At 47.2% G+C, this 72,089-nt stretch overlaps 1 long non-coding RNA gene across 2 annotated transcripts; it reads right to left on the bottom strand.

Annotated features, from left to right (window-relative positions):
• Positions 1-46,790: 46,790 nt before the first annotated feature.
• On the bottom strand, positions 46,791-71,823 carry LOC128852834 (uncharacterized). Of its 2 annotated transcripts, none has more exons than XR_008450887.1 (4): positions 71,714-71,823; positions 71,230-71,366; positions 52,962-53,116; positions 46,791-46,896 (listed from the first exon to the last, which is right to left on the bottom strand). It is a non-coding gene; the product is annotated as an uncharacterized LOC128852834 (long non-coding RNA). The 2 variants fall into 2 exon arrangements; XR_008450888.1 differs by having other exon boundaries at positions 71,230-71,352; positions 71,714-71,788.
• Positions 71,824-72,089: the final 266 nt, after the last annotated feature.

Genomic DNA, 72,089 nt, shown 5'->3' with positions numbered 1-72,089 from the left:
ACACCCACATGGTACTTAGGGAGAGCTTCAGCATGTGGCACATGGTGATAGTTGGTTGTGTTGGTTGTCAGGCTTCCCCCTGCTCAGCCAGTCCTCCTTGACTCAAGGTGTGTCACCTGAGGACAGGCTGCATGCTGGGAGGGAAGAGCAACAAGGGACAGCTATGTGGCTTCCATATAGCCACAACAGCAGCACTAAAGACAGAGCAGCACAGGCTTCAGGGACAAAAGACGTACCTCAAGAGGTTGGTGCAGTTTGTAGTTGTGTCCCCTGATGCTACTGGGGCACCCATGGGCCTCACACACAGGGATGGCCACAGGTCATGAAGGAGATCCCACCTGGGGCGCTCCACCTCTCCAGGAGCTGCTCGCACCCACACTCATCAAGGCTCTCCTGGGTCCAGCAGCAGTCGGGATACTTCAGCTACTCACATGGATTCAGCTCCTGTGGTTAAACAGGGCACATACATTTACAGAGAAAGAACGCACTTGGAAGAGATGGAATGGAGGAACCCTCTTATCACCTGTAAAATCTCTTCACAGCCTGCAAACGTTCAAAAGTGACCTCCACAGCTGACTGCTCCTTGTCCTGGAAGTCAGATTAAAACAAATCGAGAGGTTCCCCCATTTCCACCTCCACCCACCGGTTTAGGTGATGCATTTTCTAAACTTCTTCAAGTTTTTTCAAACGAAAAGGAAAAAAGTTCATCTCAGGCTAACATGCCAGTGCCCTCAACATTCACATTGAGGAGAGGCTCACTCCTCTTGGCCCACTGGACCCTGCATGGACACAGAGGACCTCATAAAATCTGCCTGGACATAGCTCCCCCGAGCCCACATAGGTGTTGGGTCTTGGTGAGCGCACCACGGTGTTGCTTTCCTCCCCCTATGACAATAGCCTTTCTTTTCGGTGCCTGTGGTTCCCTTTGTGTTTACGATAACAGAGGGATGCTTTATTGCATTTCACCCGGCCTGCTGTCATGGCAACCGGCAGTTGCTGCGCGCTGTAAAAATAACCCTCCTTCTTTGATAGATTTCACTTGAGTGAAAATAACCCTTAAAAATAGGTTGAAATTTCCATACTAACTCTTCCAGGAGGAGCCAGGCAGGCGAGGATGAATTGCAGGATGTGCTGAAGGGATGCATGGTGCCACCCTGGGACCCTCCAGCCTTGGCACCAAGCTCTCGCAGAGGAGCCAATAAGGATGCCTTTTCGCAGCCACCACTAGCCAGTCCCCCTGGGTTACAGTGGTGCTGATGACATGGGGAAAAGGCCATTCCCACCATTACTGACATGGCCCATGGTGCAGTTTCTGTATGGCCACACCAATGGAATTGCCAGCAGATGTGGTGGATCTCCAGGGCTTCTTGGTATTTATTGCAAAGAGGTGGTGCCCCCTCAGTGCCTTCTATTCCTGGTTGGAATAAAGCTCAGCTTCATCTGCTCAGCTCCTGTGCACCATGACCTCAGAAAAAGGCTTTTGCCTTCTCCAAGGCTCAGGGACCCTTTGCAAGAAGCTGGTGCTCTTGGCCAGCACATGAGCATTTTCCAGTTGGCCACCACCAGGAAGCTTCAGCATGGGTTTTGGATTAACAGAACAGAGTATGTGAACAGCCAGCATTGAATCTCCCCCCAAAACAAAGCTCCTCTCATGGCTGGGAGAGCTGTAATGGCAAACCCTTCACAGGCACCGGGTCCAAATTCTCAGGGGCAGCAGTGTAGGAAGAGTCATGGGCACCACATACTTTGATCCTGGAAGAGGTTCAAATCGCCTTTCTTTGCTTCAGATCATCTGTACTGGTCCCTGCCATCAAAAAGATATTCAGAGCATTGCTCTGGACCAACAAGAGCATTGCTCTCACACCTGCTCTTGACTCATCCTCACCCAGGAAGGCCTTTTTTGGCTCATTTCTTCCCTTTTTGTTCTCCCAACCACTCAACTCTTCTTCCTCCAAAGAAAAGCCGATTCACATTTTAGAGGTGGCCCCCAATTCCTCCCATGAGTTTAGGTGAGTCGAACCATAAGAAGTAGAGTAATGAGATTATGATTAAAAGCACACCTTGATAGTAGGGCATCCATCAAGCTGTCATAGAAATCGTATCTTGGAGGCTGCTCTCATCAATCTGACCTTTCAATTATTACCCAGAGTTCATGACTCTAAGTGTATATGATTCCTACCTCAAATCAGAGGGTACACGCCTTTGTTTTTTTGGCTTGCCTTGTGTATGGCTGAGCAAGGTCTACTTCACCAGTACATCAGCAATGCTTCACAATGCAAATTAATCTAAAATAGCTCCAACCAGTTGTGATTCCAACCCCACCACCTGTCCAGTTTGGGGGCTCTTGGGCTGAGGTAGGACACAATTTGCTTGCAGCCAGCCTGGCATCTTGCTGGATTCAAGTGAGCTTCTGTAGGGCACAGAGTTATCAAGAAATGAAATCCTTCCTGAATCTTATTTGTACCCTAACACATGTAGGGCATCATTGTGGCCACAGAGAGCAACCAGGGTTTGAGAACGGGGCATTCTCTTGCTCCCTGCCGGCTCTGCTAACAGAAGAACAAGGAAGAGCTGACTCTCCCTAGCACAGCAAGTTAGGAAGTTTTTCCTAGATGGAATAAAATAAATGAAGCCATTTGCTTTATATTTTTCCTCCAAAGGAACCATGTATTTTTTATGTGTAAAATTCCCTGCTATCTGGTGACTATTCACAAACATAAAACCCACAACAGACACATTGTGGGAGAAAAGAAATCCCTGGTTGGTGGAGAAAAGACAGAGGAAATAGAAATGCCTCAATTTGGGATCTTTGACAAATCCATCCCTAAAGATGTTTTGGTGGTATTTGTATTATTGTAGGATCTGCACAGTCTCCAATCACAGCTCTCTTCTACGAATAAGTACTGAATGGAATATCTTTAGCAAAAATCTCTGCATTGCTCAGATGACTGAAATTACCGGAGTTTCCATATCAAGAGCCTTGAATACAACCCCAGAGACTTTTAGTGTGACCCTGAATTCTGCACCAAAGGTGTCCAGGTGAAGCCAGACGAGACCAGAAGAGATTCTGTTAGTCAAAAACACCTTCAAAAGAAGAAGCAGCATTCAGGACTGATCCCGAGGCCAACAGGATGCGAGAACTTTTATCTGCCAGCACTTGCTAATCCGCGCAGCCTTTCGCAGTGAAGCTGAAGGTGGACAGAATACCCGCTCCCATGCCATAGGAAAAACCTCTCTCTGCTGTAACCGTGCCCAGCTGTCATCGCTGCAGACTCATTTCTAAGCCACTGTCATTATTGGCAAACAAGATACTTTCACAGGGAGAAAACACTTAGAGATATTTCAGGCACAATTCTGCTTTGGAAGTCTTACCTAATGAAAAGTTAAAGGTAAACAGTAACACCCCCCCAGTGCCCAGCTCAGTGGTGGGTGAGAACAGTCATTTCCAAGACAGGCTCAGGACAAAAATTTACCAGCAATGCAGCCATCACAATCTCTGTTTGATGTAATCTGTTTCACTCGTCCCATATTCACGGAGATCTGAGTACTGACCCACCAATTCCAGTTTAAATGCCTCCACAATATGGATTTCCCCAAAGCCACCCAGGAAACGTCATGTAGATGAGGGACCAGATGCCTCTGCATCGTGCTGTTTAGTGTGAGCCGTGAGAGCCTGAGCACAGCACTCATCACGGTTCAGCTTCTCATGCCTTGCAAACCTCAGCCCCTTCAGGACAGGTTCCATCTTGCTACTAGAAGTCCAGCACAGGTTCTCCTCTGGCAAAGAAGCAGGTCATACAGTCACATATCACCACTGTTCTTTCTCTCCTATCTGGTAGTCACATAAAACAAGCAGTCTGGAGGCCACTAAACTGGCGTCATGACCCAGGCTGCCCCATCGCAGCCTGGTCTCCACGCATCTCTCATGCAGGAAGAACTGTGAAGGTCCTGGATGATAGCACCAGCTGGAGCACCTCTGCCACCAAACGGAGATGAAAACTCCAAAAAATCCACTTTCGTTTCCCCCATTCTCTCTCTCTCCTCTCTCCCAGACTGAAATTTCCCTCTCAGGAATCAAGTCTCTGCTGTCTTAGAGAAAGCCATTTCATTTACAGTCCTCATAACAGCCCAAAAGGAAGAGGTTAATTACTGTTATCACTCCTGGCTGCTACATGAAACAAACTGATGGGTCACACGCATGCATCTGAGCAGGCAGCATCCACCTCCTGCAACAAAAAACTTGTCTCTGGCATAAGGCAGCCCCTTTGGCAGTGACCGGGAAAGGGGGGGAGGAGAGGACACAAAATGTGCTATTACCAAGAAGAAAGTTCTCTCTTTCATAGGAGCAAATGGACAGGCGTACTCACATTTCACCTCCATGCAACTAAAACGATGCTTAATGCCTCCCTTAAGGTGGCGATCACAGTTGAGCTATGCCACGCAGGAAGACTCTAATCCTGTGCTAATTTATTTTATCAAATTAAAAAGATGAGCATTCATGGAACACCAGAGACCTCCTGTTCTCGGGGTCCCAGCAGAAAGCTGCCTGATCCCTTTGTAAGGAAGGCTGGGGGGGCTGTTGTTTTTCTTCTTTTTTTTTTTTTTTGCCAAGAATATAAAACTAATAAAACAGGATTAAGGGAGATATGGTTTTAACTGATTCCTTAATCCCTGAGAATAATTAATGACAGCAATGCACCACTTGGCTCAACTCTACCGGCATTTGAATAACAAATAGCATGAACCAAAAAAAAAAAGAGGAGGAAAAGAGAGAAAGAAGGTTGAGTTGTAAATTCTTAATACAAAGAGCTTTTGCCATATGTACGTGTGCATTGCTTTCTCGTCTTGGATCCAGAAAACACAAAATGGAAAAAAGCAGCGACCAGTTCTGGCCACACATAGATGTCTTAAACTAAGCCAAGATTTACAGGAATCTCCACACATTTGAGAAGCAAAATACCACTAAAAGTCTAGATAAATTGCCCACATTAGGCCGTTACGCAAACATCAGCCAAGACTGACTTGGGTACTGTGATTCCAAAGCAAGCGGCTGTCCTCAGCCAGAGCCACTAGTTCTTAATGTGCCAAGCTGCATAAATACATAACTTGAACGCTCATCGTTGTGTTCCTGGCCACACCATGTGCCAAAGACAGGCCTGGTATACCACAGAAGTTCTGTAAAGATGCTGTAGATGGGATTTAGGCCACTGAATTTCAGCCATCTAATGGCTGTCCTCTGTAGAGTTTTCTAGATAATTGGATATCTGTGGTCCTCCAAATTAGGCACCTATTTTATGGTAGGAGGAACCATCTTTTGGAAGTGTCCTGCAGGACAAGGAGCCCTCTGAAACTGAATACCTCTTTTAAGTTCAGTTGTGTCCCTACCGCCTTGTCTTGAAAGTGGAACATGTCTTCCTAGGGCTTAGTCCAAGAGTTCCCGGTCATCACCATGCCTCACAAGTATCTCCCAGCTCCTGGCCACTCTTCATCTACAGACCAAGAAGAATCTGAGGAGTTCTTCACCTCAGCATGCAAGAACGGTAGCTGTCTGTGAGAAACACAGCTTCTCAAAGGATGGTCTCATCATTGTTTCTTAAGCTTCTTGACTCAAAGGACAAACAAAGAAGTTATTTGATGATCCAGAGTAATTTTTAAACTAATATATAGATACCAATGGTGGTCCTACATCAGGCTTTCATACAACATCACCTTGACCTAGTCAAAACCAAGGCAGCCCTCGTTTGGGATAGAATATCCTGAATCCTAGAAAAGCATCTCAGCTTTGCAGTCCCTCCACAGCTGACCAGGCAGGAGGTCAGAGATGTAAGGAGGAACATCTGAATAAACATGGCCTGTCTGCAGCCCTTGTTAAGACAGGGCTTTGCTTTGAACTCCTTCCTGATGAAATGATTAATGAATGTCAGGCAGTACTCTTCCCTTCTTTCCTCTGCTTTCCCCTGCCACGCAGAGCAATACTAAATGAGGTGATCATGACAAACACAGCTCTAATTCTTTATTAATATTAATCAGAGGCAACCTTTCCATTGACACCAGAGCCCGAGCGTGTGTTGGCAGGGAGGGGATAACACCGCTGCAGTGACATTTCTTGGGTAGGAGAATTTTTTTTTTTCATGTTGTACCTTCCTTTCCTCCCCTTTAATATGGGCTAGAGATACCTTGTATAAACAGAGAGAGGAAGAAGCTGATTAAATAGCAGGGTAGGAGCATAATGAAAGAAAAAGCCCATTGCAAACATGTGCTGATTGTTTTAAACTGGAGGCACCAGGAGGTGGATTTCTGGTGATACCATGGTGGCTCCTCTCATAATCCCAGCTCAGGCAGCACTGAGGCTTTCAAGCTCAAAGCGAATTTCATCTGGTCCCCACTGGTGGGAAAAGAGGCTTAGGCAGGATAACAAACCTCAGCTCCATCTCAGGCCAATGCCAGAGTGGGGTTGAGAGAATCGCAAAACCATGCAGCTCCCCTTAGCTAAAAGGGCCATTTTCATCATGCCACCACACCAAAGCAAAAATACTAGAGTAGCAGTATGGACATATCTGTCTTACCTTTAGGTACTCATCAGTGCACATACTCCCTGCTCGCATTCGACCTGGCTTGAGACATAATGAGGGAGATGAGTGTCTTGCATGCTCCACAGGTCACTTGCAAGATTTGCACCTTCACTTAGCAGCTGGAGGGGGGCGGACATGAACACCCTCCTCTTGGGACATGCACTTGGTGAAAAGAGCATGAGGTTTGCAGGGTAAGGAGGGCTATTTGTGAGAGAAGCCATTCGATCCATAAGGAACAGGGACAACCACATCCCCCTCGGTACCCTCGGGGAGCAGGGGCACATTCCTCCAGCTGGGAAGACGATTATAGAGCATGGGCAAGATCCCCAGGCAAGCAGGATCTACAGGCTTCCTTCACTGTCTGATTGTTGATATTATAGGTTTCCCCATCCTAATTATCACAGGATTGCAGTGTGAACTGTACAGAGAGAAGTCCCCGGTTCTCAGCTGAGTACAACTTCTCTCTTTCTTTCTCTCTCTCTCTCTGTCTCTTAAAACAAATAGATTTTCATTGAAATCAACATATCTTTCTGAATTGAATAGGTTTTCATGGGGACAATAAATTTCTTCAAAACAATGCATTTTTATTACAACATATTTTTGTTCAAACCAATACTTTTTGACAACCAGATATTAATGACCAGGGCAAAGTCATAAATTTGCCTCAAACTATGTTTTTTCTCATGGAAGGAAATAATTTTTCTCATACAAATACATTTTTATTTGAATCAATCCTCTTCTTCCACCCCCCAAAATCTGATGTGTTTCTGGAAGGGAAGCAGCAAAGCTGTGTACCCAGGAAAGCCCCTTCATTTCAAAAGGGATGGAGTAATTGTGAGGGCTGTCTCACTCCCACCCTCTCAAGCCCAGAAGCTCCTCAGGTCACTTGATGCTTTAACGTAAACTCTGTTTTTCCCATTGCCAGCATCCCTAAACTATCACTTGGCTTCTAGTAGGTCTTACAGAAATATAACTTGTGTCTCGCTCCCCTTGCTTTGCTGTTTGCTCTCTGTTTGGAATGGTGTTTGCAGAGCCTGGTTAAATAATCCTCTCTCGCATTTCTCTCTGCACTATGGTTTACACCAGTATTGGACTAACCTGCCCCTCAGACCCCTGGGCAGACACGTGGGGCTCCAGGACCCCCGGGTGTCCCCACTGACCCTTAGCAAGGAACCACTGGGAGTTGGGCAGGGATAAATCACACAGGGGATGCCGTGTCGTGCATCCCACAATATCTTGGACTTCACCACAAATGCAGCTCACCTATCCCTGGAAGTGATCCTGGGATGAGGGATAGCGTGAGTGCGGGTTGTCCAGAGAAACGTTACACTACGCAATGCAAAATACAAGTCTGCCAGAGGACCAAAGCAGTTTGAAGCCCAGGAGAGGGAGGGCTGCCAGGTCAGAGTTCCCCGCACTGGTCAGAGGTGGCTCAGGAGGGGCAGCCGACACCGTTTGTAGCTTGTGGGGTCCATACAGATCCACGGCAACACAAGCGCCATCGCAGCAACTTGCTCAGCTCACCTGGGCAATTCCTGCTGCAGGCTGTGGGCTGGCTTTTGTAGAGCTGGTTCGGGTATGTACTATGAGCAGAAATCCCTGCCACACTTTGAGGGCCTTTTCCTTGGCGGATCATCACCGTCCTCTGAAGAAGTGTTGGGTTGCTTATGATTTTGGGAGCAGTTTCATCCAAGGCAGCTGCTGCAAGCCACTGGGGGCACACACACAGGGGACAGACATGTATCTGTTTAGTCCCATGTCTTTCCTTGTTACCCACCTCTCAAACCTCCCTGAAGTCTACACAAAGTGCCTGATTCTCTGGGAACAGCCCTTGCACAGCACAGATGCTCGTCCTGCATGGCTCCAGCCCTCCCTTTCAGTGGCTGAGCCCAGCAGAGCTCAGCATTTACTCAAAGCTCAAGACCTCAAACTAAATTCTGCCAGAGAGACGTGGCTTCAGCAGCACAGGCCACAGGGGCAGGAGGAATGGGGACAAGGGGCTGACGGTAGGGTTGAGTTGGGAACTGCAAAGTCTTTGGCTGCTACTTTTGCTATGGAGTCAAAGCCAAATCAGGAGCAAACCCCTCATCCCCTCCAGACTCCCATTTTGCCCGCTGACCATCCCTATCAGACATGGCCCCCCACTCCAGTGGCTGCCCCACACTTACACGCCCCTGAGCCCTAATCAAAAAAAAATCATTTTTTGGTAGCAAGTAGCTGTTCAACAGCTTCAAGCCAAATTTCAAGCCTGGGCCTGGGTCAGAGCCCAGGGATCCCAGGGCACTTCGAACATCAGGAGCTGACAAGGGTTCATTTCCTGTGGCCTCCGTTGGCCACTCTTTGTTGAGCTTCCCCAGTCCATGTAAACATGCTAATTGCTTGGGCTCAGCACAGGGCTGGATGCCGCGCTGTTTGTTTTCCATTGAATAGGATTAGGGATTCTGACACCAATGATTAATCGCCGTGCTGCAGACGGCTGACGAGCCCAGGAAAGGCGTCCTTTCCGAGTGGAGAGCGCGCACAATCTCTGCCAAGCAGCTGCTGCTGACTTCTATCTAACCCTCTGCATCTTGCCCTTTATCTCCTCTCTTCTCCCAAAATGTCTCACATTCACCAAGCCAACCCCAGACTTCCGTAGGGGCAGGGAGAGAGGGATCCTGGGCACCCCTAGAGGTGATGAGCATCCCTGTGCCCAGCTGCCGTGGTGCCCCATCCTCTGTGCCACTTTGCTACATTGGCTCATCCCCTGTATCCCGTGCTGCCAAGACCCTCCTGACATCCTGCAATGCCTCGGCCTGCCCTGCTCAGCCTTCATCTTGAGGGCCAGGGAGACTGACACAATATTTCCAGCTCCCACCACCCTGGTGTTGAGATACAGCAGCCATGTCCCCTCACCAGGCTCCGCAAGGCCACCAAGTGCTCCACCAGTGTTTCAGCCTGCAGACTGCTGCATGCATGGAGGACCAGAGCCCTCAGGAGGGGACAGCCAAGGCAGTCCCTTCCCAGTGCAAAACCCTCAACCTTCCACACTCACAAGCAAGTAGGGTTGTGCCAGGGGACCCACATTCTGCGAATGAGCCCAACACTTCCTCTCTGAGGAAGATGGATGTGCAGCGTGTCCACAGCACCAAGATACTCCTTGCCTGCCAGCAGCCTGTCTCTACAAACACAGAGAGGGCACCAGTGAGGCCACCCAGTCTGAGAGAGACCATGTTCAAGCACTAAGGTCTGAAAGAGCCGTGTTCCATGCTGTAGCTTCCAGTCAGCTCTTCAGGGTGCTGTTCCTCCCCCCAGACACAACTCCAGCATCCCTTCTGCTCATCATAGCAGCTGTGCCTCTTACTGCAGGCCCTTCCCTCCCACACACCACCCAGGCATGCAGGTGTCCCTTTGCTCACACAAATGCACCCACCTTTCAGGGTCGCACCAAGGATCCTCTTGCACTTGGCCCTGCTCACCCTCCCGCAGACAACTGGTGACAGCACACGGCACCCAACACTAGCCCCCAGGCACCTTCAAAGTCCAAAGAACCACCAAGGACCTCAGCAAGGCAGAAAAGAGCAATGGAAGCACTGGACACCTTCACCACCTCCGCCCTCCACTGGTGGCTTCAGCATCGCCTCTGTGCTCCTGTTTTCAATAGTAGCAGGCAAAGGGACATTGAGGAAGAGAGGGAGAGGAGTAATGCTGGAGAAAGCTGCCTTGCGGGAGGCAAAGCATACCCTCAAAGAGTTGCAACCTTTGAGACTACCTCTTCTCCTGACCTTGCAGGAGGAGTGCTGGAGGCAAATCCACCCATCTCTGCTGGTGCCTTGTGCGACATACTGTCACTCAGACAAGCGACGTTCTTAATGGTTTTGTGGGAAAGGCCTGGCCTGCCTTTCCATCTGTACCTTCTGCCGGCTCCCCTTTCCAGCACTGCCTCCCCATACGACATTCCCTTGAATTATTTAGACTGGTAAATCTTCCTGCATCTCACATCTTTAGTCCATCTGTTAGCCGGGGCTTTGCCTTTATAGGAACTGTCCTTTATGCATGCCGGCATCTGTCAACAGTACACTTGCCTCTTTTATTCATGATCTTCCGTGGGAGATGGTACAAGCTGCAGAAATGCCTCATTTCTGGTATGCATTTCATTTTAATGGAAGATTACATGACTGGGGCCCATTTTATTACTTCTTGCCCTGCACATTCATCCATCACGAGCCCCATTTGCTGAGCCTGCACTGGGACGGCAGCCATCAGCCTGCTCATGTTGGATTCCTCCCGTGCCGCTTTCTCCCTCCCTTTGGGATGGGGAGGAAACGCGCTGCATTTGAGGAGGAGAAGGTTAGCAAAGGGGAAGCAATTCACTGCCGAGGCTCAGAGTTAAGCCAGAGCGACGGCTAAGCCAAGCTGGTTCTGGGAAACAGGCCTGGGAATCCAGCCGGTCTCTCCCCGATACATGTCCCATGGACCCATATTCACCTTCACATGGTCCCTTCCCCATCCACACCACCAACAGATACTGGGAGCACAGCTGCCCAGTATGCCAAAGCTCTTTGGAAAGACGCCACACCCTCAAACGAACACATTCATGTTCCTTAGCTTCCCCCCCGCCTCCAGAAATTCACAATTCCCTACACAACCTGCTCCTTCTCGCCCGCGCACACACACACACACACAAACACTGCACACCCACAGCTCCGGGAGCAGCATAAATAAGATCAATGTGAATCAGCAGTGGTAATTAAACTGCCGGTGGTATTTGCAGACTCTCTCTCATGTAAGGAAGGTTGCATGCAATTAGTGAAAACATTTTGGGCTGGGAACAGTGCCAGTTTGCTCTGTCCTTTCTTTCAACTCCCACAGAAACTCGAAGACCCCCGATTATCCTCCAGGCTGCAAAAATAAAACCCCAATAAAAACATTCCACTTCTACATTGAATTTCCCTGAATCCAGAGTTTGCCGTGCCAGGAGGCAGTGAGTGGGTCAGAGATTGGGATGACCTCTTCAGAGATGTGGGGACCTTCCCCAGCTTACAGTCTTCAGACATCACGAGACACAGGTTGCCATTTTAACCCAGAACACAGTGTAGCGTCTGTCCTCAGAAATCCCAGCCAAAAGACCTTCCCTCAAGGACAACTGCTTCATCATCTCGTTCACATGAGAAAGTTACACCATGTCCACTAAAGACATGCTCTACAAGCAGGTTAGGTCAACACTGGTGCTGATCAGGATCAAAAACCACTTCTAGCTTAACTTAGTAAAGAAAACATCTAAGCTGAAGTAATGTGAGCCAGTCTCCAGCTGAGACTCCAAGTCAGTGCTTGGTGGGCCTCAAAGCATGGAAAACCTGAACCATATCATCACTGTTTAGTGGGATGCCAGTTCTGGCTGGGGAAAAAAGGTGAGCAGGTTTTGGATGACAAGGAATTCTATGCATAAGTCAGTATTTTTGTGCAACTTATAATATTAGTACATGCTAAAAAAATAGGGAAAAAATTGCCATAAATAACATGCTAATTACCACAGTGGAAATTCAGAGGGAGAGAACCCAGACATACTTGAGAACGAAAACTTAACGCAACTGTCTCCAAACCAAACAAGATGAGCTGGAAGAGGCTGAGCAGCTCCTGCAGATGGGGGACAAGCCCTCATCAGCAGCCGCTCCTACGCATATGCACGGCGCTTCAGAGTTGGTGGAGATACTTGCAAGCAAGAGCTACTCACCCAACAGCCATGAGGAAGCAATACCACATGTGTCCCATATGGCAAGAGAAACCAGCGAGAATCTGGGCAAGCAGCTATAGCAGAGCCTAAGGGAAGCAGAGAAAATATGCTCAGATACATTTCATGAGGTTGCTTAGCTAAATGGTCACTGTCATTTTAATTTAATATTCAAAATAACCTTAACTCTATCCCTATTTCCCATCCAGCAACTCCCTCTAGTAGATACTCTCCATATCATAACTAGTCCACCCTGATGGCATAACTCAACAATTTCCTTTCAAAAATCAATGAGAACAAATGAAAATTTAATACATTCTCCAGACAACCCAACTCCCTTCTCTCCCCCATGGTAAATAAATAATGTGCTAGACAAATGATGGATGGAGTGCTCAGAGATCAGTGGCCGAGTGCTATTAGGGGCTGGGGAGGTTGGTGAAGTGGAGATGTGGTCTAGTGCAGGATGAGGTGGTGGCCATGGGTAATTTGAGCATGTAAAGAAGCCGGGAGTGAGACAGGAGATGTACGGAGGTTTCTGGTTGATCCAGGAAGAAGGCATGGAGCAGACTGGGCTGTCTCACTATAGATCGCTGCATCAAGGCTTGTTTGGTTTTTCTGCCATAGACATGGACTGATCCAAAGTCTGGTGCTGTCAGTGAGAAAAAACAAATTAAACTCCTCTTGTCTTCAACAAGTTTTGGATCAGGAGATTTTGCTGGATAAGGCATGTGGATGGGAGATTTTGGCCTATCTGGCAGGAAGCCGATTGAGGAGGCAAAGAATGGTCTAGGGGGTCTTCAGCCTGCACAGGAGAGGAACAAGGGAGTGGAGATGCACTGCAGGTTTGTGAGAGCAGACAGAGAAAGTTTGGGAAAAACTGAACCTGTAGCTAAAGTATGAGGGAGAAGAGACCTGACCGCAATGTCAGTCAGACAGGAAAGAGCTGAGGTTTCTTGCTTGCTCACCAGCCTGAGTGATGTTGCACGCCTGATTGTGGAATCTGTATTGTATTTCAAGTGAAATGAGGAGGTTTACCTTTCTGTTTTCGTCTGTGTGATGGGTCCCTGGGGCTCCCCCAGGACACAGACAGGTGGGTCAAGGCAGGGCTCTTGAAAACCGAGCTGGGATGCACTAGCAAGGCCCTCTAGAGAAACAACTGTCAGCTTGCAGATCACAAAGCATGTGGTGGACAGGACAGATGGTGGTTGACAGGGACATTAACCTGGGCCATATCTCCACATCTTCACTAGGTCAAGCAATTGCATTAACTTGTGTTAATTCATACTTTCAAACCCAGGTTTGGGGCTTAGGCTCTAGGAACATGAGGGAGCGCTGTTGGCCCCATTCCTTGCTGCAAGACATTGAACTAACACAACCTCTGTCCCTCCCAGACACTGGGTCCCAGCTGGTACGTGCGGTCCGATTCACATCTCCCTCTCTTCCACCATGCAGCTCTGGCTTTCAATCCTATTGAACTTCAGGATGTACAACCAACAGTGCATGCTCCGCCTCGTCCCACAGCTCTGCTTATCTGCTGAGCCGACTGTGTACCTCCTTATCTCTGGGGAGAGCCTCTGTGTAAATATTGCTGTAAATTCTTTGGTTTCCCTTCCAAATAGCACCGCTCTTTAATGCCTTCCTTGTAAGACCTGCTTGCCCTACCCCAAGCCATTAGCTGTAACAGGACGTTAATAGGGAGGGGGTTTGGTATCTCTCAGGGAGGTTGACCTCCTTCGCTAGAAGCAAGGCACCCATTACACAGCAATGATAAATCATGCGCCTTCCACTCCTTCCCCAGCAGGCACTTCTTTGCATGCATAAACACACACAAGAGAGGTGCACACGCTCCCTGCATTAACTCTGGCAACACCCAAAAGCGCTGCCAGACCAGCACATATGGGACCTGGGGCCACAGGGCCATTCTAGCTGGTCCCCACCAGTTCTCCCCTGCCTCCGTGCCTCCCCACTGCACAAGACACTCTCCAGCCTCGGCGTCCTGCGTGTGGTTTCACATCCTTTGTATGGGTCTCAGCTACATCTACACTTGGCTCCCAGGCCAATGAGCCAGGATGTCAAGGCTTGAAACTATAGCGCTGCCAGAGAGAGCCTCGATGTTCATGCAGAACCTGGTGGACACCTGATGGGCCAGGGCAGGATGAAGAGATTGTCTCTGTGCTTCCTCTGAAGTTGGACAGCAGTTACGTCCCCATCATCTGCGTCAACCACACTCTGAGCCCCATGGAACAGAGCATGGATCCTACATAAAGCTTTCCTGAGTAGGCAGCATTTCTCCAGACAGCCTGGTTTCCATTATATTGAGGAGCTTTGTGTTTAATGTTGAATGCAAACACTGCAGTCGAGCTGAACCAGCAAAGAAGACTCACCAGACCCCATGACCCAAACTAGCAGAGGGCACACCAGCAGGGACCTCTGGACGTCACCAGAGCTGGGCTGCCATCATCCCTGTCCCCAAGCACTGCTCCATCTGAACAACTCCCATACTCCCAGCTACAGACCAGCAAAGAGATTTACAGACACTAAGCCTCCAGAAATCTTCCCGACATCCTTTAACACACATTATTCCCCTATGACAATCAGTTCTGGAAAACCTTCTTCCATTCTACTCTTTTTTTTGACATAAAATCAAAAATACGCTCAGAGACCTTGCTGGCTTGAGCCCTCAGAATCAGCCTTCAGTAGCTGACAACGATGTTGTTTTCAGTGCTGCTATTTTTTTAAGCAAGTCAAAAAAAAAGTACCGAAAGCAAAAAATTTGGCTGAAAATTGACATGTTCTGAGAAAAAATCTGCTCTGGCAGAATAGAAAAAAAAAAAACAACGCCTGTTTGACAGAGAATTGCTTTTGACAGCAAAGTATCGACCAGGTCTAACAAGCGGGCTCGGACCTGTTGGAGAAGGAGCACAGGTTCCTTCATTCATCCCGCAACCCGCTTGTAGCACAGGAGTGTTGAGTCAAGCTGGCCGCTGTCTGCATTAACAGCCAATTTGCTTTCAACCCTTCTCAGCAGAGCTGGAGAGCATCCGAGCTCTGCACATCCTTGCCCAGGGGTCGTGCTCCGGTGCAGCCGTTCGAGCAGGGGAATGGAGCGCCTTCCCGGCATGCCCTCCTCTGTGCTCGTAAACAGCCGCCTCCTCTCGCAGCCGTCTCTGCTCATCCTTTAATTATGTTAAGGGAAGATTTCTGCTGAGTCCAGCATAAAGCTGGATGCATGGCAGAGCAGAGAGAAGCAGAAGCTCCTTCTGGTCCTGGCCTTGCTTGCGCCATCCTGATACTCTGCCTCAGTTTCCCTGATTTGACAACAGGGCTCTTCGTCCTCCTGGGGAGCACACACACACTGGTCCTATCGTCTGCTTGGAGTTAAATACTAACCAACCCTCACAGCAATTTTTTTGTTTGTTTGTTTTGCTTAATTTGAACAAACAAATGAAAGAAGCCCCAAACCATTAGCCGCCAATTTGGAGCAACAAGTCTGGTCAGAGTGGATTTGGATGACTGAAGGGTTAGATACTGAGGGGATGGGTGGAGAATTCCCCTCCATTTCTGCCCTACTGTCATGGGTCTGAGGACGGCTGCTTCCCCCGCTGTTATTCTATGTCAGATCTTGCTGCTGCATTTAGAACTTTGCTGCTTTTCCATACTCACCTCCTTCCTGCCAGCTCAAGGGCTCTCGCTCCCTGGGGCTGTCATTAATCGGTTGTGATCAGAGGTCGGCTATAACCCTTTCACAGCAGCCTCTTGACTTCACTCTCACCCCAGGGGATGCACTCGGGGACAGAGCAAGCAGTGTGTTGAAATATGGCTTTCCCCTCTGCCCCCCTTACTGTAAAGCCCTTGCTGTCATCAGCGCAAGGAGCCGTTCGCACTCGTGACACAAAGCCAGAAAATCAGAGCTCTCACTGCAGACTCTGGAGCTGGTAAGTGACCTTGGGCAAAGGGCACTGTTTCTCTCTGCCTTAGTTTTCTGTGACGCTTTAATAAAAAAAAAAAAAGAGTGAGAGAAGAATTGTGTTTCTAATACAGGTATTGGATCCAAAGGTGAGACCTCGAGGGCAAAATCTGGCTGTGATATCCCTAGGAAACCAGCTCTTGGTGGCACTGACAGTTTTAAAGCTGTGGGACAGGAAGGCACAGGCTGATGGTGAAAGTTGGGCTGGGCAAAGCTGACCCGCCGACACCAAGCGCAGTGGTCCCTGAACCACTCTGCAAATTGGGGGTGACAACAGTGAAGTCACTGTGGGACTGAGCTCCACCTAACTCATTTTCAAAAAGGAGTGCAAGCATGCAAAACAGGCAGTATAACAAGAGCCTTTGCATAGTTCGAGCATCCGTATCAGGGCAAGGTGACTCCAACTACGTGTGACCATGGAGAAGCAGCTTGGTTGGTATGGAGAGGTCTGCAAAAACCTCCATACTACGAACGTGCAGCTGCCTCACCATGAAACCTGTCTGCTTCTAGGGCATTTTCATTCCCTGCTCCACATGGAAAGATTTTGCAGACAGAGATCTCTTTCCTGAGGAGCAACTCCACAAGACCCAGGCTTCAGCTGGGGCTTAATGCAATACAAATAACCACAGAGGCATCAGACGTGTAGATCTGCTTCACTCTTCTACATGATAACACCCTTATAAAGGGATTGCTCACTTGGCAGAATATTCCCAGCCACGAAGAACGGAATGATAAGGACATTGGCTCTTCTAACCACCATTGGTAAATTGATGGGAGATGGATTCCACACAAGCTCATAAAATTAAGACCTATAGATCAATCTTTCTTCATCTGTTTTCCTGCAATTGCCTGGCAGGCAAAAATATTCACAAGTGACAATGAGGTGTATCCAAGTCTTCTGCTAGAGGGAGAGGGGTTTCCATTCAAGGTCAAGGCTTTGGAGATGCCCATAAAGGCAAGCCTCTAGCCTAGTGTGAAAGAGGTCCTTTCACACCTTGTTACACAGAGGAGTAAATCATCCCACGTTCAGTCACCAATTCTTCTCACTCCCTCTGCTGAACTGGACAAGGATGGCTGAGAGGACCTGGCAGAGAGGACCATGTGGGGAAGGATGAAGAGGAAAAGCCACTACTAAGAAGTCAGCAAGGCCATGTCTCCTGCCTCCCTCACGGTGTTTGGTGTTTCTTAGCCATGGTCTCACAAAGCACGTGAACTCGTACCAGGGACATTCTCAAGTTGGCTTTAGAAAAATATCAGACAGGGTACCTGCTGGAGTCAGGGATCCTCTCCAAGAGATGGGCAAGTCCTCGGCACACAGACAAGCAGGAAACTACTTCTAGAGGTGGTTTTAAGTGTTGTAACTAAATTAATTCCCAGGTCACCGGTGGCTGGGAAGTTTGGGGAGAGAGGCAGAGGTCAAGGGGCATGAGCACCACATGGGACAGAGCCAGAATGGCTCGGGATCCTGTCAGTCTCCCCTTCTCCATATTGGAGCAGAGAAAGGAGGGCTAAGGCTTAGGCAAGAGCCCTGCAAGGGGATATAAGAAGAAGATCAGATGGATCAAAAGCGGACAAGGAGTAAGAGAAGGGTGCTAGGACCAGTTCGGGAAGGGAGGGTGTTTGCAAACCCCACCTGGAAAGCCAGATCAGCCTATGTCAAGTCTTCCCACTTGCATAGCTCTTCCATGTAGATATACCTTCAGCTGCTGGAGTTGGAGGCTACAGGTCGCAGGAAGTATCTTGTACAGTTGATAAGTTTCTTGGCTGTAGCTCTTGTCAACAATCCCTTCTTTGCTGGTAGGAAAAAGCACAAAAAGCAAAGGCTGCTGCATATTCTTTCCTAGAGCTTTGCAAGTATTTGTCCATCTGCACACATCTGGAAGCCAGTGGAGTTCAGCATCGGCTGCACTTCCCCAAAAGAAGAATACAAAAGAAGATATAATTTTGTGAAAAATTAGGGCATTTTTCCTTCCAGGAATCGTTTAAGCTGAGATGCCCAGGAAGCCCTGGCACAGGTTAAATCCCACTGAACTGGGAGCATTTGCGGGCAGGGGCCACTAGGAACTGAACAAACAGAATTGTGAAGGTCTCACTACCCAGCAGTCAGAAACTGGGCTTTTTAACAAAAAGTTGTTACTCTTACCCTGTTGACTCCACTCATCTTCCTGGCGTGGTTACAGAACTTTAGCAGGTCTCCTTGTGGAGACCATCTCATGGTTCAGCCACCAAGCCCTGGAGCACGACACAGCCCCTGGACAAGATTTTGAACCTAGAAGGGGGCTTCAACCTCAAAGCAGCATGTTTGGGCCCACCTTTCCCACTTCCAGTAGTACCAGTTGGTCCCTGGAAAGTTAGACCCACTCCATGACACAGCTCAGCTTTTCAGAGTTGGGTTTGAACACTTTGGTCCCTGGAGCCTCGCCTGAGCTGTCACCAAAGTGAGGGGGAAGGAGAAATGTACTGTCAGGAAATGTAATCTCTGAAAAGTGCAGAAATCCAACTGTGGGAGGATTTACAGGAGTTCAAAACTAAGGGACGCCAGGAAAGACAGCTAAATAAACACATAGATCATGCATCTTGAAAGCTGATGTCAAGATCATAAAAAATCAACTCGATTATAGGAGCAGACAGGTGGCGATTGGTGCAACCCCTACGCATTGTGTCATGAAGCCTTCGGCTGGCCCTGTCCACTGGAAAGAGCACCCAGCAGATGTTTTCCTGATTATAAATGCTGTATAATTTATAATCCACAGCCTTGCACTTAAAACGATTCCAGAGTTGTGGGGACGCTGAGGGGTGGGGATGCCAAATCCCTCACATTCATTAACACAACCACTCCCGATCACTTCCCGGTGAAAACAGACTAGTCCCATGATGTGTTAGGGGCTGGGTGCTCTCAGCAACAAGTTCAGGAGAATTGGTTTGATGCTATCAAGATATCCGCTTTTGAGTCCTTTTGAAGAACCACCAGGAATATCAATGATGCAATGGCAGCAGAAATGCGTTGCTCCCAGGAGGAAACATCCCTCCCAATACCGTGCCAGACTCTGCTAAGGGCAACTCTAGACTCTCCTCCTCTTTTTCTCCCTCTTCAGAAGTTTACTGAGTCTTGCCAAGGTGTCCACGAGAAGTTAGTATTACAGCTCACATCACTTAGAGTTTGGAGAGTGGCACCTAGAATTGGAAAACCCATCACTTTCTCCCCCTTTACAAAAACCATATATAGGGGCTCGGGAGTGAAAACTTCGAGCTATAAAATGTGCTGAAAACTTCTCTTCATCTTGGCACAAAATACTGCTCTGCACTTTGCTAGAAAAGGAAATCCAGCACCTCAAACGCCTGGTTTTGGAAACAATAAACAGACTCATGCCTGGCCAGCTGAAATTGCTCCAGTGCCAGTGATCCCAGAGCTTCATGTTCCTCAGTGTTTCCCTTTGCCAACGGCCAATGCCATGTGCCTTGAGCTGGCCACACAGAGTCCTTCCTCCACTGTCACTTTGCAACCACCTTACATAAACCAAAGTGTGTGCTACCTGCTAGGACAAGCAGGAGCACTGCATGATGGTGGAGATTTCCACCCAAGAGCTAGAAGAGCCAAGATGGTAGGGATTTCCATCCAAGAGCCAGAAGACCCAAGGTGATAGGAATTTCCACCCAAGAGCCAGAAGACCCAGTGGGTCTCACACAGAGCTGCCTCAAGTGCTTGTGTGCAAGCAAGGTGGCTGTCTTTGAGTGACACCAGTTGGCTCCAAAGTTACAAAGTGTTACTGAAGATGAGCTGATAAATCCATTGTGGGCTAAAGGGACTCCCCAGCCTGGCTCCTTGCTATCCCAGTCCTCCCTGCCCATGCGCCCACATTCCCATGGGGAGAAAGCAGAATGGATTCAGACAGCATGCCCTGGCTTGCAGCACTGACTTTCCCAAAGGAATTCCCACAGAGGCTGGAAGGGATGCTGAAAACTTGCTCAGGGCAAGGAAAGACCATGCTGGTGGCCATGGGGCTCAGCCCCAGGCTCCCACCCGGGCAGCCGGGCTGCAGGCAGCCCAAGCCAAGCAGTCTCTGACCCCCCTCTAGTGGCTATAAAACATAGCAAAGTTCACGAACCCGCTACCACAGCTGCCTTCTCCGAGCGCAAAGCGGGGTCTGAGTGCTGGGACACGAGGTCCCAGGTCAGCTGTCCCCACACAGGACAAAAGTGGGGCTCTGGACCAGGAGAGTGATGCTCAGCTCAGCTCCAGCTCCCGGCCTCAAGCCACCCTCCAGTCCTGCTGCGGGCAGGATACTGAGCGATGGAGAGAAAGTGATGCCAGGGCCACTTGCCAGCCTACCTCCTCCATTTATTAATAAATAAATGAAAAATACAGGCACAGATCCTCCTCCAAGTCACCATGCAGCAGTCTGGAGGCAATCTCCCTACCCAGTATACAGCCGTACGTGGCTCTGAGTCCTCTCTGGAACTCAGGACATGTTTGTGGGGAGCAGCTATACCTGAGGCAAGCCTGCACAGCAAGACTGGGAGAAACCATGCTCAACCCAAATGCACAGCATTCTCCAGGGACAGCGTTGCAGCCACGTTCAGCTGTGTCAGGGCAAAGGAACCAGGCAGTGGTTCCCTGCTATAAAGCCCAGAGAAGACCCTACTCCCTAAAAGGAGTACTCACTCTTGGAAAGGATGTGAGCTGGAGAGATGATCTTCCTGTGAGGAACTGCTAGCCCTGGGACAACACAGCAAAGGGGCATCACCTGACAGCTTCTTCCCGCATCCTCAGCAACAGAGAGACCAAAGCCAGATTCAGAAAAGGCTTTAGGTAAAAACAGGCACAGCCACATCTGCAGGACTGACAAGAGCATCACTGCAGGGCTGGGCTCCCAAATCCCAAAGGCTTTTCTGCTGCAGCACACAAGCATCCACACATGTCCTCCCAGAGAGGCCCATCAGCTATGTATCCCTCCAGCATTCCTGAAGTTCATGTTCAGATGGTGCCGTGAACACTGAACTAGAAACAGAACGATTGTTATCATAAGGGCTGTAAAACATACTGATGCTTTTTAGCTTGGTTCCCAAGGAAAGTGGCTTATGCAATTACACTGTAGGCTTGTGTGTTCTAGTCGCTTTGGAACCTGTCAGCTAATTTTAACCCAATTTAGCAAAGACACAGAAAACTCAGATAGTTTTAGTTTCACTGGGCTGACAGCTAAGGACAGACACCTTCTTAGTGTCCTCCCTCAAGCAAAGGCTGCAGCATGAGCCCAGCCTCTTAGCAGGCAAAAAGCCTCCCCATGAATATAACAAGCAACCTAGTGCAGGAAAAGGAGGTTGTGAGGACTCCAACCCCTCACCCAACCTCAAGATGAACCTCTGGGAAAGCTGCCTTTCTTGCCTAGCCACTTGCCTCACTTCTAAGTGCAAAAACCCATCACTTTTGATTTTCTCTGAGAAGTTTAATTCTTTTTGTCCCAAGTTCCCTTTGAACAAAAAAAGTTCAGTTTCCTTCGGCCACTGACTACAATCAAACACCACTAAAAGAAAAACTTGAGAATGCTTTTCACTAGAAATGAAGCTGCTGGGGTTTTCCCCTCTTTTTTTTTATTTTTTTTTAATTGCTTGCTAGAGAAGGGCAAGAAAATGAATTACACACTTTTAGACAAAAGTGGAAAAAAAACCCAATGAAATAAAAGACAATTCAGTCCCATTTGGATGGAAGAAACATTGCACTAGCTACAGACAGTTGGTACCTGCCAAACTTCTGACCTTGAAAGATCAGGCCAGGTTTATTATGCGCAGTAGTCAGGTTTTTAATATGAGAGTTCCAGCTATATATAGGAACAGGCCCATTTTCATTCTTTAAAACCAAATGCAGAAGAAAAGCCTTGGTGAAGCCAGCACATGCAGTAGCCAGCACACCCTGGCAGTGCTGAAATGCTGACAATGCAGGACAGTCTGAAGGAGGGAGCCTGGGAAACCGCTCTGGGGTACGTGATGTGAGACCATGGTTAGTGGTCAGCTCTCCAAACACACTCTGCTTGTGTTTGGCTGCGGCTGTCAAGATGAAATTAATCTTGCCTGGGCAGTCAAAGTTTGGATCTGCCTTCGCTAGCCTCTAATGAAAAATGCATAGTGGCAAGCACTGGAAAATCCCTGACACTCAGCACCAGAGGGTACATTTAAATAATTCTATGAATACAGATCAATAAAACTAATGTACTTATAGCTGCTGTGTGAAGTATTCAAACTAGAATAAAAGTCATCTTGTATTACAAAGCCTTGTATTAATTCTTAGCACCTATTGGTTTACATATTCAATTAATCTTAGTCTTCAGATAGCAACTCATACATGATACTAAAAGTGCAAGGCATGAGAATTTGTATTATAGAGTCCAGACATCTTCATAACCAAGAGTGAGCTTGGAGGAAGACATTAGTACAAGAGCCCACTGCCTGTAGGCCACCAATAATACACCGTCTAGGCTGGAGACGTGAGAACATAGTTACGGTCATGTCAGGACCTCCAAATCCCTGTGCATTTTCTCCAGGAAAGCATACATCTCTGAGTGCTTCCGCAGAGAGGGATCTCAGTGCATCAAGAACAGGAACTGCAGGAAGAAGCACCTTCGAAACAGAGGTGAATTTGAAATTAAGACCCAGAGCAGGCATCCCTGGCCACTAGAAGACCCAACCATTTGCCTGTGATTTGCTTTTAGCACCAGCCAGATGAGTGGAGGAGGTGTAAAATAATCTGTAAGGTTGGACTAAGAGCCTTTCCAAGTCTTTGTCAGGCTGGTTTGCCAAAAATCTCTCTATTGCCAGCGCCTCCCTCACTTAGCTGCAGGGAAAAAGCTATTCATTGAACAGATTTTTTGGAGAGCTCCCCAGGGAATTTGGAACAGAAATCTGTTGGACCTAATAAAACATTACATTAGAGGACTAGACCATCAAACCAATTAGTCTAAAAGCTGTCAGCCCAGACTTGCCAGACGCTGCATTTTCAAAAACAGCTCCTACCTTGGACCACTTCACATGGACCTGAGACCCCTTCATGCCACGTGACCATCCGAGTGCCACGCACTGCTGCGAAACCAGACCAGCCTCAAGTGAAGTCAGCAACGTCTTTGGAGAGCTGGACCAAGGTGACTGATGGAAGAAGAGGCACAGAGCTCTCCAGTATCTCCCACGGTTTGGAGGTCTTGACTCCAGCCACACTACACATCGCCTTCTCAACAGGTTGACTCCAGCAAAACGTCTCAGAGTGTCATCTCTGGATGCACTGCCAAGCTCTTCAGAGGAGGATGCAGATGGCAAGCAGCCAGATGCCACATTTCTGCTCCCCGCCCCCAATTACTTAAATATCGTTTGTCTCTCTTTCTTCAGCAAAGGCCATAACCTTTATTGACACTGTGGCCACCGTGACGTCCATTAAGCTGACAGCGCCCCTCGACACACGGCTTGCTATGATGAATCTGGTGTTGTAGGGCTGCTGTGCTCTCATTCACTGAGCAAGAGATCGCCTTGCACCAGCACAGCAACCTGCGGTCGCTGGAGTGGCATCGCTGGCCCTAACCGCCCCCATGGCTGCTCACGGTGTTTCACTTAGGGCTTACTCAGCACTTTACAAACCCGCCCTGGGTTGTTAACCAGAATGACAGCACGCTGTACATCAGAAGCAAAATGCATGCAGTACCCACAAAGAAACCTTATATATCGATCTCAAAAGACAAAGGAACGCTTTAAAAAAAACCAAAAAACACTCAAAACAGTGTCCAGTGTGATCCAGTGAACAGAGAGCACCATCAATAGAGATCTACGCTAGTCTATTAATAACACGATGCTAGGCTCGCATCTGGACTCATTTCACTTGTATATTAATCATGTACGGTTTATATAATAAGCCCTGTGTGTTGCCACAAGGTAGGACACCCCTATTCCCACATGGCAGGTTTAATGACTTTGCAAGGCTAACAAAGCTCTGCTTTCTGAAAGGAGGCTGGAGTTGGGTCCCTACCAAAGTGAGGTTCTCAGGAGGTAATAAAACACCAAGGAGATGCTATCTAGTGGATTTGGAGTATTTCACTCCCTTGAAAGTCAAGTCGACAGCTGATTTAAAGTTTCCAGCTAGGTCATACAAAAGTCAACAGCGGCTGCATCCAAGCCAGGTTCAGAGTTTGAATATTTATGGTGTCAATCTGAAATCCAGATAACCACAAATAATCTAAAGCCATTAACTCCCCGTCCCCGTCCAGAGGAGAAAGCTCTTTGGACGTTAATGCCCATATTGCTGGGGTTACCATGGGATCATGGGCAGAAGGGCTTTTTTTATCTCTTTTTTTTTCCCTCTTTTTTTTTTTTTTAGATAAAGGTTATTATGCATTGATGGCACCGTGTCAGGCAGTTCCCGCCAGATCAGCCTGCCTTCCAGGAAAGCCAGCGTGGGCACCACGTGAGTGGAGCTGGTTGGAAGCCCCAAGACACTCTAGCATTCGGGTCAAATCCAGTCCACTGGGAAATGGCCTGATAAATTGCAGCCATCACCACACTGCAGCGCAGAAGTGCAAGGTAATCATCATCGCACGTTGGCCAGCAGAGCTGCCCACGGCACAGAGCAAGGCAGGCACAGCTCTGAGTGCACGCTGCCAAAGGAAGGCCCTCACCCAGGAGATAAGGCAGCTTCATTCCTTTGTCCTGGAGAAATTTGACTGAAGCATGGGATGTGCTTCTCTCCAGGACTCTACGGACAACGGATGTAGGTCTGTGTGTCCCACGGCTGGGCTGGGGTGCAGTATAGTGATGGCAGAGGTTGCTTGGAGCGTATGACCAACTGATTGCATCCCATCGCAGAGGTACAGCAACTTCCCAAGGGAGGCCTAGAGATGAAGTGGGTGGCAGAAGATGACAAATCCAAACAAAACAAAAGAACACACAAAAAGCCAAAAATAGAGGCCTGTCCCCTGGATTACCTGAGCCAGAGCAGGGCTGGCATCTCAGCAGAAAGACTTTTGCTGAATGGAGCTGCAAGGGGAGCAGAGAGCTCCTTCCCTACCCACCCACCAGCTGGATCAAGCTGAGACATTACATTATTGTGACATGCCAGCCCTCTGGGGAGGTTGTGCCTGAAGCATGGTACAGATCCTTCCACAGACATCCCACAGCATGCAAAATACTCCAGCGGGTTAGAACAAGGGTTTCATGAACAGGAATCTGCAGTAATACCCCAGACTGGAGCCATCCCAGGAGATCCTGGCACACTGCCTCTGGCCTCTCTGCAAAAGCTCCCGAAGAAATTAATCTTGGGGCTTTCAGTGGTGCTTTCGCATCTCTGTTGGCAACTTGGATGGCTCATCCACAATGTTAGCTGTTAACCTAGTCTTTCTGGCTTTTCTGTACCATAAAGGGTTGGAAGAAAGTCTTTCTAAGACAGAAGAGGTGCTGCTGGTTAGCTGGTGTGCTCAGGTGACCTGGCATGGTACGTGCAGCCCAGGAACTGCAAACAAACACCTGGAGCAACACGCAGGTCTTGCACAAGCAGCAGCATCCCAGATTTTGACACGGCCGCTGCAGGGACAGCCGCACACAGATGTGTGTTGGAATAGATCTGCAACACATCTGCTGGTGCTTGCCAGGGACATGAGCAGCTCAAGGCATTTGCCAAGTCCTGGGACTTGCTACACCGAGGTTATGGGTATCACAAGCCAAAGGAGTCAGCGGGATGCTGGCAAGAAAGGCAGAGTAACTTGAGATAAGAGCAGAACCAGACCAAACTGAACGGGTTATTCTGGCAAATATCTTCCTATCCAGAAATATCCCCCTGAAGACCCGGCTGAGTTTTCCTCTGCTGCTGGAGAAGAGTTAGTGCCCCTCTGTGAGTTTTAGGAGGATTAGTACAAGTATTAGAGTTAAAAATAGTTTTGTAACTGTCTTCATGGACACACAGGAACATGCCTAAATATAACATTAATTTCCATATGTCATCCAAATGGCTGCTTGACAAAGGCAGGGAGTGAAACAACGTGAAATGCAGTTTTTCCATTGACTCACATGGACTACAGTGAGCCCCATATTGCATAAACAAAGCAGCTCCTGGTGAAGTCAGCAAAGTTGCTGCAGGCTGGAAACATATTGCTTTTCCACCTAAATTCAGGTGTCTGGAGCAAGGCTGCTACCCTTTTACTGCCCCAGCTCCCAGGCAGCTTTGGGAAGGGTTTTTCACTGATATGATGTTGGATGTCAGAAAGGCAAGAGTCCTTGGGAGGTGTTTTAGGTACCCAGGATGTAATGATGAACTTGGAGGTTTCAGCAGGTAAGATTTTGTGGAGAAAGGCAGGCAGAGATTGTGCAGTGAGAAATCATTCTACCAATTGCACGATTGTGAAATTATGTTGAAAATTGATTCATCTGAGAGAAAAGGGAAGTTTGTTCCCTCTGTCGTAATAGCTATTTGCTATGTTGATACATGTCTCTATTTTGACAGATTTGTGGGGCAAAGTTAAGCTTGAGTGGGTGGTGGAAGTCATTCAGGGTGATAATGAAGCAACAATAATTACAAGGCAAAAGGGGGAATTGGCTGGATACCTTAATTATGCATTTCCACACTTTCTAAACATTAAAGGATTTTACTAAACCAGCATGCTATTTTCAGAAATGAAAATATTGTGTGGTTGGAGTGCTATCAGAGGAGCACACGGAACTGTCCGTATGCAGAGTGCAGTTACATCTTTTTCTTTCTGAGCTTAGCAACATTTAGAAGAGGAATTTCGCCTGTTGTCTCATCCCAAAAAGCAGTACCACACAGGGAGCAACGAGGCCTCGCTTGGACTACCTGCTCAGCACATCAGGCTAGAAGCAAAGCAGAGCAGCGAGAGGTCACCTGGACCTCAAGCTTCAGACCTCCAGGTGGGGTGTTTGTCCTGGCCGCTTGCAGAAGGGTCAGGCAATCCTTCAGAAGCTGAAGAGTTCAGATCTGGGAGGTTACCAAAAATACTGTTCCATCCCTAGTAAAACAGGTCACCCACTTATTCCTGTCTATCAAACTGTTAGTTGTTTTCCCCCTAAAAATAAAAATAAACCCCTCTACTTAAACTTAAAAAGAAATGTTTCCACCTTGTAATTCTTAAATTCTGCTTAACGCAAATCCTTACCTTCAAAACAAAATGCTTTTTCTAGAAACTAAAATTTTTCAGCTTGCCAAAACCGTCTTCCCCAAAACAAACTATTCCAGGTTAAGCCAAAACAATTTTGGATCTGCCAACAAATTTAGCTACACAATTCTTTGTGCTGCTATAATTAGTATGAATGGATTTCCTTAGCATCATTGTTTCAGGAGCAGCTGTGCTACTTTGATGAATACCCATATTTTTGTACTTCACATGCATTTGCTATGGCCTGTTTATAAAGTTTCAAATCATAGAGCCAGGGAGCAGAACATAAATAATATCAGGAGACTTGGGTGATTAATCACAAACCACAAACAAAGAGAAAAGACAGGGATCTTGTTGTGGGACACCGAACAAGGACTCGGAAGACCCAGCTTCAGTCCTTGGCTTGGCCAAAGATTGAGCTGGGCAAGTGAAAAATTACTCCTTGCTGGCAGGCAAATGTATTCAGAGATTAAATAACTTCCCAGTTTGTCTATTTAAATTCTCAGACCTTTCACCAAAGGACTGTGCTACCTACTCATTTACTGGAGAAGGAGGTAAAAAACATTCCACTACTACAGACACATAATGTGTATATAAGCAGGGACAAATGCAGATTCAGGAACACTGAAATACTTCTCACATCACTCCTGACTCCTTCACACTGAAGGCTCTGGGGTTCAGGCTTGACACTGAAATGTTTTAATTCTGCAAAATCAAAATGTCTAGCTGCAATATTTCTGAGCCTAGCAGTTCAGTTTTTCTCGTCTTGAAATGTCTTTTGCTTCAAATTCAATTAAAATTATATTTCAAAAGAAGAATTTCAGTGACAGAACTTATTACTAAATATCAACAAAAACACCAGTGCTATTGTTCCACCAAAAAAACCTCTCAATTATACAAAATTAAATGCTATGTTTCCTTTTGGATTTCAACTCAACTCTAAGAAAAACACTTGTTTTTCTTCTGAAACTGGACAAATTTCTAAGATTCAGACTTGCCAAGGAGCCAACAAGATGAGGTTTGGCTTTCCTAGAGAGGCTGCTATAAAGAAGAGAGTCATAAATAATGCAAGTCAAAACCTGAAGCCAGCAGGGTTGGTTTGGGGGGGTAGATAAGAGTCTCAGGATGCTGGGGACAAGAGGGGCTGCAACATCCAACCCGTCTTTCTCCAGAAACCCAGGACCTGCAGGTAACTTACACGAGTTAGGGAAGATCAACAAAACTGACCAGCCTAAAATATTTAAGAAGGGCTTAAGATAAAATAATATCAGACATGTGCTACATTACTATGCCTCTCTTCAGCGGACAAAAACACTTAGCAGGGTAAACAAGAGTTATCAGCACAGTATTTTGCTTTCTACAAGAACAAAGGCAAACAAAACTGGTGGTGACGTATTCATGTCCATAGAGCAGCCCTCCTTCTCCTGAGGAAAGGGAAACATGCTTTTCTTCGCCTTACTTGTATATGAGTCTCTAAAGGGACAGATCTTATGCGGAGACCTGCAGATCTCATGCGGGGACACCGATTCAGGCACTAGCCATAACCAGGTCCAAGTTTGCAGCTCTGTTGATCCAACCCAAACTCCACAGAAAACACCAGCCACAGTAAGAGGTCCTGCAAACTGAGAGCCATTGGCCACCGTTGACAGCTAACTACCATTTCAACTACACATCCAAGCCACCTGCCTACCCATAGAGCCCATGGTCTTTGTTCCTGAGCAAACCACCTTCCACCTTACAGTACACTGAAGCTTCCCATCCAAGAAATGCATACCTCACAGAGAATCATACAATGGGTTGGGTTGGAATGAACCCTAAGATCATCCAGTTCCAATGCCCCAACACAGGCAAGGACATCTCCCACTGGACCAGGCTGCTCAAAGCCTCATCCAACCTGTTCTTGAACACCTCCAGGGAAGGAGCATCCACGACTTCCCTGGGCAACCTGTTCCAGTGTCTCATCACCTTCGTTGGGAAGAATTTCTTTTTAATAACTAATCTAAATCTTCCCCCTTCAAATTTAGAGTCATTCCCCCTTGTCCTATCACTACATGCCCTGTAAAAAGTCCCTCTCCGGCTTTCCTGTAGCCCCCTCAGGTATTGGAAACTGGCCTCCCCAAAGCTTTCCCTTCTCCAGGCTGAACAACCCCAACTCTCTCAGCCTGACCTCATGGAAGAGGTGCTCCAGTCTTTGGATCATCTTCACGGCCTCCTCTGGACCCATTCCAACAGTTCCATGTCCTTCTTATGTTAGGGATTTCAGAACTGGACACCATACTCCGGGTGGGGTCTCACAAGAGTGCAGTAGAGGGGGAGAATCACTTCCCTTGACCTGCTGCCACATAATCAGTTTTAATTAAATTTATGCAAGTATCTTCAGTTAAGCTGATAATTTATTAATGAACCTCATTAAAATGAGATGTAGACAACACAACCGGAGATTATCCCCACACTTCATGGAAGGGGTCTACCATCAAACCTTCTCACAACGCAGAAAGTCGGGATGATGGCAGGATGTGACAATTTTAACAGATGAGGGGCCAATAAAAATAAAAGCAGCCAGACAGAGCGCACGGCTGTGCAGCTAACATTTCATTTCCAAGCAGGATGTTTTTTTCAGAGGGCCCCATTAATTTCCTCAAGGTCCATGGGCCTCACTGTCTCCCATCTGTCTAGCAGAGAAAGAATATAGTGCCCTGCCTTAAACACTTGGAGACCTCAAGTCCCCTCTTTGCTCAACCCACTGGTTAAGTCACTAACCCTTTGCAATATGGACACATTAATACTCAGTGCTATGAAGGGAGTTCAAGGCTGATTCATAATTCACCTGGCCCAAAAAGACACTGGGTTTCCTAGGCCTGGGGCCATAACTTTAAAATTTAGAACCTGTCAAAAAAAACCAAGAAATCAGAACAGTAAAAGGCTATGAAATCGGCATACAGCAAAATTATTCCAGTTTTGTGAGGTTCATTTAAGAAATTACTGCAATTCACACAGAAAACAATATTTCCAGGAGCATTAATGAAACATTTCTTAAAGCCCCTCTGAAGTTATTCCTGGCAGAAAAGGGGAAAAGATGCAAGCTGTGGAGTCTGTGACTGCATCAGGGAAGAAGCTGTCGGATTCTATCTGTCGATGAGGAGAATAAACGACCACACACAACTCTCCCCTGCATTAGCTCGTAGCCTGATTTTGAGAAGGAATGCTCTCAGGTCACAGCACTCAGCAGAGGAAGTAGGGATGGCAGCAAGTGGGAGTTTAATCTGCATAGGTCCTCTCTTACAGTCCCTCTACCCATACTTTGAGAGCTAACAGACTCAGCACTGGGTGATGAACTGGAGGGAAGGAAAATGAGTACTCTGCATGGCAAACGGGGTGGTAGGAAAGTTCTTCTCCACCAAAAAAATAGCTGATGAGAGCTACCCTCCTGGTGGACCTCACACCAACCCTGCAAAATCCCTCCTGTGTCATCACCAAGCAATACCAGATCAGGAAGAGCTGCCTGGGTGGTGAGTCCAGAGGAGAGGGTCACTACATCCTCCCAAGGAGAGACAAGAGACAAACGTGCTGATGTCCTTCAATACTACCAAAGAAAGAGAATTGAAGCTGTGGAGCATTACAGACAAGGACTGGCTGGGACAACACAGGTCAGTATTTTGGGACATGCAAGACTGGCATTTGATGCATTGGGATTAAGAGCCTGCAAACTGTAGCCTTCTTCCAAGGCTGTCTCACTGGAAGAAAGCTAAGGTCAAGATTAGGAGATACCTAGATGTCAAAGTGCTGCCAAGAAAAATAGCTGAACAAAGGCCAGGATTTCTCCAGTCAGTTTCCCAGACGTATAAAGACAGCATTAATCTTAAAATAAAACATTTGAAATTCACTTTAGACATTTTTCTTCCTTATTTTAAGCAGGCTTTTCTCAGGGCAAATACCATTTCATTTCAGTATCCAGCTAAAAACAGATACACTGACTTGAAATGAGGTGCTGAGAACTAGGTAGTCTACAGTTAGGTTTTTTTATTTTCCTTTGGAAGTGTCTTTTTGTTTGTGGGTGTGTTGGGTTTTGGGTGGTTTGGGTTTTTTGTTTACATATAATAGACATTAGTCACATTTGTGTGGAGTTCTGGTGGGTATTTTGGTATAACTGGCCTACTGTCACCCTGCAGATCTCAGTCCAACGGCAAAGCGAGAGTCTATGTTCAAGTAAAGGGTGGCCAAAGCCTTCATCATCTCCACTTTCATGTGCTCATAGGCAGCTGGAGGTGAATGCCTGGCAAGAAAAGCAGCCACAATTCACTTCTGCTGCTAGCACCATCTCGGCCCAGATTGTGGTGGCTTCCCAGCAACGCAGAGACTCGGTTAGTGGCTCCTGGAGTCTTTAGGACCTCCCTACACCTAGGAGACATTTTCTGGATGGATTTGCCTGTAGCCACAGCCACAATCCTCTTCCTCACGAGCCAACTACATTCATACAGCAGCTTTACTTTCATGCAGATAGCAAGATAAGCTTTTATTAAAACAGCTCCCAGTAGAAATCCTGCTTTGGGAGTGAGGAAATCTGTCTTACAAAGCTCTCTTGTATCAAAGCTGTGACTTCACAAATACTCAAGTAAAAGAGTGTACACACAGGGCTACAAAAGGATACAAGAGTCCCAAAGTTGTGGCCTTGCTAGAATGGAGACTAAAGTTAAACTAACCAACCTTTTTCCCTCCTCCCCGTGCTTTTGCAGCAAGGACATCACTGCTGTCTGCAGCAGAAGAGACTGAGCATCTTGCTCCCTAATCTTCCTGGTCATTCAACACCAAGATTCTGAAAGTACTTTTGCACACAGAAAACAATACCTCATAAGGAACTCAAACAGAAACATGCTCTTCTCGCTATTTTGAAGGTTACCAGTGAATGGAATTACCCTTTGAAGGGTTTTGGGCTCTACTGGATTAAAAAGGATTATTGTACCCTATATTACATTACCAAACAGACCCACTACTGGTTCCCCAATAGCCAGTCTACAACCAGTTCAGCCCAGTTCCAGCTCAGATGACAGCGCGGAAGATGATCTGCAACTTTGTGAACTCAGCAATTAGCCCCTGAGCCCGGGGAGAGTTTGTCAAGTTCCCTTCGCAGGCGAACAATAACACAGAAATACAGCTTTGAGGGGGAGACAATTTATCAAGCTGACCACAAACGTCTCCCTCATTTTTCCTTTAATAAATCCAGCCTGGCTCTTGGCTGTGTTCAGTATCTTGTCATTGCTTTCGTCTCCTTTCAGGAATGCCTCCCACCTGCAGTTTTCAGGCCCTTTGCAACCCTGGAGCCATTTATTTCCCCCAACAATTTTCCACAAATAAACCCAGGCTTTCTCCCATGGAATGGAGGGAAACTGAGGCACAGCAAAGAGACCTGCCTGGCACATGGTCAGGGAAGGGGGACAGGAATACCTGCTCATTTGGGCTGTGTCGGTTTGTAGTGGCCATTTCCTCCTCTGCAGGATGAGCGTCAGGAGGCTTTCACTCCCTCTTGTGAATAAGATGTTTAGGGATTACTTGGATGCTCTTTACCATCAGATTTTAATCACTAGGAGTGCCTTCCTTGTGGGACTCCGTGGGGCCATTCAGGCAGTCAGCCAAGCTCCTGAGAGCCAGACCTCATCTAAATACACATGCTGATTATTCTTAATAACAGCAGGCAGACCGACCCCAGCTCAGCTTCAATCTTATCTCCATCTCCTATTGCCAGCGCAGTGTTTCTACCACCATTTCCACATCCCAGTGGTCCTCCCAAGAGGACAACAGTGAGCTCCAGGCTCACGTCCCACCTCTAGCCCTTGAAGACAATCCTGGGAAGAGCCACATTGGGAGACACGCGGGTTGTCCGCTGAGGTCCAAGAGGGAATGTCCACTCTGGTGGCTGGCTCTTTGGGAGCACCAGGCATCAGTGCCACAAGGCTGCCAGCAGACACGTTTGCCTGTGCTAATTTCATGCCCATCCTCTCCACTCTCCACAAAATTCCAGGCAGGCCTTCCACTTTGGCTGACATTCAAAACTGTCACCTCTCCGCAGACATTAACTTGGAGGCCTCTGTCATCCTTCACATTAAAATGCTATCACAGGGAGTCAGCACAGCTTGACTCAGCCAGCTAAGGGGCTGGCTCCGGCCGCGCTGCGGGGACAGCCGATTCACGCTTGACATCCATGGTCAATTTGACAGTGATGGACACGCTACTTAGGAGTTATTTGCTGATCTCGTTTCCCCAGGTGGGAGGTCATGCCACAGAGCTGCCTTCCCCAGGGAGGAGAAGTGGTGATGCTCTCCAGCTTCTCTGGGATCAGAGACGTGTGTGGACGGGCTTTCCCATCCGCTCACCGAACAGTAGACTTATTACAGAGCCTGCTGGCAACCCAAAATACAGCCACTCAATCCTCCACCTGGGTGGTAACTTTGTTCACAGACAAGTATTTTGCCCCACCCAAAAAGTCAGGTGCGTTTCTGTGGACCTTCTCCACACACTTGCCAGAGCGTGTACTCTTGGGTTACCCCTTCTCTTCTCCATCAGGACAGCAAAGAAGTCCTCGGTCTTCTCAACCACTGCTTGTTTTCTCTTAACCCGCTTGCTCTTGCTACCCCTGCTGTCAAAGGCCATAACAGATTGCTCGCAAACCAAGACATACCTTTGCTCCCAGATAGGGTCTAATTGCTATACCCTGACCTTCTTCACAGCAAGGAGAAGCAGAAGCTTGATGCTCATTAAGTTCTAAATCAATTTTTAACAGGCATGCGCATCCTCCTTTTACCAGGTCATGTCTCAGTCTAGAGGTGTTCACCCTGTCACTGTACATCCTTCTGAGCAGGCAGTGATAACGCAGGCAAAGGCCAACAGCCCTCACGAGCCTCAGGGGAGCAATGCTCCAGGATGGAGAGCGCTTTGTAAGCTTTCACCTTCCACCATGAACCTCAAGCACTACCGTAGGGGCACCCAGCTCAGAGATGGCTTAGCATGGCAAATGCTGACCTCGGAGCATTAGCTCCTTCAGTGCCACAGACCTCAAATGCACACAGACTGGGTGACTAGCTTAGCAGATGCTTAACCCAAGCTCAGTCACACTCTCCATTGGACTGAAGACCCCTCAACACCTGCATCTGCTAATGCCCAAGCACTTTACTGCCATAGCTCTTTTCCAAATAAGTTAGAAACAGCAGAAGTCTCCTGTATGCCCACATGCATTTGTAAAACCCATGTCCACACGTAGCTCAGGGGGTGCCAGCTCTGAACCATCTTGGTTATTCTGGTGCATAAATCCCAACTAAACCAGGCTGAGTTAAGCTAAACTAAAACACACAGGGAAGTAGTTAAAGCTGAACTGAAAATACACGTTTCCATACAGAAAGGAAGCCATCAGAGCCGTGGTCCCTGCACCTTCATACCACAGCAGAAGACAAAGAGCAGTTTAGAGTCTAATCACCTAAAAACTCCCTTGCACTCCTTACTGCCCTAGCACAGTGTCATTGGTAATGCTGTCAAATCCCAGGGCTGCAAAAGATAATTATGGTAGGGAAACTGAGCCAGATACCACTGGGTACCAATTCCCAGCTTTTCCCAGTTCTGGGAAGCCTGAGCTGAGCCCCGTCCTAAACACCCTGTAAAACAGATGTCTTATGCAGCGTGCCCAGAAGGCCTTCCTCAAAACTAGGCTCTTTTGGATCAGGCAAAGGGAGCAAATTCCAGCATCCTCCAGCCCTCACAGTGAACACGGCTCCTTTGAGAGCAAAGCACTACCAAGCTTGGAGAGAGCCTCTCCCCAACAGCTGTGGCTGCCTGGCTCTGGGACAAAGGCACACTATTTCTGTCACCGATGCCACCTGTCTCAGATGAACGAGGAGACTGAGGAGTTTCGTTGCCTCCAGAGGTACCCACAGAGTTGACCAAACTCTGAGACTTTTTCTCTTGAAGGTGACCGGGCACCGAGGGTGCAGCAGCAACATCTTTGCGCAAGATACTTTGGTCTCTCCTCTCAAGTCCAAGCAGCAGAGCTAGCACAGCTGCGGAACTGGCTGGGATGGGCAGAAAGGGACTGACTGACAGACCAGTCACGGATCTTACGGCTTCAAAAGCAAAGCCCCAGACCTTAACAGTGCTACTGCTCTCCCTGCCAAGCAGCAAGGGTCTCCAATGGCCAGGGCAGCCTGGCTCTGATCCATCACCCCCATCTTAGGCCACGGCAAGAAGAGGACTGCGCTTGCCTCCCGGTTACTCATTCGGTCCTTTTATGGGGAAGATCGTTTTATAGCAGGGTCTGGTAGAGTACTCAGCTTTCCCTTCCAGACTCCAGCAGAAAGAACTTGACCCGTGTCCTCAGACCCTCTTAGTCATCGGGCTGAGATGCCTTTCCCCTCCTCCCACCACCCTCCTCTTTTATGGCGTAGCAGCAACAGCAGAGCATGGGGTGAGAAGTCAAGGGAAGGACAACTTGACTGATGGAGCTCAGGTTGCGGGGTCAGCACAAGGCGTCGTGATCCGAACTCAGACAGAGCCATTTCCTCTGTGATTTTATCCGCTGCGATTTTTATCTTTCGTCTGTTCACACGTCATGCCACCTGGACATAATACAGAGCAAGCTGAGCGCTCGGCTCCAGACTTAACCCCTTCCCTGCCTCCCAGAAAAGCAGGAGACCCCAGGCATGGATCAATTCTGTCCTTGTGGCTTTGCCTGGCAACAAGAGGCTTTTCTTTATGGGCCCTTTTTATTGCTTTGAACAGCTGTAAGTGGCAGGTTTATCCTTCTCTGCTGACCTCGCAGACAACGTTATGATTTACCCACAAATTTCACATTCTCGACAGCATTCATTAGATGTGATTTTTGGAATTTGTTTTAGGAGAGACATGCTGGTTTCAGTTCCCACTCTTAAGCCATGAGAGCACAGCCCTGGTAGCTTGCAGTGAGGGCTCCTCAGGTGATAGTGCAGACATAAAATGCAGGCAGAAACAATTTCCTCTCACTAAACAAAAGGTATTCAGCCATAACAGATGCTTGTATAGGGCCAGGGTAATGAAGACCAGCCCTCTGCTCCACTGAGCCCAAACCAAGATCACGGGTGGAATTAGGTGGCATTTGATATGAGTGCAGGTGTTCAGACCAAGCTATGCTGAATTATTCCAAGAGCAAAGAGCATTCCGAACATCTACAGGGAAATCTGCAATAATCCCCCTACCAAAGTCTCAGCTATTGAGCACGTCAGATCTACAACCCTTTAAAAGGCAGATGAAAAACATCACCCCTATTCTGTAGGTGAGGGTCAACATGAGGAAGGAAGAGAAGGAAAAGGATATTTAACCCAGGACCTGCCCAAACCACCATGTCCTCAGCCATAGTACATGATAGTCTACTAAGCATTTCATCACCAGACATCCTCTCACCTCCACAGGCTGGGAGAGAGTCCAAGCGTCCTCACATGGCATTTATTGACCTCCCTTTCAGGTCCATGTAGCATCAGATCCAATGGTCTAAAGAGAATGTAGTTCTAGCAGGAGACACATGAGAGACCTAGGCTGTGAGACATGATGGAGGGCCCTGAAGGAAGCCTGAAGACCTCCCATAATGCATACCACCATTCTGCTCCAGACAGGACCAACCTTCCTGGCCCTTCACCTTTCCTGGCTCCTCCAAAGAGCAGAGGGCTGGCTACTGCATCCACCTACTTCCACCATGATGAATTACCACCGGATGAAACAAAAGTAGAAACTGCTTTGAGCATGGGGTATTTTAAGGTGTTCATGGGTTGGGTTTTTTTCAAGTTTCCTTATTTGTTTCCTTTCTTCATTGCTCTCAGCATGAAAACAGGAGAGAGTGTTGTGGAAACTCCCTGTTGTTTAGTTAAGAAGTCTGGGGAAAAATACAAAGTGCAGCTAGCAACAAAAACCGTTGCAGGTCTTGAGGTTATTTTTATTTTAATCCATTATCGATCTCACTTTCTGAACTAGATGAAAAACAGTCTGGACAAAACAGTACATTCCCAAATAAAACTCTTTTGGCCTTCATGGGCAGCCCCAAACTAAGCAATCTATGGGTAGCAAGGTACAATATTTTTAATGGCCCTTTGAAACCAAATTGAAGCATCTTAGAAGAAGCTGTAACTAGTTACAGTTTTGGTCCTCTTCCAGAAGGACTATGGCAAAGGGCAGGGATGACTTGGTTTTTAAATAAACCGTATGCACAGTGAACACATACGAATGAATTTCAAAAGGTTAAATAATTCTCATGCAGAAAGTCAACTCTCTTTTGACATTAAGAGACTCCTTTATTTAAGGAAGTCCCTACACAAAGGCTGCCAAAAGTGAGGTAGATGTAGAGGGAAGGATCTGTCCATAAATGCCCAGCTCTCATACACTCCCAAAGCATCTGCTCTTGGCCACTGTCAAGAGGAGTTTACTATATCAGAAATGATCCATCCAGTTTGGCAGTTCTTATTTTTCTTACAGGCACAGAGAGCCAGGCATACAACTGACTTCAAGAGAAATGGGTCCACTTGGCTACGTATCAATGTTCACCCAGTGCTGCATCAGCTCTTTGAGACAGGGACCTACCGTCCTGTGTCTGCTCACCACACGGCACAGCAGGATGCTCAGCCACGAGAAGTCCCACCGCCTCTGCATATGTACAGGTGTAAGAGAAGTAACTGTAGTATAAGAGCTGTCGTCCCAAACTTTACCATACATCAACTTCACATAAACCCTGATTTGCCACCAAAGGAAAATACCTTTTTCCCTTACACAGGAGACCGCATGCACAAAAAAGTTCGACCTTGGCATGGCTACTTCAACATGGTCTCCAGCCTTCTGCTGTCTTTACACAATTCCCTTTGGCATTTCTCTGCTCCTTTAACTGTTTGGATCAGTCATCCACTCACCAGATTTGCCCTTGTAGCACATCCTCAGGGACAGAAACATTCCTGCCACTCTGCACCAGTGAAGGCGTGGAGATCTGATGTCACTTGTAGTCAAACACTTGCATTCAAATTTCATGTCCCCAGATATGCTTCTCTCTATACATTGAAAATAATCCTGAAAAAAAACCAAACAGATCATAAGAACAATTATACCTTCTTTCTCTGACTGGTGACACAGACACTCCTATTTCCACCACTTCTTCCCAGAATGACCCTTCTGGATTTTAACTCAAAGAACCCCGAGTTTCTAAGACATCCACAGAAACCACAATTTCCAGATCCAGGTTTGCATGGGAAGAATCATAGTATGCCACCAAGCTGGAGCCAGCAAATGCTGCTGTGTCTGCACATGGCCAACACCCCCGGAGAACAGGAGGCAAAGCTAACCCCGAACCATCAGACCATCGTTCTTCCCAGCAAGCTGCCAAGGGAGCCCTCTAGCAACATAAATTTTGGGGTGCCCTTGCTCTGTGGCCAGCCCCAGTCAAAGACATCTTATCGTTGACCGTTTCCCCATGCGGCACAAATTCATGTCCCTATCATTAAAGAGACACATGGTTTATTTACTCATTACCATATCCAGCTGTTGGCTTTCCTTCTCCCCATATTTCAGGGTAAGTAGTGATTTGACATAAATAATACCCCATTCAGCTACGGCCTGAAAGATATTGTAAATATAAAAAAAGTCTTCAGCTCCAATAGCTCTTTTCAAGTGCTGCGTCTAAGCCCTACTTAGTATGGGAGTGGGGGGAGGCTGCGAAAGAGAAAACCCAACGCCATTACTTAAATAGCCCCATTAAAAATGAGCACAGAGTGAATTACGGCTTTATTAAACAGATGACATTACATCAGGAATGATGAATCATAATGTTTCTTTTCGGGATTACAATGGTATATGACCTCTTCAGCTGTAATCATTTGCCTCCTACTCTGAGCCACCATCAGGTGTGTTGGCCTCTCTCTCCATCGCATTAACACCAGCGCTAGGGACCCATGGGCACCCATTTCCCGATGGCTTGTGAACTGCCATGGGGAAGAGGAACAAGAGAGAGGACAAGCTCCAAGGGAAGGCCAGAGGGGACCCTCTGTTTTGTTGCTAACCCTAGATGGGCAGGGGAGAGCTGGATGCCTTCCTAGGCAAGGGGGGGGGGGTTCTTCTGTCTGCAGTCTCAGGCTTGCCCTCCTACCTCAGTTTCTCCTGTGTCAGAGCACTGGACGTGCTCACAAAGGTCACCAACTCTCACCATCTGACTGCATCTCTCGGTTTACCTGCCATCAAACTCTCAGACAGATCCAGGAGCAGAGCTTACATGCCCTGGCTCCCTCCACACCACTGGCTCTTGTCTGTCTCCTGGCTAACTTCTCCTGAGGTTGTGCTGGGACAGAGAGACAAAAGCGCAGACACACGCAGAGCTCCAATGCCTCAAGAGAGAAAACCATGGTGGGAAACAGATCTCAGGGTTGCATCTATTAAGGCCGTTCCTCTTAACACCCAATTCCCTTCTGTCACAAGGGCTGAACTGAGGCATATAGCTGGGATTTCAAGAAGAGCAGAAGTATGTGAGGTTGCGTAGTGCAAGATGCCTGGGACCATGCAGGGTACAGCAAGAGGCTGTCAGACAAAGGAGGCCAGACTGCAGCAAGACATAACCCTCTGGTACACATACTGCTCTGCTGACTTACTCAACAGAAAAGCAGATCTCCATTCCCAAAACACAACTCATCAATTTAGCTTTTTGCTGTTTCTGTCCTTTGCAGAGCTCTTCACAAACTCCTCCAATATGCCCCTGTGTGTTTGAAAACATATCAACTCCAAGGCAGGTCACGTACATGGATCAGAAAGAAGAGCTTCTCTGAAGACAGACTCCCTTCCCCATGCTGGTCCTTGCAGGATTGACAGAAATAGTGTCAGGAGAAAACCCAGAGGTTCCAGTCCCCACAGCCCAGCAGGCACAGCCGTGGCCCAAAACCACCATGTGAAACGTTTTCCACACTTTGTTCCTCTTGTCCTTCTCCCAGGGTTTGCCTGCAACCTATAAATAACCATAAGACCATGACATCCAAACTTTTAGATAAAGCAGCGCTGTGCCACAGCCCCACACAAGCCAACAGCTTCTATTTTTATGTCTTTGGTGAGAACCACATGTCAGCTACCAACAACACAAAAAAAAAAAAACGCCCCAGCCTTCAGATCCCCACTCCCCCTCCACCTTCTGCTCAGGCAGACCTCAGACAAGCGCCCGGCAGCCCCATCTGCTCGTCACCTGCTAGCATTTGGGTAGCAGATACGTCAAACTCCCGGCTCACATTTTCACATGTAGGAGTTTGCTGTCTGAGTGATGAGGCTGTCTGTGCTCCCATTGTGCTTCGCCATCCAGAAGTCTTTTTCAGAGCCTTTACAAAATACTGCATGCCAGTAGTTCTTATGCAAGCTACCAACCTTCTTGCCCCCATTTTACAGACTGGCAAATTGAGACACAGAAACCAGGCAGAAAGCACAGACACCCTGTGACCTCCTGCACCTGTGACACTCTAAGTCCTCTGCTGCTCTCAGGAATCCCCTCTTCTTCCTCCAAGATGTTTCTTGTCCACTCCTCTTTACAACTATAGCTATAAAAAAAAATTAAAAATAAAGCCAAAATGAAATTAAAAATATTAATGAACCTCCAACAATAAATACTTGCCAAGGGAAGTTGAGCTCTGGCTTTGATCCACAGTGGTAGGAAGGTCCAGGGTCTCAGAAAGCTTGGTCACACCACAGGAGGCCAGGGACTCCTCACCCGTTTTGGCAAGAGCAGGTCCCTTTCAATCTGGCCCAGTCATTCACACCCGTCTTCCTCTGGGTGTCAGTTTGATCTCTCATTCCCACCACAAACTGCAGAGTCCTACAAAACTGAGGGCATGTCCCCAGAAAAGTCACTAACGTCAAAAGGGGGATGGAGCAATCAAGGTCTCAGCTGTAATTCCTACCTTGGGTGGGCAGCAGCAGCTACGGAGATCTGTGACTAAGCGTAACAAAAAAATAAATTCAATAACTAGGAAACTGGTAAAGTGGACAACTTAAATTCAGCTTTTACACATCAAATCAACAATGACAATCATTTCTCTTTCCACTGCAATTGTTGCAACAGCATTGACTCTAATCTTAAGGAAAAAAAAATATTCACCCTAGATTTCACTCTAGTCTGGAAGTGAGTCAGCTCTCAAAGCTCAGCGAGAAAGAAAGGCACTTGCTAGGAAGGATGTGGGAAAATAGAGGGTTAGTTTCACCAGGCTCCTCTTGGGTCATGCTAAAATTACTGCGATTTAAGTTAATGAATAGATTTCCTTTTGTTCCAGCTCAGCTTCATTCTGCAGTGCTACAGCCCTTATTCCAAGCTGGAAGCAAACGCTATTCAGATAAAACAAAGCCCAGCTCCTCTTTAGCATTACCACCAATACTACTTCATAATAATATTTATAAAATAGCTATTAAGATGGGAGGGGATAGTAAAACCACATCTGTAGAAGTCAAGCACTCAAGTTATAAAATACCAGGAATTAAATATGCCCTGCAACACAAATTCCCTTCCCACCCACATGTTTGCTTATTTCACAGCATCTTTAATGGCAGGGCCACATTCTGCTCGCTCCTCAGGAGCTCTGACTCATCCAGGCTGAGAACCGAGCAAAGGGGTCCCGGAGGCTCTGCTGCTGCATCCCCTGACACCTCTTACAACACTGGGCTCCAGTCTCCCCCTTTTGGCACTAATTGTGGAGACCATTTGGGTCAGGGCACACCCATGCAGACAGCCCCCATCTCCCTACAGAGCACGGAGGCTCAACCACACATTGCTTTGTGTTCTCCAGGGCAAACAGGGAGACAGCAACAGAGGTCACAGTGGTACCGGAGGCATCCACAATAATGGGACTTACTCCCTGGCAGGCTTCGTTTGGCACCATCTGTGCTTCTTCCAAGAAACACGAAAGCATTTCTTTACAGCCTTTGTCAAGAGCAGTTTGCCAGGGACAGTCTCATATGCAGCATGTTCTGCTCCTATATACCTCTCTGCTGCAGGCTGCTGGGAAAGCTCAACCCTGAAGTAGATTTGAACTCTGGTGTCTTCCCATCCTTGTGCTACACACCCACCATCACCAGAATACTGGTAGGAGAGAGGAAAGGGCAGGATACCTGGTTGCTCTAGATCTAGAGCAATAGATCAGTGATCTACAGCAATAGTAGCCTGGGCTACCAATAACTCTTCTTGGGAGTTATTAGTAGCCCAGGCAAGAAACTAACAAGATGGAGACGTCCCCAGAAAGGTTAACTTGTGGGAACCAAGCATCAGTGCAGCCACCAGGACAAGTAGAGGGGAAAGAAGCTCTCAGGCAGGCAGCTGGCTTGCTGCCAGGCTCTCAAGATCCCCACACAGAGATAAGGCTAATACACAAAACCAAGGGGCCAGGCAGTGATGGGTGACAGCTCGTTCCCTCAGAAGTCCTCAAGATGTACACACCCAGTGAGACAGGGCCACAGCAGCACCTCTGATCCAAAAGCTTTCAGAGCATTTTCCAACTCTACAAGACTGTCCAATCCCAGACTGAGGAGTATCATTTCTCTGCAGCCACGCTCGGTGCTCAGCATATCTGGTTTCCAGCAGAACCTCAGCTGTGGAGTTCATCCAGCAAGGAATACACCGAGCCCCAAAGAGCTTGTCACACTGGGAACACGCTGAGGAGTGTTGCAAGAACCAGCAAGCCGATGGCCTAGGAGGGAAGGTAGATAACGTTTGAAGTCTCCAGCTGCACTTACTTTTTCCACAATCTCAGTGGCAAGGAGGAGATGGAAAAGGAGATTTGTGAGAACTGAAAGAACCACTATATTTATCCACACTGACACCCCACATAAAACCAGCCAGAGCGTTTCAGCTATAAGCCTTGAATTGTGCCAAGCATTGATACTAATAGGACAACAGCCGAGCAATTAAAAGGAGAGTAGAGACAACAAGATATCAAGTCAAAAAGGCTCATGGACGAGAGACAGAAAGACCTAATTTCTGCTTGTTTGCTTTGGTGAGTGGAATATTGTCAGACAGACAACATGCTCAGGAAATACTACATTTCTGCGTCAACACCAATTAGTGCCTCTTCTTTAAGAGACTGGAATCCTCCTGCCTTTTTGCTGGACCAGGTTTTTCACATGGACCTTATAGAAAGCATGTCAAAGCCTGGCATGCACAGCATCTCTCTGCACAGAGAAGTGGCTGAAACAAGCAGCTGGCCCTGTGCTAAACTTCATTTGAAGACTGCTCAGAAACTGTGGGAAATGAGAACCTGCAGTCTCTTCGCTAGGGATAGAGACATAGGGAAACACAGATACAGAGAGCCTCTGTATCAAGATGCTAACAGTAACTCACTGACGTCACGTTTACACACTTCCCCAGCAAGAGTTAACAACCAGTACGACATAGCAATGGTTGTACTGGTTTTTGGGCCCCTGGTATAACTATTCCGAAATTCCTGCAGATGGGATTATGCATCCCCAGCTCCGTGAGTCCAGGGTAACCTTGGGGCCCAAGGCTGGTGGGAAGGTCCTGGGAGCACCAGGGCCACAGGTTTGGGCAGGCATCTCTTCTAGCACATCCTTGAACAGACACATAGCAATGGAAAAGGCAAGCAGCAAGAAAAAGTCCACTCCAGCCAGGCAGGACTAATGTCCCTAACATTCCTCACCCTCAGTGCCTGTGACCCACTCTCCTAACAAAGTCCTCAAAGGTCACATGGGAAAGCCACACCAAAAAAAACACTGGCAGGGCTTAGGACAAGGTCAGGAAGGAAAATCAAGGGCAGCCAGTAAGCACCGACAGACTGAAAAGCCGGACACCAAACCTGGTGTATGGCAGCAATTGAGAGAGGATGAAAACCAGGACCGGAGGCTGTGTGTCCAATCACTGCTTTCACTAGATTAAAAATGTAAATTCCCTGAGTACTAGCCTGCCTTGCAGATATCCAGAGTAACGGGCAATTAGGAGTAATGAAGTAGCTATGCTAGCAGCAACAGGCAAACATCTCTGGGAAAGAAGCAGGTTGGGGTGATAGGTACAAACCTCCTTCCTTCCTTGAAAAGTGCATGGGAAGGGGTGTCTGGTCCAGCTCTCTGTTTACTTCTCCACAGTTTAATGCTTCCTATCAAGCAGTGGTTGTATTATATTTAATCTGGGCTAATAGGATCCCTGGCACGCTCAAGGGAGACGTTGCTGAAAGAGGCACCGGCAATGTGACCCATGGGCCTCCGAAAGCCACAGGCACAGGCAGCTCTAGAGTCAGACGGGTACTTTGCAGCTGGATCCTCAGAGAGCTAAAAAAGGTCAATTATACACCATCTGCCCTTCCCCAGTAGGGTGTTAACAGTCTCCCTTTGCTACCCACCCATGCTTTTCCATGGGACTAGCAGAAGCTTAATCCCTCAGAGATCATGATCCACCACTGCTGGGGAAATCAAGTTGTTCCATAAAACCCCCTCAAAATAAATAAACAGAAAGGAGAAGTAATTGCTCAGCACAACAGTAGAAACATCATCATCTTGGAAAACCAGGCTAGAAAGGCAATTTGGCAGAGCCACATCAATCTTATACAATGCAGCAACACCATGAGCAGCACCAGAGCTGAGCCACCTGCAAGTCATCACAGAATCACCAGGTTGGAAAAGACCTCCAGGATCATCGAGTCCAACCATTCCTATCAACCACTAAACCATGCCCCTGAGTATCTCATCTACCCATCTTTTAAATACCTCCAGGGGTGGTGACCCCACCACATCCCCAGGCAGCCTGTTCCAATGCTAGTGTCCAATGATCCTTTCTGTGAAAAATCTTTTCCTGATGTCCAGCCTGAACCTCCTCTGGTGGACCTTGAGGCCATTCCCCCCTGTCTTGCCCCCTGTCACTTGGGAGAAGAGCCCAGCTCCTTCCTCTCCACAACTTCCTTTCAGGTAGTTGCAGAGAGCAATAAGGTCTCCCCTCAGCCTCCTCTTCTCCAGGCTAAACAACCCCAGCTCCCTCAGCTGCTCCTCATAAGACTTCTTCTCCAGCCCCTTCCCCAGCTTCGTTGCTCTTCTCTGGACACGCTCCAGAGCCTCAACACAGAGCCTCACCAATTCCCTGTGCAAACCCAGCCTGAGATGCAGTAACGCCACATAGACGTCCCATGTGGACACCTCCACTTCCACCCCCACCCAGGAAGATTAAATGTATAAGAAACGTTAAGATTTAGACAACACCAACCTAACTAAAAGAGGAAAATGCTAGGAAACATCAGAAACCTGAAGAAAGTGATGGTGACAAGAACCCACACAAACCTGGAAAACAGGGGGTGAAGAAAATCTGAGAAATAAGAGATATAGAAGGGCTGGTGAGAAGGAGATAGAGCTACGTGGAGGCAACTGGGTTGTAGGCAATCTTACATCAGTTTATGAAAATATCCCATTAATCTTCATAGCGCAATCTTAATTGCAAAATCTTTCATCAGCCTTGTTATTTGTGCACCTGTCACTGGAGACACTCGGAGTTGTTTTGTCGTCATTTCTCACACTAATTAGAGGGGCTTGGGGTGGTTTGTGAGGTGGGGTGGGGGGGGCTGTTGGTTTTTTAATTGTCCTCGAGCACAGCTCAGCTTTACAGTAATGCTGCCAATTAGGGTCCCGCCCCGCACGGGGCTCGTAGGCCTGCTAGGCATGTTACAGAGGACTAGAGGGGTTGTTTTAATTAAATACCCCCAGACTAGTAGAGAAATATTTAGAGCAATTTAACAATCTGCTGCAGAGTTGTTAAGCCTCCAATATATCTGCTTAATGTTCATTTGGGTATTTAATAATCTCCCTACCTTATCTAATCCTGTTTAAATTTAAAGAGATGCATCTAAGCTGGTGAAGTAGCTAGTGCTTATTAACAGCCGCTGGTTATTAAAACATATTTGAGATGTCATCACCAGCGAGCAGTCCCAGTAGTAGGCAGGAGATTTGGTGCCTGCAGATGTATTTCTTTCTTAACTGGGGCTGCCCAGGGACAAAATCCAGTGCTTTCATAGCAAGCTCTGCTGTCATCACACCAGTACCCTTAGTTACCAACCTGCTCCAACTGCCTGTGGAAGGGAAGGGGGTGGCCTTACTATGTAATTAGTCAAAGCTACAAGTTGCTTTTTTTACAGGCTGTTTTCTAGGACTTCAGCAAGACAGACTACAGCATCTCTAAAGAACTGGATGCTTTGTTTTCTCAGGTCAATGGAAAACGTAGTTTGTTTTGCCTGTCAGTTCTTCACCACCCTTCTGCAAGCTCCACAGAATGCTGCTTGCCTGGGGATGGCCTACAAGGTCAGAAAAACTTTAGTTTGCAAGGTTTTAGTCTAGCTGTCCTTCTGTAATTCATATGTTTTTAGGCTGGCTGTCCCATTCGTGGTAATCTCCTTACCTCAACCAGACACGCTGACATTTTCCACAGCAATGTTTTTCAGGCTGCTTTGGCCATTTCTCCTTCATTCTCTCTGAAATAGGTACCTCCACTTTGAAGTGAGAAGGGCAGGTCCCAAAACACTGCTGTCACAAACCAGAAGAGGTTGTTATACAACACAAAACCCTCCATTTGAACAACTTACACAAAGGGAGAGTCAAACAACAGTTTCCCTTCCTGTCATGAATTGTTTCAAGTGTGAAATGGCCCCCAGACAAAGAAAAGAATTTTCTTACCACATTCAGGACACAAAACCAGTAATTCAGCCTTAAATTCTATAAAACCAAACAGCCTAGACTGTTTCACAAGCCTTAACCCATCCAACTTTAAAGTGTCTTCACTGCTGAAGCTAGAAAATAGCAGCTGCCTATGTAAAGCAAAGGAAAAACTCTGCCATCCAGTTTAAAACCAGAAAATACATCTGGGAGAAGTCTCCTTGTCCAGTTGAATGAAATACACTTTTCTCAAGAGCTAAGGCCACAACGCCTTGAAGGCTTAATGTCAGCATCCTCAGCTGGGTGAGGTTCCCTATCCATCTTGTTCAAGCAAGAGAATCTCAGGTTTTCACCATGAAGGGCTGATTTTCATCATAAATCTGGCGCTGCAGTTTTAGTCAACTTGTTTTGAGACAGAAATGGACCATTGGGAGAGAGTGAGCCCAGAGGTGACACATCTGTCTCATGGATTGTGCAGGAGCACGGCCATCCCAGTTAGTGCTCATTGATCCAAGCGCAGCTTGTGAACAGCCTTCCAGAAATACAAAGGCAAAGATTTTTTTCAGCCACATCCACAACAGAATATAAACAAAAGGCTAAAGATTGAGGCAAGGAAGATTAGGTCAGATGGGGAAAGGGGAAGAAAAAGCCTGAACACACTTCCTATGCTTGTTTCATTATTCTTGTTAGAAGTCCTGTAAGAGGTCACGAAACCTCTGTCCCCAAGGGTCTTTAAAAACTAATTAGTCCAGATATTACATAGGTAAAGTCGACCTTACCTTGGGACAGGGAGACAGACGCAACCTTGACAAGGTCCTTCTTATGCTGCTTCTTCTGTGGCCTTATGCTGTAGCATGAGCAACACCAAGCCCTATCCAAACTGACTTTGACCTTCTGCGAGAGCCTTGTTATGCTACCAGCCAGATGACCCTGTACTCTAGAAACAAGTTAAAACCAGACACTATAATCACAGTCCAGCAGAAGCCGTGTTCTGGCCTGCAAGGCTTGCTGGTCTCATGTGAAAAAACCCAACCCGTTTAACATCCCCAGCAGAACCCCAAAACCGAAGTTCACCCCCAACAAGCAAAGCCCACAGTCCCCACTCCAGATTTGGATGACAAAGATGGCCAGAGGGGAGCAAATGGAGCAGATATTTTTGTTTGTTTGTTCTTTGTTCCTTGTCTCTCAGACACTGGTGTCATTTAGGATATTTTGTGGAGGAAACACATCACCACAATGACGGATCCTGTCTGGTCCCATCAGCACAGAGGCATTGTGTCCCCAGAGTAACAAGAGAAGACTGCCGTTCCTGCAGGGAAGCCTGCTCAGCGGGAGGTGTCAGCCTGGGAAACACGATTGTTTCTCTCCCATTGGTTCAGTGGCACTCAGAAACTTTCAGGGTTGGGGGAGAAGGCTGAGTCTGAACCCAGAGGTGTGCCAAGGACTTGCACGAAGGACAAGGAGCAGACTTCACACCCAGGCATTGTTGCAATGTCAGCCGCCCACTGTGTCAAGGGAAAAGGAACAAGTAGACTTCAAGTGGCTGTTTCCTACCGGACGTGACTTGTCGGGTAAGGAAAGGGACTTCTAAGCCCTTCTCCCATTAGCTGACACTTCCCACTGCACTCCCTCACCACCTCTGTGTGCAGAGCTGCAGTCACAAATCATGGGTTTATTTAGACTGCTTAAAAAATAAAAGGATGCATCCATTTACTATGTGATTTCCTTAATTCCTAATAAAGGAACCTATTTGCTTCCTCCTCCATAAGTCACCTCTGGTTCAGCAGTGTGGTAGCAGGACAAATGGATGGCGTGAGTTAACATTCCAGTGCCCTCTAGCAAACACAGCTTTTGCAGTAGCAGGAGGACTTCACATCCTCTTTCATAAGAGGATCAGAGGACTTCAAATTCTCTGTGACCATGTGGAGAAAAGCCTGGCAGAGCCTGGCCAGGCTGTTCTGCCAACCAGCTAAACGGGGATCCAAGGTGCAGAAAGATTGAGCTATAGAATCATAGAAAGGAAAGGTTTGAAGAAGGTTTTCCTAGGTTGGAAAGGACATTTGAGAACATTGAGTTCATCTGTATCTGTCCACTATTAAACCATACCCCTAAGCACTTAATCTACTCATCTTTTAAACACCTCCGGGGATGAGGATTCAACCACCTCCCTGGGCAGCCTCTGCCAGGGCCTGAGAACCCTTTTGGTGAAGAAATTTTTTCTAATGTCTAATCCGAACCTCCCCTGGTGCAACTTGAGGCCATTCCCTCTCATCCTATCACCTGTCACCTGAGAGAAGAGACCAACACCCACCTCACTATAATCTCCTTTCAGCTAGTTGTAGACAGTGATGAGGTCTCCCCTCAGCCTCCTTTTCTCTAGGTTTTCTCTAGGGAACCCCAGTTCCCTCAGTGACTCCTTATAACACTTGTTCTTCAGCCCCTTCACCAGCTTTGTTGCTCTTCTCTGGACACACTCCAGGACCTCAATGTCTTTCTTGTAGTGAGGGGCCCAGACACATGCACAAGCTGAAGAGCACCAGCTCTCCAGAGACCCAGCCACCAGATTACCTGTGCTCACATCCTGCAGATCCCGGCTGGGGCTGCAAGTGTTATTCTATATAACACACAGGAAAACTGCCTGCAAAAAAAACCAGTCTCTGCATTTGGCTTACTGGGAAAGGAACTGGGTTCTCTGTGCAATAAAGTGGGCTGCATCAATATCAAATACGTATGTATTATAATTTTGTCTCATCACATTTCGTCTCATCTCTGCTGTTTAGAGCCCCTCAGGCTTTACCTCTTGCCAGTGGGAGATGCCACGACACGGCTCTTCACCAGGTAGAAGCACTTGGAAGAGCTGCTTGTGAACAGCAGGCTCAGAGGGAGAAACCAGCAGAGGCATGCACAGAGCAAGTGATAATTTCTGTGCTGTGCAATTACAGCTGGGAAGGAGTAAACCTCTGGTGCACAAACCTGCCAACAGTTTACTGCCGACAAGGAAACAAAACCGACAGTTGACACTGGAACAGCTACTGATACCCTGTAATCATCTTAAAAATAGACTCTTTGCAAACCTGCTTGTTAGTAGTGAGAACATATGCTCTTTTTAAGAGGGGGGAGAAAAATCTCTCAGCATCTCCAAAGCAACATTTGCATTAGCCAGAGCAAGCATTTGGTGAAGCTGAAGCTGCAAGCATCTTCCCAGAACTCGGTCCAGTCCTCCAGACACATTGAGATCCTGCATTGCTACAGTACATCTCCCAGCACGAAGCACACTTAGCCTCTGAGCCCAGCAGCAAGTGCTTGCGCTGCTATTTCAGACATCCAGATTATTCCATCTCATTATGCATATATATTTAGTTGTGTTTTCTAGCACAATGCTGGGTTCAGCACCCTAATCTGGCTGTACTGTGGCACAGAAATGCTGCTGTCCTAACTTCTGAGCCCATCAAAGTCTGAGAGTAACCACATCAGCGAGCCTTCATCTTCCTGCCCATTCCTTAGTGCCCACCCCGTGCTTTTCAGCGCAGTCATCCTGCTCTCTTTATCAGGACACTCAAGCGGACAGAGTGATGAGTATCCCTTCATCTACATTCCACTGGTAGCTAACATCTGCCATGGCATCCTTAGGACTCCTTTTCACATGGCTACGGTCCGTATGCAAGTGTGTGACATAGGCAGAGACTACTCCAACATAAAGGCAAGGTGAAGCACAGTAGTGCATCTCCAAACTATGCCACCAGACACCTCTGGGTGACAGCAACCTGACCCTGCGTTGCAGGCAGGCAATAAAACCCATCAGTAACTAAGGCCTTCCCCCAAGCTCCTGGTGCACAGACTTTACTCACAGTGAATAGTTCCCAGTGCTCCTTTTAACCACAGCCCGCAGACTAGGGTGGACAGGGGAACACCATCTCTGGAGCAAGTGGTCTGGAGACTTACTCCAGCTTGGAGGTCTCTCCATCACCCAGAGCTGGATGATAGCACAACGCTGGCCCAGGGACTGTGGCATCTCAGAGACAAGCGTAAGGTATTCCTATGAAGGACAGCACAGCTCAGAACTAACAGAGACTTAATCAGGATCTGGTCTGTTCTGGTGGGGCTTTTTTGCTTGATTTTAGCTCGTTTTTATCAAATCTTCTTGAAGACAGAACAATATCCATCCAGAAAGGAGAAAGAGCCAGTTTGATCCCTACCACATTTAACATAAAATTCACCCACTTACAACTCACTGTCCCCTCAGTGCTCAACATATCAACACTGCAGGAGAACGAGGAACAAACATTCCCTTGTAAGTGGATTTCATTTTGGTATAAGCCATTTAGAGATTATATCCATTTCAATTTGGGCAGGGATCCAAGGTTAATATTCCTGCTCTTGTTAACAGAGCTTTGCTTGCAAAAGCCTATCAGCTCACTTTTATATCTTATTTGGAAAAGTCATTGCAGCATTGCACTACGCACTAGGACAAGGGGAGAGGAAAGGCAGATCTTGATGGGGCTCTGTGACTGCTTTAGCCAAGAGTAGTTTTCCTAAAACTCCTGGACACATATCACTGGTCTCCTCTGTCTGCCACTCACAAACACAGACAATGCAGACCACTATTGTACAGCCCTAGGGTGTCCAACGCCAGGGAAACTTCAGAGAGTTTCCATTGTCTCCACACGGTCAAGGAAGGAAGACCTCTGCCAACCAGGTACAACATATGGCATGAGGGTAGCACCCTCCATCCAGGATCACAGCGGCATTCAAAGCCAGGCATCCCTTTAAAAATTCATATTTATGCAAACTGTGGTTTCTCAGTTCCAGGGTTATGTTGCTAGCCAGGTTCCCAAGGTCCCTCTGGGCCCTTTGGTAGATTGGCCATTCAAGTTCAGCCTGCATACACTTTCCTGCCTTGCAAATGCCCTGGATCGCATATAGTGATGTGCCAGAGCACCAGCTCTGGAGCTGACCCAGAGGAAATCCTGTCACAGAAGAGTTTCAAACCTCAGCATCTTATGGAGAGCAGGCACGAGAGTCCATGTGCCAGTTATGAACTATGGTCTTCAGATCTCCAGCCACCTTGAGACACCCCAGAACACAAAAGAATGGAAGAATGCTTTAGGTAACAAGGAACACAGTCTCTGCTGCTGCAGTTGCCAGCCTGGAAAGGATTTGGCTGCACACCAGCAGTCACCTTGCCGTCAGGAGACCGTCTTTATTGCGTGACCCCAGCACCTGGGCAGGAAGACAGCTTCTTCACCCAGGGCAAATATACTAACAGCTTTCACAGAGGCATCCTCGGATTAGCTCCCAACAGTCAATACTGCCAGCATGAATTATTAATCAGCGTGTCATTCAGCCTCAAAAGCTGATATATCCACACCATACAGGAAAAAAGCTTTTAGCAACACACCCGTGTCAGCAAGCCCAAGGCAAGCTTGCCAGGCACTTTCTCACACTTCCCTCCTGAGCTGCTGAGAGACGACAGGAGGGGACCCGTGGTGGTCTGCTTGCTGCAGTCTCCAGCAAAGAGCCGTGCCGGCCCCACGCACCTCCTCTCCCAGAACCAGCTCCGTGCCTGGCTGCATTAGCTCAGCACATCCACCTGTCACACAAGTCACTCGTTTGGAAAATTATTCTGCTGGAGCATCGCTGAGGACACCTTGCCAGTGAAATATCAGACAACATCAGGCAGTGTTTACTTGCTCCAGTGCAGATACTACACATTTATTATTTACACTTTGCAGCGTATTTTTAGAGTTATGTCAATAAGACTGAGAGTTATCAAGTGATCTGTTTGCAGTCAGTCAAAACCTGCCATGATTCCCAGTTTGCCTGAGGAATTTTAGGACAGGAATTTACCTGGGCCTAAGACTCAACACCAAAGACTGGGGATGCAAGAGATATTTATTTGAAATTACAGGACCCCAAATCGAGTTTGTGTCACTTACCTCCTCTGCTCTCTGCATGAGGGTGCTCCAAGGGGAACCAGTTCCAGGGAGAAAGAAAGCTCCTGAAATGGTGTGGTAACAAAGCATAGAACTCCTTCAGTCCCAAGCATTTAAAGAGATGGTTGGGTTGACTTTTATAGACTGTTCCAACTGTACTAAAAAAAGACAGAAGTGGAAAAAAATAATTAGGCCAAGCTGAACATTTTGTCCTTCTCCTTGCTCATGCTTGGAGACTGCTCAAAATTGATGCATAGGATACTAGACTTCATTGAAAAGATCCCATTCATTGCAGCTTCTCTTTTGTTATCACAAATAAGTAAAGTATTTCCCAGACGGCACCTCTTGCACTGCAGGGCTTTATGCTTCTTCTGAGTTCAGGAGTTCTTTCATGCGATGGTACCAGCCGCATCCCACTGAGCCAGAGCCTTCCAGGCACCATGGCTTTCTGCACCCCTCTCTCAGAGCTGGAGGTCAGCTCTCCTTCCCCAGCAGTAAGATGCAACCCATCCAGCCTGGAAGAACTTGGTAAAGACCATGCCAGCACAGCTATGACTCCCCACATGTGGGGAACATGGATGGGTCTGGAGAGTGTCACAGCTGTCCCACATCAGCTCATCAGCTCCTGTCCTAGCCAATATTTTCTCTCATCTTTTCTACTGTCTTTTGTCAGAGGTGGGGAAAACAATGAGCATTTCCAACCCAGACATGGCATAAGCTCATTATTCCCCTTGCTAAGAGCTGCTTAATAGCAAAACTAGCAAATATCCTCCCTGAAACCTGAACACATTTTAAATTTCTTCTTCTGAATTGCCTTTTGAAGTGAAATCTAGAGCTAGAGGAAACAACTTCAAAGAAATTCACTGGATGGGATGCATTCTAGCACTTTACCAGTAACACAGACTAACCACAATTTTCCTCTTCCAAAGCTGGTAGTGATGGACCATTAAGTGCCAAATAGCCGTAGTTATCCCAAAGAGTTTGAGAGGTTGTTCAAGAGCTCAAAATAATAGCCATACTCCAGGTGGCAAGGCATGCATCACCTCCAGTGGCAGCTCTCTGATGTATAAAGATTAGCCAAGGTTCTCTCCCCATCCTCACATTTTTTTTATTATCAGAAATGCCTTCATAGTTGTGGCTGAAAGACCAAAGCATCCAGCCATACGTCTATAAAAGCCACTAGGTATTTTAGCAGCCATGCTCTGCTGCAAGTGCCATATCTGCAATGGGAAATGTTTAAGATTTGGTTCCCAAAAAGTTCCTTTGCATCAGTCCTTGGGCTGGGCTGGTTCTAGTATTCCACCTGCCTTTGCAGTTCAGCAGCAGAGATCTGAATTCTTGGCCCAGTAATGAGTGCCAAGGCAGTTGTTTTTATCTTATTCAGTCAACAAGAACATGGAAATCAATTTTTCCCAATCTCAGTTATGGCTAGAAATCCATTCCTTTTAGGCCAGCTAAAGGATTAATCTATTGAATGGTTTGCAGGCATTTTGCTGACATACAAACATTTGAGGAATACATTATGCTTCCCCCCTCCTACTATAGCATTAGTGCTTTTTTTTTCCTGTAAACATCTTTGTTCGGGAATCCATGAGACAGGATGTGGAAATACATCTCTGTCTTGCAAACGAGGCTCACGTCTGCAAACTTTTGCACTGCACTTAAATTGCTGGTGTGTAGTGACTTCAAAAAAGAGCAAAGACTCCTAACGATGCACAAGACATGTCAGCAGCATTAAGCCTGTGCTGAACTGCCTTTACGGAGCCAAACTGTACAAAACATCAGCAGGGATAAATAAAATAAATTATATAAAGTCCATCTTCAGTGGTAGCCTTGACCTAAACACTTGCCAGTATAACATGGCATATTAATTAATAGTAAAGGATCTCTCCTGTCTCCTCTGCTGGCTTCACAACTCCAAGACATGCATGTAAAAAGCCATCTTGCATGTATTATGATAGCAGTCTAATGCAATTCTGTCGCCTATGGGAAGGGGTAGTTGACCACAGTTTCTTCTCAAAGAAAACTGGAGATCTCATCACTTCTGGTGCTTACTTTGGTCTCTGGAAAATTTCTTGCCTTGTTCTCAGCAGGATTACAAGCTACTCTGCAGACTTTCTGGAAGAGCGTGTTACATTTAATAAGATAGTTGGCTATTTTTTTTCCTCCATTTTACAGATCTGGAAATAAAGGCAAGTTTTTCTCTATTGCCATAAGTGGGCCTTCCTGAAAACACTCTGCCTTGAACACTAGAATCTTCTCAACTCCATAAGAGTTGTTTCCCACCCAAATCTGGGGATACATTGCCCTCACTTCCAGTATCTGCACTTATAAAAAACAGGATCTAAATTTCCACTTGTCCAATATCACATCTTCTCCACACCCAGTCTTCAAATGTCAGGACTGTTTGTATAACTTCCCACAGGTGATGAATTTCAGGCCAAAGGCTAGGATTTATTTTAAAATGTTCTTCACAAAATTTCATCTGGGCAGCAATATCGAAATGGTTTTAGAAGAACAGAGAATGATAAAGCAATTACATCCCATGCAGCAGGACAGCAGAAAGAGAGTGCATCCATCTCGCCACAGCTGCCCTTTCTTCCTCCAGCAACCAGAGCCCAACAGACTGTGCAGATCTATTTCCCACCACTGTGGAGGGCACTACAGGTATTTCCGATTCAGAAAATACTCTCTGTTGTGATATGTTACCTTTGCCAGAAGGGACATATCTAGTTATAAAGATGCAGTAGCCCTGTGTCCTGGTTTAGCCCACCCCCCAGCCAGGTCAACAGCTAAATCTGGGCAGCTTTCCATCCCCCAGGAAAGTGAAAAGGGAAATGAGAGAGACAGAGACTTGCGGGTTGGAAACTAATACCGTTTTAATGCAATGATAATGATAAAAGGAAGATAACAATATTAATAAGAGAATAATCAAATACATACAAGTATACAAAAACCAATTCCAACTCCCCAGTAACAACACATCACCGCTGATGCTGCAGGGCAGGCGCAGGGAAGGTCCCAGGCTGGACTCTGCAGCAGGCAGGAGCTGAATTCAGGAATACACGGATAGGTTCAGGGACAGACAGACAGGTGAGGTCCTCCCTGAACTGAAGAAGAAGGAGCTCTGCAATCTCTAAGCTTTTATCCTGTGCATGATGTGTATGACATGGAATACTTCATTGGCCAGGGCGGGTCACCTGTCCTGTCCGCACCTGCCAGCAAGCAGCCCCCCACATCACCAGCAACGCTGGGATGGCCTTAGTTTACATAGGAAGCAGTGTGAGCAGTGGTCATCTGCACACTAACGGCCCATTACCTTGATGAAAAGTCAGAGAAAAACGTTCAGCCTTAGCCCAAACCAGAACAAACTTGCTTACCTACAAACAGACTCTACCCTACAGGGCCACAGGGAGAGAGCAGAGCTGCTCCAGAGCAATCCCCACCTGAACACCCTGCCTAATGCAGACACCAGTGGAGACCATCGCAAGCGTACAGAAAATTATCCTTTTCTTTGCCTCAAAATGCCATGTAGGGATGCAACACAGAAAGGAGAGCAGAACAGCAGCTCCATTCACTCAGTAGCTGTTCCTGCTCCAAAACAGTCAGCTGTGAATACTGACCTTGGTGCCTTAATGGTACTACATTCCCATTGTACCCAAGAACCCCTCTGAAGAGCTCTCAGGCTGCCCATGGAACACATATTCAGGCCGGTCCCCATGAAGGTGCCCTCCTTCCCCAAGCTGATCCTTCCCAATTACTGTGCCTCTGTTTCTCTATCATTCACCTGCTGGGCTGAGGCTAAAACAACATATTACACTTGCTTCTCAGCTAAGAGCAAATCTCCAAAAGTGGATTTATCTCACACAACTTCCAGCACTGGGAGCAATGCATTTCCTCATGAACCCTCTGGCTGGTCTCCAGCTGCCATCAGCAAAGCCCAGTCAAAAGGTGAGTCTCTCCAAAGAGCATAGCTGTAGGCTAAAATAGGTTGTTTCTGGCTATCCCTTGCAAGTCTTTGTTGCCTATATCAGGATATAAACACCAGTCACAAAACACGAAGACACCTACACCATTCTGGGAAGCAAGTCCCCTTGTAGGAAGAGCAAAATGTCCATGCTATGCATTGTCTGGAGGAGAGCAGGGGATGCTCAAGGACTCCTTTGTACCACCATATAGTATCACTGAAGAGCTTCCACCAGGTTCTCCCATCTTGCCGGGACATCCAAGACAGATCCACAGTAACTGAATAATCAATTAATCCTCCTGTAGAGCTCCATTTACATAATGAAAACGCAACCTCCCAATATACCACTATTTTTCAGCTGTCTAGACTAATATATCTGTCCTGTACTTGGAGGGGGGGAGACCTAACACAGCTTCTATTACGGGTGGCAGAGTTCCAGCCGAAATCACGTGGTGGCAATAAAACTTCTATTGATTTCATGTAAGCATTTAACCCTAGCAGAACACACATGCCTGCAACAGCCCACAACGGACTCCAAGTCCAGCAACCCAGACCGAATTACAGTTGCACCTCACCCTGAGCCTGGGGAATCTCTTTTCTTTCTCTCTAGCTTCAAAAGAAGCCATAGACAAGCAGAAATCAAACAGGTTGCACTGCACATTTTGAAACACGGCAACAAGTTTGGATTTTTCAGTAACCTATCTCAGACTGCAGAGCTAAGTCACACCCTACAGACCTCAATGAAAAAACAAACCAGCTATACTTCTATGTCCAACTCATTCAGCAAGGGCCTGGGGTTGGGATCTGTCCTCAGAAGTCTCCTCCCACACTGAAGACTAGGACTGGTGATGCTGAAATAGCCCTGCTGCTCCACTCTACAAAGCACTGGCAAGGCACAAGTCAGTAGACAGCAGAGACTCTAGGGGTGAATTAAAGCCCTTACTCTTCCTTCAACTTTCACCTCCGTAAATAGGATATGAAGAGCAAACAATCAGTAGCTCACAGCAGGGCCCATTTGCAGGCTCTGGCTCACAGCCAAACTAGACTTGGCTGCAGATCCGCGATCAGCAGGAGAGGCTGAGGTTCGGCTGCAGTCCTCAGCCCTGTCACAGACTTCTGCAGGTCAACAGCCAAATCATTTTGAACTTATCGCCAGGCTTATCAGTGCAAGGCTCCCACTCAATCCCAGACATTGGAAAGGAGAACCAAACGTCTGGCCTGCACCGCCGACAGCATAGCTGGACCACTGAAGATAAAGGGAAAGCTTTGTCTGACCTTCTCCTGGGCAGGACGGTCTCGGTGTGCAGTATGACAAGCCCTGAACCAGCATGCAAGGCTCGCATTGCTTCAGTAACAGCACTGTATTTATGCATTTCTGTAAGAGCGTGGTTTAAGTGAACATGCTCTGCCCTCCGCTGCTTGCTACAGGTTGTCTCTTCAGCTTGTGCATGTCTAAGCAAACTCATAACGTCTTACCTGAGGGATCACATTGTGCTTTGTTGATAACACAGCCACCTAACACGGATCCAGTGACTTCTGGCCACAGCCAAGGCACACACACAAATCATCCACTAATTGCAGCAGACTGACATTGCAGCGGGGAATAAGGACACCGATGCCACACCACAGAGTTCCCTACAACCAGCTGACAGCGATGCTGAGCCCAACCTGTCCCCATCTGAACAAGCAACTCTTCTGCCAGCAAAGGCAGCTCCCTCAAGGCACTGACCTGACCCAGCACCATCGTCAGAGGAGATAAGGTCTTCAGAGCACATGCACAAAGCACCAACTGTATCTCGCACGTTAGCCAAGGCCACAGCATGACAAGCACCATGAACTACCACACGTAGGGACACAGGGGTTGGCCAAACCCTGTGGGGATGGGACAGCCACCACGTCAAGTGAGTGTTGGGAACACGTCCTTAAAGTTTCCCATTTCTTCCCACTCAACCAAGCACAAGGCCAGGAGATTTTGCTTTCTGTGTAAACAAGCACCAAGATTTGCCTTGACATTTGTAGATCACTGGAATTAAAAGGTTTTGGAAGGGGAGACTTCAAAATCCTCAAAAGCTCCGCCCTTGCCAACACAACTCAGTCTCAGGCTCCATGTCTCCTTCTGGCCTTTCCAAGTCCCCCATAACATCATTCTCCCTTTTGAAATGGGGCAGAGCTTCTCTCCTAATAGTCCTCTCTCTCCACAGGACAAGGGAAACTGATTGCACCAGCATTAGGATCTCTGGTCTTCTGACTTTCCAAATGGAGCTCAGGTGGTGCTTCCATGAAACAAACTGAAACAAACACATCTCTGCTCCTGCCTAGGTGAGTTCTAGGCCCGTTTCTTCCCTACCGTTGCCTCCAATGTTCTTTGAAGAGCCCTGGCCTGTCTAACTTTCATCACCTTTCTTGCTTCTCAAAACGGGAATTCCAGTTTTCACAATCAAAGGTCCCACCTACTAGCTCCTCTCTGAGCCCCTAGGGAGGATCAAAGTACAAAGTCAACTAGATTTCCAGGGCTAACTTCTCTAAATTTCTTGCAGAAGCACACCCAAGGGTGGCACATCTTGGGGCATGTGTCAAGATGCGCGTTTGGTAGGGTTTGTGGATTTGTTTTGTCAAGTTCTCCCCAGGCAACCGTCAGCACAGAGATCATCACTAGGAGCCATACCACAGTATTAATAGAACAGCAGGGACTCCCTGTTACCAGGATATCCCAGAGCTTCAACCATAAGGAGAACCCTGGGCTATTGTGATCTTGTTCTCCTCACACAAGAGGACTAAGGCCCAGAGTTTTCCATTTGTCAGGTGTTCCTCTGCATAGTGCTGCTCAAGGATGTCAGCGAGTCATTTAGACTTGGCAGCCCTGTATGTCCCAGGCATAAGTTTTGGCACAGACTCCAAAGCCTAGGGCACCGATATCTTCCTAGATAGCAGTTATATTCCTCTATGCTTCTTCCAACACAGCTTTCCCTGCCCTGCTCCTCACGTCCTTCATCCTCCCTGGGGATCCTGGCAAACAAAAGGCTCTTTTACAGAGCTCAGAACGGCTGCTTCGCACAATGACTTTCTCTGCAGGTCTGGAGCTCTTGAGAACAAGCCTACATCTGGTACAACATTGTGTTCGGAGTCATCCCCACTCCCAAAGGACAGGCTGAGCCAAGCTTCTGTTACCAGCACCAAAAGCATGTTCCCCACTTCCTAAACATTGCATCAGAGCACAGAGTGTCAGAAGCATTTGGAAATGCACTGAAGCTGCCTCTGCATATGTGTGTCAGAGGACACGCACGTATCCCGTCTGGAAGCTAGAAGAAAGGCCATCTGCCTTTCATCGCGAACTGGTGACGGTCGCAGATTCTCCCTGTCGCTTTGGCTACTGCAGGCTGAGCTGTGCCCAGCTCCACAGCGTGCTCCAGAGCCACCTCCTGGACGAAACTGTAACAGTCCTGGAGAAAAGCGAGAAGCAGAATCATAGAATCGTTGGGTTGGAAGGGACCTTAAAGCTCATCCAGTTCCAACCCCCCTGCCATGGGCAGGGACACCTCCCACTGGATCAGGCTGCTCAAAGCCCCATCCAACCTGGCCTGGAACACCTCCAGGGATGGGGCAGCCACAGCTTCCCTGGGCAACCTGTGTCAGGGCCTCACCACTCTCATGGTGAAAAAATTCTTCCTTATGTCTAGTCTAAATCCGCCCCTCTCCAGTTTATAGCCTTTCCCCCTCGTCCCATCCCCACAAGCCTTTGTGAACAGCCCCTCTCCAGCTTTCTTGTAGCCCCTTCAGCTACTGGAAGGTCGCTATAAGAGCTCCTCGGAGCCTTCTCTTCTCCAGGCTGAACAACCCCAATTCTCTCAGCCTGTCCTCGTACGGAAGGTGCTCCAGTCCTCTCATCATCTTTGCAACCCTCCTCTGGACCCATTCCAACAGCTCTGTATCTTTCTTATGTTGAGGATTCCAGAACCGAACACAAACCCAAGCATCAACCCCCCAATCCCAGCCATTTTATTTGTAACTGTGATGCCCCTCCATATCAGGTTTCAACATCACTTCCCTACAGACAGAGACATTACCCTGCTCCCGTTCCTAAGCATGGCTCCAAATTTGGGATAGTGCAGGGATCTTGCTGTCAGAGAGAGTTTTGCCCACAGAAACGCTTGTCCTGCCCTCCTGGCTCCAGTGTAGGCATGTCTCACCCCTGACTTCCATCCAGAACCCCGAGACAGGACACAGATGCAGCAGCACACACAGGGGCAGGCACAAGGCAAGGTAAAACAGAGACTGAAGCTGAACCTTTGCACATAGGCTGGCATTCTCCCCACCATTTTCTCCCTTTGTTTTCCACCTACCCTTGGCTCATGGGCAGCACAGACCCATTCTGCTCCCTCAGCTTAAAAGAGTAATCTATTTGGATTTTGCTTCTCTGCAAAAGATCTATACCCTTCCTTTACCAAGGAAGGCTCAGCTCAAGTCACACTGGGACAGACAGGAACTGCTCCCTTCCAGGCCAGAAGAAAGGAGAGGAGACACAGTTATCCCAAAGAAAGGCCATTGGTCCATCAGCAGGGAACAATAAAAAATTTCTTATGGTCCACAAGGCCAGACTCTGCTATTTGATCAGGCTTGTTTCCAGAAACACCCAGGCAATTGAGATGTGTCAAGGAGAGCCAAGACAGTTCACAGGAGAAAGGGTCTTTTCCCAGTCCTACCAAGGGCAGGTGAGAAGAATATCACCAGGATCCTTCTCACTGATGCCCAGGTAATACCCTTCACGCTTGATGCTGGTTTGCATCACAAAAGGTCCATTAGTGAACTCTGGAAGCAGAGGCTATAGACAAAAAACAACTAAAGCACAGATTTATATCTAAGACATTTTTGTGCACACAAAAATCCCTAATTAAACATCATATTGAACCCTTAATGAAAGGTTTTCCTGACTGTAAAGGTGCTAACATAAAGCAAAGGAAGGGTTATAGCAATTTGTAACAACCCCTAGACTGGATTTCTTTCCTCTCAGACTTCTTTCTTCCAAGATGCCCCTGCCATATCCAGCTCACCCAACCCAATACAGAAAGATAAACTCAAGACAATCTGCTTGATCCCCAAAATAAGACCAGGTCAAGGAGGTTAACCACAGACCTCAAAGGTCTGGAGAGAAGAGGCAACACACATCTAAAACTCTACTTGCAGGGAAACCCAAAGGCAGCCAGAAATCTGCCCACCATGCACCCTTCAAACAGGTAGAAATGTGCCAGAGGAACAGCGTAGAGAAGAGTGACACTGTAGTCCTTATGATGTAAAATCTCTTCCCATGTTGCAACATGTTGACCTGACAACATGCCATCAGAATTTTAAATTATGTATCTGAAAACCCTTCTCCCTGTCAGTGAGCGTTTGAACCTGAAGCGAAGCTGGCAGCAGAGAGGAGCAGACAGGAGAGGTAATTACCCGCGGTCTCCTCCAAGAGCTGACAGAAAGCAGGCCCTGTGCTGGAGATCCTGGCCTCATTACGGGCTCTCCTGGAGGCTGCAGCTGCTCCTCTCCATGGTCAGACGTGAGTCACAGCATTTCGAAGGAAAGAGGCGTTCTCCTGCGAGCTCATTAATGGCTGCGGGGTCCATTGACCATAGCACAACTGCAGCCACACTGGTGTTTGAAGCTGGAGCCCCAACATAGTGCTCAAACTTCAGAGACTGAGCAAAAGTCAACCACAAAGTTGGCTTGCTCATTGCTTTGGCATTTGCAATATTGGAAAGAGCTTTCTTCTGAGTCAATGTGTGTTTTAGAGCTAACAAAGTGATGGAGCACTCCTTCCTTGTTAATGGCAGCAAGACAAAATCTGTAAAATTCCACATAGGAGCTGGGAATACAGCTTCTAAAGCTGTTCAGCTTCTGCAGCAGTTCTACTTCCAAGGGGATGGGCTCTCTTTCACATGCTTCTCTAACAGCCTCCCCTGGCAGTGACCTTTGCTGACCTGCCAATCCCAGGGGACAGGACGGTAATTCCAGCTCCATTTCCTAAGCTGCTGCTGCCCATCTCCCCACCTGTGTCTGCACAGAGAGGCTGTGAAACCCTCATGATGGATTGGTGTCCACGGGAGGCTGAGCCACCAAGCCCAAGAAACTGCCAGCTGGACATGAACTACAGACCCAGGCAGCAAAAGGTGATCTGTTCCAGCCACCTCAGCCCCTTCCTAGCAGGCGCCTGGCCCAGGGAAATAAATGTCCTGAATAGCAAAGGACCAGGGAGAGACACATAAATGGCCAAGTCCTGCACAACTGTAAGAAAAGTCCTGTGCTCATTTACTCCAGAGGAAGAGACATGAAGCATGTAAAACCACTTGAATAACAAAACAGGTGCATGGAGAACTTGCAATACACAATAATCCTCAGTGCTCCCTGTCCTTTTGGCTGGTGGCCCAGGCTGAGCCACAACGGAGTGACCAGCCATGGGATGCTGCATACCTCTCAGTGAAACAACGCCATGAGGCTCCAGCAAATCTAGCTCTCCCACAAAGACAGGAATGAGCACTTTGCCTCCAAAAGGTCCACTATCAATTAGCAACTTCCTTTGAGAAAATACAGACCTCACAAGAACAAAGCCTGCGGCATCAGTTGTCTCCTTAGCACAGCAAGCAAACCTCCACCCATGGCGCTGGCACTGCCTCCCTTTGGCAGAGTGAGACAGGAAACAAGCTCAGGCTACTCTGCTCCCAAGGAAGAGGGCAGGCAGGAAATGTGTTTGCATTTAAAGGGCAATGTTGGCATATTATAGGTAGCAAGTTTAATGACACCTAATCATAACACTACAGAATTTTGGAAGGGTCATAAACCCTTGGGCTTTGAATGACCTTTAAAAGGCAGAGAAGAATGGGAATAAGTCACCCCTACAGCCACCTGCTCTACAATTTCCTCCACCTTCCACTAAAATACCCAGTGCTGAAGCCATCAGAATCACTTGATCGAGTCAAACTGATGTTGGTGCAACTCCTGCCAACCTTTCACACCTAAAGAATTAACATGGCAAAGCATTTCTTATCTAACAGGCTTTTTTCTTCAATTGAGAGCCATTTTCTGCCTCTCTCCCTTCTCTTCCCAATTCTTTATCTCAGCCATTTTTTTCAATACAAATCAAATTAGTTTGGCAGCCTGGGGTCCAAGCACCAACACACAGGTACGTACACCAAGTTGCACAGTCCTCCCTACACCCTCCAGCTCTCATCACGCTGTACACACACTAACAGATTTCCCACTGAGCTCCAGGGAGCGAGATCAGACTTCAAATGCCTTCAAGAAAGCCTCGTATTTCTCTCCACCGCACGTCCCATGAGGATCTGTTAACACAGGCAGCTTTCTGCCTGCCATCCTGGTCGGGGATGTGTTTGAGAAGTCTTAAAATGGAGCATAAACTCCTGCCTCCTCCTCTAGAAGTACACATCCTCCTAGGGGGATGGGTGGGAAATTTCACACAGAGTTAGTTTTAATGCCTTGACTATCCTGTGAGGTTTCTGTTCAATTTCTGATCATAAAGTTTTAATGGGAACTCTTTGAAATTGCCAGCTTTTCTGACACATCTTTAGACAGAAACTGTCTATCTATGCAAAACTTGGTGAGGTGCATCCTGATTCTATCTAGAGCACTGTCTACAGGTTTTCATTTAAAAAAGGAAAGTACATCAGATATGCAAGTTTTAGCAACATTTTTAACCATGATGTGTCAACATTTGTCCCACACTTGCAAGCCTGATAGTCTAAATCCTTGGTTGTGGGATTATATATGTTTTATAAAGGTGATTTTGTAGCCGTCTCCTGCAATGGGAAGCAGGGAGCTGAGGACGCACAGAGCTCAGCTCAGAGCTACCATGGGCTAAAACCCACTCTCCCACAGATGGAAACACCAGGGAACAAAAATTTGTGTCAAATAAGCTCCCTACTACACTACCTAACAAGCTCCCAAAAGCAAATCCATGTCTTTCCCCAGAGAGCCAAGCTTTGCCACGGAAGGAGGATTGCAAAGAGGCAGTGGGTGGCATTTCTTAACATGTCATTACTTTTTAGGACTGGATCTGCACACAAAATGTAGTTCTAAACACTCAGGTATTTAGATGAAAGCAGAAGTGAGGAAGGGAATTTAAAAAAAAAAAAAGAAAGAAAAGAAAGAAGAAAGTGGAAAGCAGGAAGCGGGGCGAAAAGAACTAGAAACTTAATTTGGAGAGAGAGAAAAACTAACCTTGGTTTTCCAACACACCAGCTCACCTCAAATGTCAAATATGAAGAACATGCAAAAAAAAAAGTTAAATAAGACAGAACAGATTTTGTAAAATAGGAACAAAAGTTATAATTCCTGATCTGATATAGGATTTCTGACCCCTTGTACATTAGTTCCTGGATTTGGCCCTTCCTCTTAGATACTAGAGGACTGCACACCTGCTCTACCCATCTGCCCCGCACAGGACACCCTTTCCTCCAGCCCGTGCCCTGAGTTAGCAGCCACGGCTCTCAGCAGAGATTGCTGAGCTGTGGAGATGTGCCAGAAATGCTCTGCATGGCTCTTCCTTAGGCAGCAGTGATACGCACTCATGAAAGCACAACTGGACCGCAGCCTCATTCCTGCACCTTGTCCCCAAGCGTACGGCATCATCCTAAGCTAGGAAGGAGGATTTTCTAGTCTCTACCTATCCACTACTCCTGCTCAGCCTGGATCCCCCCGGAATTAACCAGCCCTTGGTTGCTTGTACAGCAGATTTGGGTGCATTTCACCGCGCATCCCTGGACCACCCCGATCCCAGCAGCGGGGGATGCCTTCCCAGAGCAGCACTGCATTTCAAGAGAGGCTGGGTTTCTCTCCCAGAAAGACTTTATGCAAATCAAATCTCTTTTCGCTGGCTCCTGCTGTGCTGCAGAGGGTTGGTGGAGGGGAAGGGGTGGGAGAAGGAGGGGGGGAAGAGGATGGAGCCTCGTTCGCTATCAGCTGCTCAGAAGAGCAGAGCAGAGACAAGATTGATGATGCTCTCTGGATATAAGATCTCCTCCTTGTGAAAGGCTGCTTATGAGGCCTGATAGACTTGTCATCTCTTAATAAACATCGCTGATATGTCGGTGAGGAGAAAGCGGGAGCGAGGGGAGGACACACAGAAAGGTGGCTGACAATTTACTTAGAATGATGCTGTTCTCTCGCCTTGGCCCTCACATACAATTCAGGTGGCCTCTTCCCGGGGAGGAACATCCCCAGCCTCACCAGTGCCAGCCTCACCAGTATCTGCCATCTGAGCAGGACCCAGGGGCAGGCTGAACCCAGCTTCTGGGCATTTCCAGTGAAACAAGCCCTTTCCCTATGAGCCTGGGCCACCAGCCCTCTGCATAAACCCAGTCTTATGTGTCAACAAAGCCAGAAGGCTTTTCAAACAACTTACACAGTAGCTACGGGAGCAGATCCCAATGGGAACAGAGTGCAAGGGAGGCATTTCATCAGCACCTTGCAGAGTGCAAAGGTGTTTCATTGCCGTTGTGTTCCTTCTATAAATTGCTCTCCGACTGCAAGTGGTTCTGCTCTTGCCCACATGGCTGTAAATCCATGTTGGGGGGCGGAAATGGACTTGCCTGTGATCAGGGAACACATCCCTTGCTTTTTTATAATCTCTGCAAAGCAACAAGGGAATTTTGAATGTTTAGTGGGAGCATTTGCCCTACCCAGTTCCAACAATGACAGTAGCATGTAGCAAATGTGATGTTATCACCAGGAGCTTGCTTGGCTGCAACGCACCAATCTATAGTTACCCACATCTAGCTACAGGCATGTAGATTTTGTGTAACTACAGCCACACTTTCCTCGCATACCTGGCTCAGTTTGCATTTAATCAAGCTATGCGTGGTTAAAAATCCTCCAGAGCATTAGCAGGTGCTTAGTGCTGTGTAAGTGCAAAGCTAAGGAATAACGTGCTGTAAGCACAGCTAACATAAGTGTTCATAGCTCCCTGTGGGGCTTGAAATGACTGCAAACCAGCTTCTCCACCTCGGGCTTACATATGCAGAGAGAAGGTCCTACAGAGACCACACAGGAAGCGGTCTGGCTGGAAGGCAGGTCCTCCGCATGTCATAGCTTCTTCCCAGCGATGCTCAGACCAGCCCACAGGTACAGGGACACCTTTCCACAGTGTGGGAGGACATCAGGCTTCCATGCATGTTGGGGCCTGACCAGGACACAAGGAAAAAGCTGTGACATGCAGAGGGCCCCCCAGCACTTCTGCTAATGCTTTTGGCCCCCTCCAAGGTTTCTTCCCCTGCCGACTCCCCTCACACACTGCCCTTCTTGAAACCTGCCCCAGGATGCTGATTACAATACACTTTTATCCTATACTCTCTCTATATATAAAATAACACCTTGCAGTCATTTTCCCTGTCTAACACCAATAGACTCTATTCTAATACAATTTTATCAACAAGTCCTAAGAAAAACTCATTGAGTTACAAGGCTTCATTACACCCCAGCACCAATACTTAGACTTTTAGCAAACTAAATCCTTTCAGGGCTTGGATTAATCTTTTGGGGAACTCACCATATTTTCACCATGGCTTCTGTGTCTGCAGGAACCCAAACCCATATGCAAGTCTTTCCAAAAAGTTAACACAGGAGCAGATTTCCGAGGGCTGGTCTCAGCATCAATAAACAGCCAAGCTAAATGGGCACAGGAGTGTTTATACACTAAATGATTGCCTGGCAGAAGAAACAAATATATTTCTCCCTGTTTTGCACATGAACTTTCCACCATATCTCCCAGGAGAGAGATGTCAGGCCTCCCTCTTCCCCAAAATGACCCACTAGGAATAAGTTTCTCAAGGCTCAGAGTAGACCTGAACGGATTCAGTTTGATTAGAAAGGAAAACAACCAGTACTCCAAAGGTGAAAGTGCAATCCTGGCATTTCCTGCCCTCGGCAGTCCATAACAAATCAGTTTTCCCGGCATCACCTTCAAAATCAAATGAGCACTTCAACACTTGAAACCCTCCTCCTTCGCAAAAAGAAAATCAGAGGGATTTTTGGCAACCTCCAGTTACAAGGCTGGCATTCAGGCATTACACAGGGATCACACTCAGGAACTGGCATGTCCGTGCCTGCCTCAGTTCCCCAGCTCTGCAGGAACATTAGATCATCTTTAGTTGATCTGACTGTAGATTCCCCGGCTTACCAAATTTTTCTTGGACAACCTCCACACCATCCCTCAACATCTAAGTATACAGTGTGACTCTGTAGTTCATATTTTAGTATGAAACAGCTTGCTTTGCAGCTACTCCATGTATACGAACGTCTCGGCCCTCTTACTCACTTGGCATCTCAAGTCAAATCCATGAAAAAGCAGTCCCTCAACACTTCCAAAGACAAAAGTTCAGGTATCTAACACAATACTCCCAAATCCTGATGATTTCCTTGCCTTAGAATATCTTAGGAGCCTTTTACCAAGTTTCAGCTGCTGGTGGCAAGTGATCACACATAATTGTGCTAAAGGATAATTATAAGTTTCCAGCCTCTGTGGCTGTGAAGTACCTGAAATCAGCAGGCAAACAAATCTGAAGTCTCAAATGGACTTGCCCTTAAATTTCACTCCTCCACATAACACCCAACAGCCCCTCTCCTTGAAGATTAGAGCCATGACTTGGAGCTCAGCTGGAGTTTCAGATTTGTTTACACATTTGCTTCCTTGGGATTTTTCACTGCACTGGAAAAGTGATTCTTAGATCAAAACCCCCCCACAAAAAAATGATGCATTTTGTAGATTTTCTCTACCAAAAAAAAAAAAATAGATAACAGTAAAATTAGAGGATAAGAGGTTTTTCACAAACAGAAAGTAAAAAAAGCTTGGCTGAGGCAATAGACAATAAAGAACCAATTAACTACTTCATCCAAGAAACTGAATTGCTTGTCATTAAAAGAAAAAAGTACCAATCTAAATTCTCCATTGTGATTGGAAAGTTAAGGTACAGTATATACTTTTTGTCCTCAGCACTTAACCTAATAGTTATAATGAGGATATCTAAGTGGCTGAGGATATTACTTGGTCAGAGGGTCACCACAGCAAAAGACAGATACAACATAACTAGAAAATATGAGGTTATTTTTGTATCATATTTTACAAGTTGTTTTCCAACGCAAATAAAAGCATTTAAGAAAAAAAAGACAAGACCTTCTGTACCATTTAGAAATTCTTCACATTAGTAGAAATTAAAATAGACAAGAAAAGCACATTGAGACAAAACACAATTAGTGAGTGATGAAGAGGTCAAGTGGGAGTATAAGCCCTGGTATTTGGGGCAATATACTCTTTTTTAAGTAATCGGAACATAATCAAGCTAGAAAAAGAAATGATAAGGAGGAATTATTCATTCTCAGGAACTGTTTGCAGTCTTCTGTCACTTAATGCTCTTCCAGTGCTACCCCATCTATGCACCCCTACAGTTCTGTGCATGGAGTGAACACAGGCGTTTCCTTCAAGGAGCGTTACTGTGGTTTCCTGTTTCAGGGAGTGGGGTACAACTGGAGGATCACAGGACATGAGAGAGAAAGAAAGAAATAAAAAAGAATATTTGGAGGGAAAGGGAGACTTAAGAGGTCTAAGGACAGCTGGGGGTGTTTATTTCTGCAGCACTACCCTACTCAAACAGCAAAACTCTCATCAGATATACAGGATTGGAGCCCTTTGAAAACTCTGCTTACAGCACGCAGCATCAAAGATTAAAACTCCACCAGTTCCCATCTATAACTCACCCCTGTTTGGCAGGAGCATCACAACTGCAAACGTAGAGACAAACGGAAGGTGTCAAGTTAGTAATTTTCTGGCTCTACAGTGAGCAGCATGGAAAATACGTGACCCTGTATTTCATCCTCCAAATCATATTAATACTCAGATCTCAAGCAAGAGGTAATGCAAGAGCAACTAAAGCTGTCCTAGGCGATAGCTTGAAACACATGGGCAGAAATATAATGTAAGTAGTAATTTAGAATGTGTATTTAAATACCAAGTGGAGGGTGCAACAAAGACAGCATCTGAAGAAGTAGTCCGTTACCCAGGGAAAATTCCAGCATCCTCAAAAATCATGTATCACTTGTTTTCACATAAATGTCCATTATCTTTGGTTTGGGGTGTTTTTTATGTAACAAGAAATTATCCCTCCTAGGATCCCCTGGCAAAGATTTAATACTGCCATTTTGTATCCACATCTCCTTTATCATCCCACCAAAAGTCTCTCCCCCGCTCCTCTGCTGACACAGGATAATTCTCCAAATCTGCAGTTTTTATAGAAAGTGAATCTGGACAGTTATCACTGCAAGGATATTGCCTTGTGAAAGATGAGGTGCTAGCTTAGACAAAGAACTGTTCATCTGCAAGCTTAGTAGTCTATGAAACAGCAACTGCCATGAAAGAGTTACCAGGTACCGACATCGCTATCCATAACAACGGTGTTGCACAGAAGATGGAAGTGCTGGAAACTCCCGATGGTATTCAATGCACTGCACAGAGAGCTAATAACCCCCACATACAGCTCAGGTCCCTTGCAGTTTGTCTTTGTCCACACATTATAGATGTCACAGTCAGTGTGAAGTTTGCTACGGGAGGCTGGAGGGGTGAGATGAGGTGGAGGGACCAGAGCGCAGGTGCTCTGCCAACCCTTCAGAGCTGGGGATCTGCTACACGGTTACCTACTGTTCTTTCACCTGGCAAACACAATGCCTGGAAACTACAAGAACAGTGTTAATCCTACCTGTTCAAGCCACTGACCACCTACAATTCACTCAGCGCTCTCCTCAAAACTCTCTCACCCTTGTACAAGGCTTAGCACCTAATATCTACATAGTCTGAGCAAAATTAGGGGGCATAAGTGAAGGAGATATGGAAAACCAGCAATTGCAGCACCCAGTCTGGAATTCAGTTGCCACCTACTGCCCCAGAAATCCCGGGACAGGTCCCAGCTTGGGGTCTGGGAAGAATCAAATCCCATTCTAGATCCACCCGTCCGTGAATTGACCTCCTGGCTCCTACAGCTCTGAGTAATCACATGGGACATCCTTCCACACAGCATTCTGCCTCTCAAGACAATACCTCACCACCAAAGCTGGTGAAGGCCAGTTACATCCAATTCCACTGCCTGTAGAGCTTGTCTTTGCATCCACCCCAGCCAGCAGGATTTTCATCATCACCTTCTAAAAAAGCAGATTACTATCACTGCAAGGAGACTCCGTGTCAGTGCCACACAGTAGAGACCAAGGCCAACACAGCAGACCATGCTATATTCACAAAGACAATTGTGTGGACCTACTCACTTCCTTCTGAGGTTCTTCATACTCCAGTGCTGTTGCTCCCTGAATGAAGAAGCCTTCTCCAAAAGACAGTTACGAACGTGTCTCAACAGGGTATATGGATAAATTTGCATGCGCTATCCCCAGCTGTGGAAAAAGAACTAAACAATTCAGCTTGGTTAGGTGGTGCAATAGAGAACCCACAAGGCCCATTTGCTCTGGACACAATGAATACAGGCACACAGAGAACCAGCCACCAGCTCAGCCACCAGAAACAAAAGAGCATAATGATAACGTTACAAATTCGAAGTTTGACAGTGAGTCCTTCCTCCCACTAGTCCTCCCTCTATCTAGTGGAGATAGATCTAAATCCTTGGAAGCAATGGTGAATTCACTCAGTGTGTGCACCTGAACAGATTCTGCTGAAGAGAGAAGAGAAACACCACAGAAGGTTGAAACGCCCTCTGATTTTCCCCAAAAGCGAGAGTCCATCAGTGCAGCTGCATACCCGCAAGACAGGAAGGCAGCTGGCTCTTCTGTGCAGAGTTTGCTGGCTCCCCTTGCTGCTGCTGCCCAGTCAGACACTGCTACTGCATAGCTTGGGACCTCCAAATGATCTTGGGCTATATTTGTGGAAAACAACAACCCGTGGGACTCCATATGCCAAAGGGACTAGAACGGATAAGCAGAAGTAGTAGCCAGGCAACCAGAATGTTGCACAAGGCATGACGTTTGTGAGATAGGTGCCAGAAGTGCCTAACAAAGCGGCTTGTCAGGGTTATCCTGTACCCACCAAGCCAGCAGTTCACGTAGAACGGCATGCGGAGCCCTGCTTTCAGAAATCCCAACCTCCCACCCTAACACAAGTAGTTCTGTGCTAAAAA

This window comes from Cuculus canorus, chromosome 8, assembly GCF_017976375.1.
Source record: "Cuculus canorus isolate bCucCan1 chromosome 8, bCucCan1.pri, whole genome shotgun sequence".
Taxonomy (NCBI): Eukaryota; Metazoa; Chordata; class Aves; order Cuculiformes; family Cuculidae; genus Cuculus; species Cuculus canorus.
The sequence above is the reverse complement of the archived record's forward strand: the minus strand, read 5'-3'. Positions and strand labels throughout refer to the sequence as shown.